The following is a 72,089-nucleotide window of genomic DNA, read 5'->3' on the forward strand; positions in this document are numbered from 1 at the left end:
GGTAAAAACAATTAAATTATATCGCGGTAGACCCGTTTGTGTAATTAAATAGGTATGTGTACAAAACGCGAGAGTTTAAAGTGTTGCACTTACAATCCCTCTAGTGGTGCTGGTACCAGCACGTGAATTGCTCGTTTACCTCCTATATCATAAAAAAAACATACGAACAAAAACAAATCGGATGCCCGTTCGCTTTAAAGTATGGGCAACATGCATAGAAATTGATGTAAAATTGGTATCAATGGTTTTACATTTCTGAATATGCCTCAGAGCCTGCGCTATTCATTGTTCGGAAATTATTTGCTTCCGCGGGCCATATTTCTCATTATTAACTGGCACGTTGAATATCCACAGAGACCTGCCATTTTTTAAATTAATAAAGCTGCTCAGTTAAAAAGACCAATATAGGCTAAATTGTGAACCGATTTAAGTAGAATTTTCTCAAAGAGACGTGGATTAATTCTTCCCTCTGAGGGATTTTCTCTCGGTTTAAAGAGCACTCATCCTTGAATAGGTATCGAGGGGCTCCGGGTTGGCTTAAGAGCTCAATACTTAATTTAGAAACTCAAAGCTAATGCGACAATGACTCCCCTAAGATCCGCCTTAAGAAAATCATGATTAACCCTAATCAGACTAAGTAACTAGTATACGATACATTTTCTTGATGATGTTTACCAACAAGTTGAAATAAATTCGGTACAGTAATGACCCTACAGGCATTATCCATTAGGAACCGACCGCAAGACAGAGCTCGCTCGCGCCGAGGCCGCCCTTTAAACTCAAACTTTGCTTTTATGGGTAGATTTATTTAATCTTTCATTATATTACCAACCTTTTCGTACTATTACGGCCAAACTAAATCAATTATGTCAGTTTGTTGTTGCGACCCAATTACAAAACTATATTAAAACGAAGGTCACCATTTATCCATTTTGTATCAAACTTTCCATTTTGTTTCAAATTTTCTGTCCTAGGATATGAGTATGAAAACTTTCAAGTCAATTTAACGCTTAAATTAATCATAGCAAATTCTAATGAAAGTGGAAAACTTTGCAAACCGCGTACAAATATTACCTATTCATATTTACAGGTAGTGACTGTATGAATAATCTGAGGCTTTATAGTGAAAATTTCAATATTAACTTTTAATAACCGAAGGTACTTTATTCTGGCCCATTTGTAGTAAGCTTACGTAAGTACAATAAAATTAGTTAGGTACGTAAATGCTCAAAGTGAAATGCAAGGAAAGTAAGCTGGATGTTCGTTACTTCTTTGCATATTTACTTAGTTTATTTTGCATGCATGAAAAAAATAGACAACGTAGGTAGAAAATGAATATTTATAAACATGTTATCTGGCAAAATAACACCTGATTCATTTAGTCAAAGTGACCGGTTTATGATGTTATTGAAAAGGTAATAAGGCTTACTTCCCTTCCCTTGCCGACTTTACACCTTCCTTTATAAAGTAAGACTTAATTTAAACTCCTTCTTTTTGTGGAAATCTTTAAGTCAAATAACTGAGTCGTTGAATGGTGACAGCTTGCCGCGTAATGGGTTTCCTCCAATAAAGTTGAAGCAAATGAAAAGAGCGGCCGTGCAAAGTATGGGTCGGACAATAGTGGTCGACGAAAGCCTTACAGCCATATTCGAACTTTAAGATACGTCAAATACTAGAGATTGAGACGATATGGATTTGGATATGTCAGTGTCAAACAAGTGTCAAAAGTGATGCGTTTGTTTGAAGAAACGTCACTTTTGACACTTGTTTGACACTGACATATCCATTCCATATCGTTTCAATCTCTAGCATTTGACGTATCTTAAAGTTCGAATATGGCCGTTAGACTGTAAAACGTAACAGATTGTTATTGGTTTTCGTCGCTGCCCACAATGGAAAGTAATGGAAAATAAATTGTTGGCTTCATTGTGAGCTGCGCCACCAAATAATAATTCCCGTTTATTGTTTTTCGCGCCATTGGAAATATCGGAAGATGCGTTTCCCGGTAACGATTGTACGTTTGAGTGCGCTCGGGAGATTTTATTGCTTCAATTACGACAATTAATTTATTGCTGCTTCGAAATAATTAGCATTATTTATTACACAAGGGACGCGTGAATGAATAGGCACGGACATAACAAGGCAGACATATGCAATACTCAATTTCATGCATTATTCATGATATTAATGTTATATTTCAGTGACCATCTATATAACTAATTCCCGAAGGCATCAAGTGATGAATGCTTTTTGATTTTCAGTTAAAAAGCGGATATATTAGCCATGTGACCATTTTTGGGCTCTAAATAAAATCGGGCTTAATGCTTAGAGGCATTTCCTACCATCAGACAAACAGCGGTAGAGTAGAAGGATAAGACATAACATATTCTTTAAGCCATTAAGGCTGAACTAAGATGATATAAAAAAATGTTTGGTTGTTATCATTCGCTCGTGCGTCTCGCTTGCGCCAATACACATACTAACAAGTACGAGCGAAGTTCACGCACCAATTTGATATCAAAATTGTAATTATTTAGATATCTTATACATAGTTTAAAGCGGGTAAGCGGGTGGGGAAGGCTTAAAAGTTTAAATTTTACTTTAACACATTCACTACCAGTGACATTCTAGGCGGGTTTTCTGTTCTTAGGCGCTTTTCGCTACATACGGTTTTTCTCATTATCGGCTACGCTCGTACGTACTCGCACGTAGCTCGCGCTGGCACTGAATGTGTTATTTTAACAAACTAATTTCATTCCATTCGACAAAAGAATTATCGAACTTCAATATAAGACAAAAGGACTAATATTTGAGTAACTGTTTATTAAAAAAAAGACTCCCCAAAAACCCGCTTTGCCCTACCCCCTAGCCTAAAGCGAGTAATCATTATAAACGGGGAGAACTTAATCATATAACTAATTTTGAGACTTCAGTTGTATTTATATTTATTCAAATAGTAATTTATACATATTCAATCAATAATCTTAGAACGATTTTAACAGTTTGTAGCAAATTAAGGGTATCTTCTTAGACACAGTCTTCATTGCTGAAGATCGTGTCTAGTTTGAAAATTTGAAGAGTTTCCTGCGCGTTGTAACCACGTCGTAACCATGCTCAGTGTGTGTTGTAAATTTACATAGTAGGTAAGTACCCTTCATAGCTCAATCAATAGGTACTGTAAGATACGTCTAGATACGATATGGATTAGATATGTTAGTGTGAAAGTGAAATTTTTGTTTGATGACACGGCACTTTTGACACGGACATAAATCTAATCCATATCGTATCTAGACGTAATATTTGACGTATCTTAAAGTTCGAATCAGGCTGTTCGAATTGGGCGGATAGTCACGGCTGTGAATTCAACTACCTACGTACTACTTAGGTACCTACGTACGATACTGAAGAAGAAAAGAACGACGAAAAATGGATAAGATAAGATAAGATAAGCTTTCTTTATTGTTAAAGCTGGTACATAGGTCTTATAAATATCACAAAAGTCCATCAGCTTGCCCATTTCGGGCCAATATTAAGCAATAAGCTTAATAAGCTATTAATATTAAGCTATTTCGGGCAATGGGCCATTATTAAGTAAGGTTCTGTAAGAGGACGATGTTGTGGTCGCGGGTAGATTGTCTCAAGTAATTTAAAAAGACTGCCATATTATTGTTGGCGCTCTTCGTATAAAGTGAATAAAATCGCTCGTCATTTGCACTAAGCTGAGTAATCCATTGCTCTCGACAATCTAACTCCTCAATAAATGATTTTCTCCGCGGATAATAGCGGCATTTCTACTGTTTATTGTGGACTCAATCCCCAGCTATGATTGATTAAAGCTTAGGAACTCTTCCAATGGGAAATTACTGGGTTATTTTTGTAAGCTCAAGAAATACACACATGTAGTGAGCGAAGATTTAGGAAAGTGTTTGTGTGTTATATAGACTACAGGTCAATTTGCAAGTGTATTTCCGTTACATTTTTGTGTAGCCACTTAATCATAATCATAAATCATTTATTTCGTGATACACCAACATACATACAAAAGTAACATTATAAGGAAAATTAAATTTAAAATTTATTAACATAATGTTTACTACGAAGTGGGCTCGCCTCAGCGTAATGCCGACCCGAGAGTCAGGGCTGATCGTGATCTTACTTAAATCAAAAGAAAGTCCCTTTCTAATGATCCCGCTTTCTAATGAACTTATAAGTTTTATGTGAAACGGGACCCATATAATTTCAATCAATCTCTAATTTAATATTTGTATGTATAAGCCCATAGGGTAGAGTAAAAGTCATCTCATTTAACTTAATTTTGATACATTTCGTTTAAACTTTAATAAGGATGGAAGGAAAATTTTCGTAATTCAATAATTTTATGTACGTTTCTGAGAATTACAATTCAAGAAGTACATTATTTATTTCTAAATCACTCCATTTTCAACTCTCTTAATTAATTAAATACTTACCCATATTTTGTAAAACGTAAAGACAAAGTGAAAAATTAAACTCTTCAATAATTTCAACGTCGTTTAATTTCTAATCTGTATTTATTTAAATTTACATAGATCTGTTTAATTATTATTTACAAATATTTATTAATCCATTCATTAATACAAACTATAGGTACTAAATATTCTAAATCAACATAGACAAATAAGGTCAAACTTAGTAACTAGACATTAAATTAAATGTGGAATCTCGTAGCAAATTATAGGCATGTGTTTCGCAGTATAATAATATTATGGAATTAACATTTTCTGAGAGTATGGACTAGATCTCGATAAGGATTTCATAAGTTGAATAGCTTGACATGGAAAGTACCCAGCAAAAGGTGTATTGCAGGCATACTCAAGTCGTAAAATGCCATATTGGATGAACCAGATTTACATTCATGTGTCTTTTTGTAGTGCTCGCAACATTTTACAAGTTAATAACTTCTGTTTTATGATGGCCAAATATTTTATTTTTGCATTTTGTTCTCTATCTTGACAAAATTAAGACAATAGGCTGCTTGGCAGACAAGATGGCTTCTTGTTATATAAAATCAAATGTAGGTATTTATCATCCAATCACAGAATTAATGTATCCAAGGTGCAATACTATCCGAGAGCGCTATTTGACATTGTTTCTCGACAGGTTGTTGTCAATCTAGTGGCTGAGAAAATGTTGAGCAAACTCAGCAAGGTTGTTCTTTTCAAATTAAAGATCCACGTCGATGAATCTCATATTTTATGTTAACTAGTAAGTACCTATTTACATATGACCGCCTTACCGAACCCGACAACCTTCGTTCTGCAGTGTTTGAAGAAAAAAGTATGACAAAGCACAACAATGCTCAAATTGCTCAACATTCTGGTAGTGTGGTAATGTTATTATTTATTGCATAGATTTCACTAAATAATTCTTAACATTGTTAAACAAAGTTCCCCTTTGCTTTGGCCAGAAATACTTAATAGAGTCCACTTAATCCATCAGTCTTCGCTACCATTGTTCCAAAAATTTAAGATGGGTATTACGTAAACAAAGGGTGGCTTAGAACAGCCAAGAGAAACTGAGGAAAGTCAGTTCACTTAAAAAGAACCTTTTTACGGCCGACTGTAAAATATATTTACACAATTTTATTATTTAGAAGAGACGTCTATTCATAATAGACCTCTTAGACACGTTGCACCATATATAATCATCCGAGTACTGGTCATCACCGAACTAGTTTATATTAACCATTTGTGAGGTTTTCAGCAAAAGGCAAAGGGCATTCATTGCCTGTCGGTTGTAGATAAGGATGATTTATAATTATGTTTTTATGACAATAGTCCTATTGAAAACCGTACCCTTTTGGTTGAGCACGGTACATCCACGCAACCTTGAGGTCGAATTATATTAGTGGCGAACTCGCCGTCGAGTATAACCGGTTTTGTGAAGCGCGTGGTTTTTTTGTGCGATGCGACTGACAAGCATTATTGACTCGTAGTAAAGGTACTGAAAACTATAAAAAACGCATCAGATTGTTTTATTCAGTCAGTTAAATTTTCAATTAGTATTAGTATTTTTAGCTCCCTTCATGTACCTACTAAAAAGACTAAAATCGATCAATAGTGTAGACAATACATTAATTTGTTTTGTTTTCGAACAAAGTAAAAAGATTCTGTAACTATTCTGATGATCATTTCGTTAAAAAAGTAAATTAATAAAATAAAATAGAAATTAAGAAGGACCACGGCCCTCGTGTGGAATGCTGTGTTTGAAACCAATTGGTGCCGTAATAATTCATCATAAATGCGTTTATCGCACAAAACCACCGCGCGATTTCACGCGCTGGAAGATCTGTTACAACTTTTCGTAAAAACGAACCATTATATTTATCACATTGTATCAACTATTATTTATATGTTTGAAATGCATAGTTTTCTATTCACTTAATAAAACCCTCTCCATCTATATTTACTAAATATTTATTCTATACTTTGGCCAGTGTGACCTATGACTAAGATTAAATACCTACTTATTTTAAAGATCTGTTTGATATAAAACAAACTTGGAATTCTTAACGGAAGATAAATTCATGATTTTGGATATGTTTTATGAGTTTGTACAAAATGAGAATCACAATTAGTATGGAGACCTTAGAATTGAATTTGTACTAAAATAAACGTGAAGATGACTACCGCATATTGTACAACAGAGGCGCGAACGCAGCCGGTATCCGCCATGAGCTGAAGATATTTAAATCTGAAACAAAAGTAAATCATAAATCGCTAATTTACTAAATATTGCCTGGCTCACTAAGTACTTAAAAATATAATGTTTAAGTATTATTATGTAAACTTCCCCATTATTGGCACCCCACCCATTGCCACCATGAACCTTATTTTTGGACAACAGTATTTAATACGCCAACGTTCAGTTGAAATAATGCTCCTAATGATATTCTATTTTTTACGTCTAGTGTGTGGTTAAATAAAAAATATTATCTATTATCATATAAACTTTCTTCCGGTTTTACAAAATAAAGCGTTCGCACTCTAACCGGCTGACCCGCATGCAGTCCAGTTGCCTTCAGAAAACATCCAATATACGAACCACGTAAAAAATATCCACCACTTTTCCAGACACTGCCGAATCGAGCCGAGTGGATAAAGTAATCGAACTCTTGCAATAAGACGGATCGACCTGCGGAGAATCGTTCATCAACATATTTCTAAGAGAAAATACTTCAGATTTTTAACAAGATTACAAAAACAACCCCAGCGCTAAGTGGTTTCCATTTTAATTTATCAGAGTAGAGCTCGTCTGGAACTGGTCTTAGAAAAATTATACGTGTTTCGTTTAAACTAACTTTGACGTGTTTTCTGTTTCATTGTCTAAAATAACGAAATTGTATTATGTACAACAATTCAAAGTTGTTCAACTTCGTTTTTAAGAACACAATAATAATATTATATTAAACGCAGTTATATCTAGGACGCTTGTTCAAAGCGTATTCCAATAACATAAACATTGTGAAAATTAAAGAAAAACACGTTTTACATTTTCGTAGCGCTTACTTGAAATACGATATCATAATATATCTGTGTCCTTCGATGCTGTGGTGTATTCGGACTAGGTAAATACATGAAAATTACAGTAATTTTTTATAAGTGTTTACTATAATATATAAATACGTTTAAGACTCCTAACAAGCATGAAAAGTTTCCTTAATTATTCCATGTGGAAATTTCACAATTCTGGAAAAAACGACGGTAAATCAGTAGTAGTATTTTCTTTCTTGAGTAAGATGTGTGATATCCTTGCTTGGTTTATACTTTTCCTTTTTAGTATAACTCACCTTCGGCCCCATTTCGCACTCCTAACACGGAGGCCACCTCTGGCTGCTCCATATCAAAGATGAGCTCTGCGCGCGCCGCATACAAGTTGTATATGCTGGCGATGCAAGTCAGGCGCAGGCTGCCGCGCTCGAACGCCTCGTTGCGCACCACGAACGATACTTCTCCCACCGAGACCAGCCGGTTATCCGGCCCCGTTCTTTCGAATACCGGCTTGGGACTCTCCTTTAAACAATGATATGGTAAGAATCACTTTAGGTACACGCATTACGAGTAATATGGTACGTAGTTAGGTATAACATCGCCTTTTAATTTTATATACATTTGAGGATTAGCAGAAAACGGTGTCAAGTGTATCTAATGCATATAATATACTAAAAATAATACTACAAAATGGATTGGAATGGATTTAAACAATAACGGATAAATTTAAAAAATCCCTAACGCCATGAACAGGATGAACAGAGTTTGATGAGGCATGTCTAAGAACAACTGCTAGAAAGAATACTTTAACATAGAAAAACCGTATCCAAATTGGTTCACTCGTTTAAGAGCTACGGTGCCACAGACAGAGACACACATACCTAGTTACTTATAAAACCCCTCTTTTGCATTGGGGGATAAAAAACTGAAATACGAGATACCTAGAAAAAGAGTATCTCACTAACAGGTTAATAAATATGTACAGATAATTTAATAATTTATGATTTATTTATTTATGATTTATGATGATAAAACAAACTAGGTAGCTTTCGGAGCGCGTGTGTTGTGTGTGTTTGTGTGTGTGTGTGTGTGTGTGTGTGTTTGTGTGTGTGTGGGTGGGTGGGTGTGTGGGTGTGTTTGTGGGTGGGGGGGACTGTGTATATAATGATATTACAAACCTTTGCAGGTCGCCGGATCTCCTCCTTATGCAGGTTAATGTAGGACTCATCCAAGTATTGGATGTTGCCCTCGTCGTGGAATATATTGAAGTTTTCATCCTCCGCCTGCTCTGTCGTCGTTGTCTCCGGCTTCGGCGGCAAATCCCATTTGAACCACTCCGGCAACTCGTGTACTAGGGAGTCCAAGTCAATCTGGAACAAAATTACCTGAATTTGATCTTTTAACTTTGATATTATAGAGAGTTCCATCTGAAATAAATACAGAATTCTATTTCATTCTCGAATTCCTAACTATCGAGTAGGTCCAATATATTACGGATCCGTCATCCTTCCAAGAAATCGTTGACAACGATAAAGGTCTAAGCTTTCTAATCGAATTTATAGAATTGACCTCTATCATCGTACCCTTCCAGTTTGAAAAATATTATAGCGCAAACAAAACATATACTCGTACAGCTGGGATGAAATCTGAAATTGACATGGCGTCTCTAAGTTACTCAACTTAATCGTTATTTCGTTACTAGAGTCGGACCAATAAAAGTCTGCAGCGGATTTGATAGCCCACGCAGTGCAAGTGTTATGTATACGTCATAATTTCATAAAAGTTTGACGTTTAAAATAACACTTGAACTGCGTGGGCTATCAAATCCGCTGCAGACTTTTCTTGGTCTGACTCTACTCCATTGGTGTTCACATACGCTAGGTTTTTTAATGTTTAGCGAATAAAAGCACTAACATTTTTATAAATGTACCTATTAATGATAGTGCTTGTGGATAAAAGAGAAGGTAGATTTGTGTATTATAATTTTAAACTCACAAATAAAAAAAAATTGCGCATGTATTTGTAGTTGTACAATGTAATAAAAACGGTCTGAGCCTTGTCTGGCATTTTTAAACGAAAAGAGGAACGTTTTAGAGGTAATGATAATAATTATTAAATTGTACAACGGGACTTAATCGCGTATCTAAGTTTTAAGATTTACCTCCGACGTTTCGAGGACGGCGTTGTCCCCGTGGTCTCGGAGAAGACTGGCTTAAGTTGACATCAGCATCTTCTAACCGCGCGAGTTTTTCGAACTACCCGCACTTGGTCTTGTTTATCCGCTTGAACGTTTTGCACACTAGGGATGTCACTCTGTCGACACACAACACTAACGAGTCGGAGGTAAATCTTAAAACTTAGATACGCGATTAAGTCCCGTTGTACAATTTAATAAAGTGTAAAAATCGTGAAAGTTTAAATGATAATAATTCTCTTTTATGTAGAAAAGGAAATGGGTAAGTGATGATTAAGTAGAGATAATGGGCATACCTAATATTTAGTCACTCTACATTTTGGAAACTTTCCTCATATGATGTAAATATCGTAGGTTCTGAATCGTAGGTACGAGCTCTTATCCCTGAGAAAACGCGCATTTTTGAGTTTTTATATGTTTTCCGAGCAAAGCTCGGTTTCCCAGATATTTACTTCTTTATACATTAATATAATATAAAACAAGTATTTTTTATACATACAAATATTTTTTTATTAAATTGAAATGTCCACTCGTGTTCAATTGGAATAAATATAGTCACGAACGTTGATTTCTGATCATGCCGAGATGAGGAAAACTAACGTAAAGTTATAAACCTACCTTAATTAGAAATATGGTATAAGCAGGCCGGAGAGCGATCTCTGATAGATAAAGGGTCCGTAAAGCTTATCTAGTTCAGACAGAGCTGCTTTGTGATTAATGGACTGCCCACGCAGCGAGCAAAAACAACAGCGACGTCAAAGTGGAGTAACTGGCATTGTTCGTTTGGACCCGTGTCTGTGTCCGCTGCCACTTTAACAAGCTTTTAATGCGAATCGCATTTCAGCCACAGCTTTGAAATACGTTTCCGAATCGGCAGAATCAGACCCAGAAAGCAAAATAAACAGTGCTGATTGGGTTAATGAAACGACGGTACCTAAACTATGAGAAACTACCTATACTGTTATTCCTCACGTAAAATGACCCATCATGTTTCACTTAGTACTTACTCGTAGGTACCTCCTACTCCTCCTAGCAAACAAAGCTACATTTTATTGTGTATATTTATTTCGGCATATATTAAGCATTACATATTTATATTGCTCATATATTTCAACTGATAAATAAAGTGAATTATAAGACGTGGGTAATATACTCGTAAAAGATGTTGACGACCTACACTAGTTTCGTACTTGTATAGTCGTCAATAATATATTCGTTACTTATTTTAGGTGCATTTATTTCATTATTTTATTCAATTTTGTGGATGATGTCCTTGCTAAATAATGTATTCTCTCAATAAGCTGCGGGCTTGCTTACTTTAATCCTAAGCAATCTGAAGTAGGTATTAACTTAGTAAACATGACAAAGTAAACAGATGTAAACAGATGGAGTCGATACGATAATGCAATAATTCAATAACAAATACATTAAATATTTACTAAAAGAGAATTAAGCCAAATATTCAGAACGTCATTTCTTGTAGGTAATGATTAATGAAACAATCCTATTTAGTGTTAACGTAGGTGAAATAATAGATGATGATGATGGGGCTTTTTTCCCCAAAGTGTAATGTTTTCACGGACGTCTCACTAAATCAATAGGTAGGTAGGTTAGGTTCGTTAGGTAGCTTCAGATGCCCGAAGGGCAAACCGCTCAGAAATAGGAGCCCCGCGAAGCGGGGCTCCGTCTAGTTAAGTTGCGAAGGAAATGTTTTTTGAAAAGAAACAGTCCGACGAACTCCAGATTTGATGGACACCCCAGCGTTTTTCATAGTTTGTTGTTGTTATGTCAGGCAGCGCCACGAGTGTTAAAAATGGGAACTAAAAACTGTCAAAGCGCGGCTAATGACTCGCTGTATTACATTACGGCTAGCCGTGTTGAAGAACGTATGGCGCCGAATACATTCCGGCGGATTTTCATTCAGCCGCATTTAATCCGGCTAATCGTCGAACCGCCGCATTTCAAAACGCCCCTGTTTTGTAAAACGGCTAGCCGTAATGTAATACGGCGGATTATACGATCCAACTGCGACATAGATATTGGTATTGGCAACTCTCTCCTTGAGGCAAATTACGCTTCGCCTTCGAGACAACTGGGTGTTGGGGGTCTGACGCCATTGCTTTTATAAGGGAGGTGGGATATAGAATTAAGGAAAATACCTCCGACGCTCACGGGGGTTCTCGCCCGCGAGATAGACTACCCGTCTTTTTCTAACTGTATTAATTAAAGAGGGATAGACTACCCTATCTCGCAGGCGAGTTATTGTTGCGCCAATTATGTGCTAGCCCGGCTGGTGCAAAGGTTGGCCATTGCCATTCAACCTGGTAACGTAGCAAGTATGATGTTGCACCCGGTACAGCTCGTGCATATATTTTAAATTACAATATTTTATTTATCATAGTAATAGTAGTTTATTATTTAAGTTTTATTTTTATGATTGTAATACGTAGCTATGTACACGTACTATTAATTTTACTTCAATAATATTATTAGAATTATGTAATGCTTCTGTACAAAAAAAGAAAATACACAATACACATGCCACAATACCACATTGAAAATCCGTAATAAAATTAAGTCTCCCGGTGAAATAAATATCCATGTTACTTTCACAATAATGATTTAATAATTATTATAAAATAAGTATTCAATCACAATTTTATAAGTATATTATCTAATCTTTCGTAAACCTCTTAACAGTAAAAATCAGACAGAAACAGATATACATATACCTAGTTAGGTGCTCTACGAAAATGTATCTAATAATTCATCTTTAAACACCTTCAAGTATTGTTGTTTTGTACGCGGCAACATCTGCGTGTTTAGGTAAATGTTAGAATTTTAAACGCAATTACAGCTTTCTAGAACTAAGAACTCTACTTAGTGACACATTTTACTAAGTAGTTTCCATTTCAGCGTACTCAGCTCAAAGCTTCTGCAGGTCGTTAAAGCACCGTACTTCGGAACTCACGCTATCTTCGCAATCTTTGCCAATATTCACTTCACGAAAACGGTTTCTAGTCATTAAACATTGCTTACGATGGCGTAACGGTCAATCTCAAGTGCTGTTTACATAAAACAATTTAAGAAGATATTTTGTTATGTAATAAGCATACATATTTGTATTTAGTGTAAACAGATGGTTATCTGGAGCGCAGCCGCGGTAGTACGAGAAACGAGCTAGAGCTAGTGATCAATCTCGGTTATCCTGTAGTTCGGCCTTCGGCCTCGCAAGGAAGCTCAATGCATTCGGAGGCTTTGGCCCTTTGGCCTCTGTAGGACCTTGAACATAACCGTCAGGCCGTCGGGCTGTGGACAACCGGTAATTTTTTTAACACACTTAACCGTAGCTTTGCGTCCGAGGTCTGCCTTTCGGCAGGTCGGGTTCCGGACTCACACGAAAACTCGCCCTTTGCCCTTTCGTCACCTACCTAAACCCTCTTCTGCGGAATGCATGGTCCAACTGCCACAATGCCATGCTGGACGCTGGATACTTTGTGGACAAGTCAAAACCTGGCCGAGGATTATTTAATAGGTAGGTACCAATAAAACTAAAAACAGAAAATCGAACTCCTGGTAATCACAAACAAACTGTCAGGGTCAGATAAAAAAAGGTGACAAACAACTTTATTTATTCCCAATACTCCCAATACTCCCATGATCACAAATCGTAAGGTACATTCAAGATAAAAGTAGCGGAAAGGAGAAATCTTTGTAAATTCTTAGGGACACTATTTTACTATCACGGTCGTGGAGGCGTGTCGGCTACTGCTGGACAGATTGCACTGATATACGAGATGCTGACGGTATCTCGCACTCATAAATATCTGAAAACGACCATATTTGAAAAGTTGTGATCTTTTTTATTATTTCCGTAGGTGTTTTACTGCAACTCCCTGGATTTTTGGTTTATTTCATTTTCTGACAGATATTTCATGGCGTTATTTAATACACTACAAGCCTCAATTATTATTAGCTTTTCTGAATCTGTAATTTTGACTTTATGTATTCGTAAGAAAGGAATAAATCATTTGGGCGTTGGATACACGATTTTGTAATACAATTTACTTGTTGACTACCCTACTCATTGGTGCCAATGCAAAGAAAGTTGCATTGGGTGTCAATGCAAATTGTCATATTTATAAAATAGCCTCGAATTTACGAAGAAACAATTTAATTCAAATCTATCTCTTACATTATCCCTCACTGCGCCCTATTTGAGTGCAAAACCCTATATTGCAGCACATCAGCACTTATTTCAAGTGGAGCGATAGATCAGCTCGATCAGCTTTAGTCGGTAAACTATAAGTGCTAAACCCATAACTCTCGAGTACGTATCGCTTTAATGCAACTATGTTGTATTGGCAGTACATACTCATCGGGGATGAAACTTGCAAACCTTGTGCATTGTCTGAATTGCCATTAAAGTGCGCCGCTGCACTGTGATATAAAGGTATCCAGTAGATAATTTCGTCGTAAGTACTGTGTTTGTGACCTATTGTTCTATATTGGCAAATGTACTCTAAAAGATCAATGTTTTAAACCAAACCCGAATTTCTCATCTGTTAATTTGTACTTGTGGACAAATATTTGATTAAAATCTGGGATTTGACCTAATTTTTGAGGTAGCTTGTCCATTCATATTCATCTTACTTCACTCAGCATTTTTGATTTGAGGTTGAGGTTTCCACACTGAGCAGTATAGCTAGAGACTACAGATAAAGTTTTGATATTGTTTCGACATATAACATTTATACCACTTGCAGTGTATTTCGCGCGCAGCAATCATCCCGAGCAATCGTATCATATCAATATCAAAACCTTAACAGTGTTTAAAATGATAATATACCGCTCGCTGTCACTGTTTGAACAATTCTGAACTAATTTATTGACAGATATTGAAAAGCATTGTTTAAACTTAACCTGACTGGAAAAGTTTTACAATAAAGCAGCGTTGCTTTGAAAACTTTATTTAATAATAAAATAAATAAATTCGAAACGGTTAGGGTCCTTTTCTAGAGATCAAACTATAATTCATAAGTAATACAAGAAGTAGGTATTACATAAAATTCCACTTGAAACTGCAGCTAAAACACGACTCGGTTTCCTACAAGTTTAAATACGGAAATAGTCTATTTACCGAAGACCACTTTATTGCCCGATCCATATCCATCTATAATTCCGACTGGTCTCTCGCAATAATAAATGTTTGGGAGTCGGGTGCCTTAATCGTGGAGATGAATGGGCTGAGGCTTTTCAACCGTACGTACAAGAATTGAGTAGGTAAAGGCGATTGCCGTTCCATGTATGGAAGCCATACCGCCTTTGAATACGGATTAAACAGTTTATATGACGAAAATAAAGGGCATACATAATTTAGTTTCATTCCGTAATTTTGAGGTTATATTTTGAAGTAGTTAGTGTTTACGTTTTAGCTGGTTTGAATTTGACGGATATATAATACTGCACCTAATAAGCATCCTGTTAGGCTAAGTAGGTTCGTAGTCATTGGCACGAGCGACAAATGACGCCTGGCAGAAGTTTGAGCAATAACGCCGGAATAAACGCGTATAGTAGGTAAGTAGGTCTGTAACACACAAAATATAGCTTGACATAACTGTGTAACATCTCGGTACATATATTGTGATCGTCATACGGCCTGGTTCGAATCAATATTTTAAATACTATATTTGATTGCAAATTGTTTGAAACGAGACGAAAGTATTTCAATAAATTATACGTCATGGAAGTTCGTTAACTTTTTTTCAATCGCGCACGTCATTTTGTTTAAGAAAAGCAATTTATCTGCGGGCAGCTATCGGCGATCCCGACTCGAGAGGATGTTTATTTTCGCTTTTCCGAATAAATTTGGTTTAAGTCGGCCTTAATTTCATCGAAGCTTTACTGTTTTAATTACGAAAACATTAGATTTTAGCTAAAGTAATTATGTTTGCGAAGATTCTTCAATCAAATCACAAATTAAATTAATTTCTATGAGATGCTTTGCTGAGTCATTCTTGAGTGAAATTTGATGCATTGGAATTAAATTAGAAAATTTGGAAACGTGCTTGCTCGCCTATACGGAACTCCGGCCTAGCCAAGGTGACAATCGCTATCGCTTCGCCATCGAATCGCCTTGTGTTTCTCTATCACTCTTCCATATTAGTGTGACAGTGACAGTTGCGTTTCGATCGCTACGGAGCGTAAGCGATTGGCACGTTGGCTACGGGGCCTGAGTTTGTGCGATCGTGACGCGCAGCTAATTAGAATAAATTTTGATTTGATTGTTTGTCGCTGAATTCGGGCGCTGTTTGTTATTTTATTGATCAAATATTGTGTCTTTATTATGACTTTCCTGTTTTGGAATAAGTTTGCAACTTTTACGAGTAAATCTTAATCTCTAATATACATTGATTGAAAATTCTTCCATGATTTCAAACATACATAGGTAATTTTAAACGAAATAGGCTTAGCCGCGCAAGGCAAATTACCACGACGTTTTGGACGTATATCTTTACAAAAGGCATACGATGGGTTTTGCATCACGCGGTGTTTTATTTTCTATTAGAAAATAACGCCCCGGGGTCCCAAGCACAAATGCCAAACACACATGGTCATGGTACCTACAAATTAGGTACAATATGGACTACAATAGTGTAACTAGCAATAGCATTCATTCAGGGAATTGGTAGGTATAACCACAGAATAAATAATAGTACTAAGTACAGAAGACTCACTCTCTAACAAAACGCGTCTGTTACGATCAGCACAGATATGGCCGCTAGGTGGCGACAGCGCCACGCGCGGCTTATGGCTTTCCTCAAAATTGGGGCCGGAACGGATGTACTTTTATCTACCTGTAGCAAAGCGAGGAAATTGCGGAGTGAGACACGCCTGGTATAACTATGATAATGGTATATGAGAATAAATAGTTACAGTAAATGCCTAGTAGATTCCTAGGCAAATGGATGCGTTGCGTCCCATATTGTGTCAGTGATGTCATAACTCACCCAGTCACGACTCTATTTGGCACATAATAAATAGAACACGGGAAAATGGATTTGGGGTTTTTATGCTTTTCAGGTCACGTATTTTTTTGTGAATAACTGTTTTGTCAAACGTCAAGTAGGTAGTCTAATATTGTGTCATGTCAAATTAAGCTACATTCATGCATGTGTATTATTAAGAAGTTGTATAGAATTAAGGTAACTCGTATACTAATATATTTAAGAAGCCTATCCAGTTGTATAAATAAATAAGTGTATATTAACAAATAAATATAGTAAGCAATCAATCATCACTTTCGCACCCATACCTACTGGTAAGTGTGAGCGAGATACGCGAACTAAGGGCTATACGCGATAAGCAAGATAATCTATATATATTCTGAATCGAGATTACATATTAATGGCAGATACGGCAATTTCATTGTACTAAACTTGCGCATTTATATGCTTCATTATCATTATATTACGCTCAACGTACATACTAACGATATACGAGTATGTACTACATACTCGTATATCGTTTTGTAATAATTTGAATTGAATTAATTTCTAATCGTTCATTCATAAAAGCAATTTTAAGCTCATTCCGTACTAATTTCGGTAAATAAAGGTAATTTGCGAATATGTATTGTTTTAGAAAACGAATTTACCTTATTTTAAAGTCAGGCAACTCGTAATCCTGGTTGATTATCGATCAAACATTAAATAAATAAAAAAGCGACCAAGTGCGAGTCGGACTCGCCCATGAAGGGTTCCGTATTTAGGGGATTTATGACGTATTAAAAAAAACTATCTACTAGATCTCGTTCAAACCAATTTTCGTTGGAAGTGTGCATGGTAATGTACATCATATATTTTTTTTAGTTTTATCATTCTCTTATTTTAGAAGTTACAGGGGGGGGGGGGACGACACACACATTTTACCACTTTGGAAGTGTCTCTCGCGCAAACTCGCAAACTATTCAGTTTAGAAAAAAATCATATTAGAAACCTCAATATCATTTTTGAAGACCTATCCATAGACACCCCACACGTATGGGTTTGATGAAAAAATTTTTTTTGAGTTTCAGTTCTAAGTATGGGGAACCCCCAAAGTTTATTGTTTTTTTTTCTATTTTTGTGTGAAAACCTTAATGCGGTTTACAGAATACATCTACTTACCAAGTTTCAACAGTATAGTTCTTATAGTTTCGGAAAAAAGTGGCTGTGACATACGGACGGACAGACAGACAGACATGACGAATCCATAAGGGTTCCGTTTTTTGCCATTTGGCTACGGAACCCTAAAAAGGTTAGAATTATATTGTCTAGGAGAGGACACTAACTTCTGTAACACAGGTCTTTACCTACGTAGCTCAGAAGTCAGGGACTTCAAAACCCACTTAGTAACTTGTTTTTTGACAATAAAAATATTTTTTTTTTATTTTTTATTTTTTTTTATATTGCTAAAAAAAACTCTTCGATTTCATGTTGATTCATTAGTATGGCTTCCTTGTACGAAAACATCAATAAGAAATAAACCAGAAATACTGAGGTAATCCGCTTGATAGTTGACACTAGTTGGCTTTCCCGAAGATAACAAGATTAGCCTCGAATCAACTTGATGATATAGCTATCGACTAGGACAAATAGTTATTTTGCTTTATTAGTTAAACATGACTCGAGTCAATAATCATAGCGACTAGTGGATAAATATTTAGGTAGGTACTCGTATATAATGATATGTTATTTCATTCGTACGTGCATCTTACCTTAAGCCACGTACCTAGATATTGCAATATTTTGCAGTTTATACACACTGTTGATGAAAACAGACGCTGTTGAGTGTAAATATATTTCGATTTAACTGTCATATATTTTTTGTTCTGTGCGGTAAATATCAACACGTCTTAGAAAATGTTTCAGTTTTGGAAACGATGGTGATAATTCGCAAATTGTGCACAATCACGCCATCTTTTGGTGGTCAGTCGGCAGGACATCCCTAGACATCCACCTTAATCTATTTGCGACGTAACACTTAGGTAAAAAGAAAGTATCGAACGAGGATCTTCATAATATTTACTGTAAATAATTTACATACATATATATAGGTACTACTCGTATGTGTGTGTGTAATGTTGATAATACATGTTGAAAAAGTACCTCTCTGCCGTTAAGTGCAAATGTAAGGTTGGCTGGAGGGTGCGCGGGTGGTGCAGCACAGGTCGCACGGAGGGTGGATCCCACGCCGTACCACGACCGGTCCGACACTAGCTTCGGCCGCCACTCCGGGGGCTCTGAAACAACACACAAAATTGAATAATCTTATACACATTTATAGGTAATACATAAATACATAGGTATTATCGGGATTCAGGCCCAGGGCCTCCAGTTTTGTAGGTACAATACAATACAAATCCTCTTTATTGCACAACATTTATAGAGAGACACACATAATACATGAAGACAGAGCTCACAACAGGCGGTCTTATCGCTAAAGAGCGATATCTTCCAGACAACCTCAACCCCTACCACTTGTGGTCTGTAGGTACCTACCTATTTATCTACCAAAAATAAGATTATGAAGTCCGTTATGTTATGAGTGACAATAAAAACTTTTGCTCCACATACAAATTGGTAACACTTACACATTTCAAAAGCATCTCGTCGCGCACGTAGCTGTACATGATATTTAGGTATAGAGGTATAAAATTGAGTGCCTACTTGTGCTAGATGAACGTGTAAGCTACTTAAATTCGATACGAAGACGAGCGTGATGCGCTGAGACTCAAAACTAAATAAGATAGGTAGGTAGGTAATCGGTTTTTAAAATATGAATTGCGCCTCTTGAGCATCTGCTCCGACGCTTTTATTTTAAATTATCAAGGTTCAAAGCCATTATTCTCAAAGGATTAGAGACGAGTCAGGTTGTAATCTGCACTAACATCAATGGCATTATCAACAGTGATTGAAAGCATGATTGTATCATAGGGTCGTCCGTCGCATCGCTCAATTAACTATGGATGTTCAATGAAAATCGCTCTGCAGTGGAGCGGCGCGCTGGGCTTGATTGATTTGGTGAAAATAGAGCACTGATGGCGTTGGGTTTGGTATAGTCGTCATCATATATGTTAACAATTTTGCACCTACGCGTATTGTCATAGGGATTAACTAAGAACACCTCTTTGAGCTATATACTTACGTCATTTTTAGGGTTCCGTAACCAAAGGGTAAAAACGGGACCCTATTACTAAGACTCCGCTGTCCGTCCGTCCGTCCGTCCGTCCGTCAGTCCGTCCGTCTGTCACCAGGCTGTATCTCACGAACCGTGATAGCTAGTCAGTTGAAATTTTCACAGATGATGTATTTCTGTTGCCGCTATAACAACAAATACTAAAAACAGAATAAAATAAAGATTTAAGTGGGGCTCCCATACAACAAACGTGATTTTTGACCGAAGTTAAGCAACGTCGGGCGGGGTCAGTACTTGGATGGGTGACCGTTTTTTTGCTTGTTTTGCTCTATTTTTTGTTGATGGTGCGGAACCCTCCGTGCGCGAGTCCGACTCGCACTTGGCCGGTTTTTTAAATCTTTATTGAAGCATTTCTATAATAGTGTGTAATTATGTTGCTTACTATAAATGACAGATTTAAGTTTTGTATTTTGTGATCGATAAATTTTATAAAACGAATATTTTCCCAAATATCATTCAGTCATTTTATGGAAAACAATTTACAGTTACTGTATTAGTATTATTAAAAAATGGTTTATTACTGGATGTCAACCAACGAAAAACAGACCCTTGCTTTAAATATAAAGAGAAAAAAGGATTTCACGTAAAATAGGTTTAGGCTTCACATGTCTTTTCTGTGCCTTAAAATTACGAACATTGATGGTATGAATGCCCACAAATTGGATACTTCCAAAAATATCATCGGAACCCGTATTAGGGCTGTAGGCATAGGTAAAAATCAGAATTAGGTTCCAGGCCGCGTAATAGCCAACATGCCAATCGTTTACGCTCCGTATAGCGATCGAAACGCAACTGTCACTGTCGCACTAATATGGAAGAGTGATAGAGATAGAGAGACACAAGTCGAAGCGATAGCGATTGTCACCTTGGCTAGGACGGCTGTATACTTAACAGCCGAATAGGTGTCTTTTTTTTGTCAGTATATGATCCAAATAGCTTTCTCGGATTAAGACGCTAACGATACGACAGCCTAGCGACGCAGAAAGCGGTCACTTTGACCGCTGTTAGTTCAAATTCAAAGTACAAGCGCTTCGCTGCTTTGGAAGAAACTTTGCACCGTTTATCCGGGTTGTTTATGACAGCAGTCGTAAACCCGAGTCAGAAGCCTTCGAGCCGATTAAAAGCTAACAGCAAGTTGCTTAACACATATGACAAAGTTACAATGAAGTCTAGTTTCCTCTGTGCTTCTAGGTCAGTTGGCAGTTACTTTCGTATAAAAACTACAACCTACTACAACCGTTTTAAAGATAAGGTAATAAATCCTGGGTTTGTAAGGAAGCAACTGAAAAAGCGTTAAGATAAGGAGTTTATCGCATTACATACCTATTATTATAAGATTATCTACCATGGCTTATATATAATATTCAGTAGATATTGTTCTGACGTGTTTGCTCGTGAGTAAATTTTAAATAAAGCCTACCAGAATTCACAAAGAAGATTTAGCCACGAAGTCCATAAAGAGCGGTAGGTTTTGCCTTCCCAACGATACTGCTGATCTGGACTGTTATTCCTATAGTTTACCGAGAAAAAGCACGCACATTCGCCGGCGGTGAAACCATGTTGTTGTGACCTTAGAAAAATAACAACCATTTAGATATTAGGGTCACGGTTATTCTGGTTCCTACGAGATTCTCCAAAGGCGATGAGAATACAGGGTCTGCTCGTGATTGAATCCGCCCAAACTAAATTTACCTTCGGCGCCGCTGAAACTTTGCTTTTATTACTGTGTTGCAGCCAAGTAAGACAATATGCATGAGGTTAGATTAGAGTGTTGTTTTTCTGGATATGTATTCGATGTATCTCCAAACTAACCTAAAATAAATCGGCTAGTCGCGTATCGGATCAGGAAATATTAACGGTTCCGTATACAATTAGATAAATCCAACTTACCTACCTGTTGCGTGTTGTGCCATGACAAAGTTTTTGTAGAAGGCACTAACGCCCTACAGATACTTACTCATAACCAATAATGTTTCCAATATTTTATACGCGACAACGGAAAGGGATTAGGCATGTGTTGCGTCTGTAGCAGGGATGTTGCGGATGCAGATTTTTTGACATCCGCGGATGCGGATGCGGATATTTAAAGGCTCACATCCGCGGATGCGGATGCGGATGCGGATGTCAAGATTAGGTACTTAGAAAACGTCAAATATTACATTTTTAGTATTTTTTTATTAAAAAAAAAACGTATCGTTTAGTATTTGAGCAAGAATATAGGTGCGTCATATTTAATAAACAGTAACTTGGCCGACTTTTCTGGATCTAGACGATTTCGTTATAGGTAATGACGAAATTACCTAGCACTTACGCCGCCGCTATGACGTTCCTGGGCCGACTTGTTCGACATCCGCATCCGCATAAACTCCGCATCGATTTCATGCGGATGCGGATGCGGATGCGGATGTTGAAAATAATGCGGAAGTTCCGCGGTTGCGGATGCGGATGCGGATGTTCGCAACATGGTCGGTCTGTAGCGTGAAAATAACAAAACATTTTTTTTTGTATCATTTAATTTCCCTTAGGTTTTTTCTAAACAATTTACAAGAATACCATACAAAATGACATTAGTGTATCTGTTTAATGGCGTATTTACATACAAAATGTATGTAAAAAGGTGTCACAAAATTTAGGTGAAAATGGTGAAATAGTAGATATAATTTTAAATCAGTAAAACTTGTGATTCTGAGTAAGTACAAATTCAATTTCTAAAAGATAACCTAAGTGAATTATCTTAAATATCATCCATCATCCTTACCTTACCACCTGCGAAAATACTAATACTTCAACAATCGAGATTAATATAGAGCAAGAAAAAGAAATCTTCTGGTACAGAAAAAACTTTTATGTTATGTTTTGCGGTTAAAATACAAAACCTTCAAATCAGCTATTCAATAACAGTTTCGGCCTTTATTAGATATTGGCGCACCTATTTTCGTTCCAATTATATAAAGGTCGGCCGTTTTGTCCCTAATAATAATTTCAGCGCTGCCGCCTACCAAGGAGTTACATATAATGTTATATGAAACAAGTTTTACCATCATAACCAACAAACGGATGCCATTTGTCGTACCGAAGTTGTGACTTTTTGGCTGCAGGCCAACAGTACCTAAAAGAACAGTAGCATTAACATTGTGGGCTACCTGCAAAAAGCGGCAGGATAACGAATCGCCGCGCCGCCGCTGCGCTAAAGCTGGAATCATTCCAATCCTGTGCCGTGCGTAGTAAATCACAAGAACTATTATAAGAGCGATCTCCGGTCAACCATAGTTCTTACACAACCGGAGGTCCAATTATCTTGGTCCGTTTTAAGAATTGGCGTGACCGCGTACACGCAGCGAATGGGAATAGATACACGACCAGCATCTCGTTATTCTCGCCAGTTGCTCGCTAGACGAGCGAAACGACAATGTAACTGTCATTTGTCGATACGAAAATCCCGCTACAGTTTTTATCGCGCCAAGCCAAATGAAGAGAATAATGTGCTTTAGCAGCAGCCGCCGAAAACACATGCGTAAGTGTACTCATGTACCTATATTTTTTTTAATATATATATTTATAATAAGCATGAAGAAAAACTACAACAGAGGAGGAAGGATGGTTCGTTTGCTAAAACTTAGGCAAATGACGATGAGAACTAACCTAAAACTCGTTCTACTACGCAGGGTCCAAAGATCTCGATCACCCTCACAGCGTTGCCCCGCTGTATGGTGATTTACTTATTTCCCGTAACAAGTAAATAGGTATACGACCACTGACCAGGTTGTCAGATATGAGAGAGTATTTATAAGGGATACCTGAACATGATTGAGAAATTGGTAGGCATTTGATATTGCAAAGGCAGCGTGGGGTTAGGTACAGCGGATGTAAGCAAACGTGCTCGAAATAAGGCTCCCAGCATTATTCATAGTATTTAAACCGACTTGCCTCTCAGGATCTGTTATTTCTGCTCGACCCACTATTGGCGATCGTGACCGTACATAATTAATTATACTACATATATTTAACATCAAGGGATCAATAGTTGTACCACGATTAAATAACGGGAATGGGTTAGCAGGTTTTACGACAGATGGTTTGGTTGGGCTTTATTTATTTGTCGTGTGTACTGTGTAATAAATCCTGAACGGAATACTAAACGTGGAATAAAACTGTATACGTAACATGATTCATGAATCAATCTACCCGATTGTAATCGAATTGTTTCAGATGAGACTAAAATGTAATCTACTAAGCGTACCTACCTAACGTGTATTTTTCAGGGGTAGACAAAATGGCAATATGGAACCCTAAGGTATAGTTTCGTCATGTCCGTCTGTCTGCCCTTCCGTCCGTCCGTCCGTATTACCTACTACAATAGAGTAATAACATCGGGTAAATTGCCTACATCGTTGAGCTTGGACGTGCTCATTGGTCCCAATTATGCGTCTATCCCGATCCGAAATCCAGAGTAACCAGTGCAACTAAACCTTGTGGATCTTAGATTTCCCTAAATCGAATGAACCTACAGACATAGGTGTGCAGCTTTTCATAGTCCAGGATGATCTTGCTTGAGACTAAGGCAACCAATTATGCATCATTTTTAAATCATTGTTCAACATTTTAAGGCTCCGTTAACGATTTTAGGGCCAAAATGTAAAATTGATAGATTTAGTCGTTGAAATTGTACTCCTTTTGTTACGTAATATCTAAATAACAAGTATTGGTTTCTATTAACACGTCTTCTCATCTTGCCTTTTAATAATCAGGTCTCAAGCGTGCGTCATCGGAAATATATGACGAGAAGGGGCAGTTTTTAAAAATTCATCAAAAAATTATAGTCATAAATTATAAAAAATGATGTATAAGAACAGTTTCAGGAAATGTTGTAGATTGTTTAAGTATCAAAATTACGTTGAAATTAAGTCGATTTTCACGAAAAATGTTCACTTGTTTTGAAGTAATTTCTGGTGAAAATTGATTTCGTCTAACTTTCATTTACTCTTGTTCAATATCATATAACAAAAATGTAGTCTATGAAAGTTGTAGTACAGGATATGTGTAATACAAAATTACCATTTTTAGCAGTCCAAACTTTACGAAATTTCAAATAAGATCGACTAAATCAGTGCTTTACGCGCGTTTACCTAAACGTCCATCAGAAAAAAAATCATTACTAATTTAGTGAGTCAGTTTTCAAAAAAATTATCTGTACAAATGCAAGATAAGAAGACGTGCTAATAGATATCAGTACTTGTTGTTTCTATTACGTAACAAAAGGTGGACAATTTCATCGACTCAATCTATTCAATTTTACATTTTTGCGACTAAAATCGATACCGGCCTCTTAATCTATTGTAGGAAAAAGCGTAAATAAATATTTGGGGACGATCTTACATACTGTAAGGCCTGAGTGGACGCTTGAAGCGGAGCGTTCGGCGGGGCGTGCAGCGTGGCTCCGCTTCGAGCGTCCACTCAGGCCTTACGCTTACACAGATCAACCTAGCCCTAAACTAATAAATAAATGCCCTTATTGGGATTCGAACCCTGGACCCCTAGGAAGACTAGGCTAGGAGGCCATTAAATATGTATATCTTCATGCCACCACTGGTCGGAATATGGCAATAGATGGTCTTAATCCTGACTAGAAAGCAGAGCTTAGTTATATACTGAACCAACAGTCCAAAAATGTTTTAGTTGTACTATTAAGCTGGCCTACACTTTTACTTTCCATGACCAAGTACACAGTAGGTACTCGTTTTATTGATGTCTTGGGTGTACCGTAGGTGAGTCTCGACTCTCGACCCTACGCATCCCTTTACAGCACTTTTGGCAACGTGGTCACTATACCCCTGACTTGAATTATTCATGCATAGTGCCTTAAATCTAAATGTAATGATCGTGATACAATATTTATAATGGGCCGCATACATTGCTTAGTATTAAGATTTCAGAAGCTTACTTTGCGTTAATCCTAATTATTTAATTAATATGATTAACATGTTTTAATATATATTAGTTTCACATGAGATGAAATCAGTATCGTACGCCTCATGGTTTATTGATCATTTTGATCAAGACTAATCACTGCTTAAGCTAGCTTAGTTACTCATTATATAAGGATTTGGTTCTGATTACAGAATTATTACAGTTTAGAGTTAAATATCTGGGAGACCGAGCTTTGCTCGGAAAACATATAAAAACTCAAAATTGCGCATTTTCCCAGAGATAAGATCTAGCTAGATCGATTTTTCGAAATCCGTTTCCGAGATCCCCGAAATATATATACATACTCGTATATAAATAAATATAATTATATACAAGAATTAGTTGTTTAAAGGTATAAGATGTTCATGTATTTCATTAGGATTTACTATTATCTTTTTATATAAATCCAAATGATGTCATTTCGTTATCGTGCATTACGCTCTTACTTGTCCGTACAAGTATTGGTGCGGGCGAGACGCACGATAGCTTATTAACTTACTTGAATGTGAAATAACCTGAATAGAGACAGTTTCACTAATAAAGGTTGTTTGTAGGACTGCAGAAGTTAAAATCAAGTTGTTAAAACTTCTGAGGGCAGACAATACGATAATCATATACTTCAACAAGCCCAGAATGTCATAAGTAAGGTTGTTTAATTGAATCTGGGAGTAACGGAAGGTGCAATACCTGTACCACAAATTAAGTACCTAGGTACGGTAGGCCGCCGCGGTGGGCGTACCAAAATGTCTGAACAATACTTACCCTTACATCACCAAGCCGCAATCCGTACTTAAAACAATTTATTGCGGTACTTGCGTAACTTTTTCTCAAAACAACTATAGCAGCATAACTTTAACGAGATAATAATATATCCGAATTAAATAACTTCAACATAATTATACCAAGAATCATCATTACTTAAATTTTTCTAGTGCTTAATTTTCTACATTTTCTTTACATTCCTTCTTCAAGATTCTTGAGTTATCTTTTAACATTTTATCCCCATTGTGTACCTAATAAACGAGTTCCCCTTTGATAATTGGATGTTAAAAATGTACGGTTTTCAGCCGCAGGTAAGCTGAAAGTTACATAAATGTTTCCGTAACGCTTCCCTTAAATCAAGTTGTTTAAAGGTCAAGATTAGTAAATTTTAAACAGTTGTACGCCGAGCAGCTCAGTGGCTCACGATATTTGCAAAATATATGCCTATTTATCTGTTTGTATCGTACCTACAGGGTACACAACATATATCTAATTGGTTTTCCTTCCTGCCTCGACAATTTAACTATTAGGGGTATCAAAATAAAAAGGGCTAATGTTACCGACAAATTCAAGCGATGTGGAGCGGATTTTGGTATGGAAGCAGAGCGGTACCGGCGTGGCCTACTGCAGCACCACACACCACACCCCGCGACCGGATGTCTGAGCGCCTACCGCGAACCACGTTCGACGTGTTGCCTCTCTGTCGCACTTGTAAATTCGTACGTAAGTGTGACAGGGAGGTAACATGTCGAACGTGGTTCGCGGTAGGCCCTCTGTCCACATCTCACTTACCGACAACTTCTAGCGGCGCGGAGCGGATCTCGGTGTGGAAGGTAGGCGCGTCCGCGGACACCTCGCAGCGGAACCGGCCTGCCATCGCCGGCGTGGCCTGCTGCAACACCACGCGCCGCGCCCCGGACCGGGATATCTGTCAACATAACACTTCCTTAATATCGTAGCTTTCGGCAATATAATTACTAGAAATGCTTTGAAAATAAAAGCAAGAGTTCTATTTAGAGGTTAGTGGATGGACCGCTACTAATGGAGTAGAGAAAAATAGGGACATGGAGATATAGGGATATGGAGAGGAAAATAGGGACTTATAGTTCCTATTTTCCTCTCTGGATAATGACATAATGGAAAACATTTTTACACAATTTGATGTAATAATAACCATAGCTTGTCCCTTCGTTTGAATTTTTTTAAAGCTTCTAACTGTTATCTAATAATACATAACAAAACAAAAACAAGTGCGAGTCGGACTCGCCCATGAAGGGTTCCGTATTTAGGCGATTTATGACGTATAAAAAAAAACTACTTACTAGATCTCGTTCAAACCAATTTTCGGTGGAAGTTTACATGGTAATGTACATCATATATTTTTTTTAGTTTTATCATTCTCTTATTTTAGAAGTTACAGGGGGGGGGGGACACACATTTTACCACTTTGGAAGTGTCTCTCGCGCAAACTATTCAGTTTAGAAAAAAATGATATTAGGAACCTCAATATCATTTTTGAAGACCTATCCATAGATACCCCACACGTATGGGTTTAATGAAAAAAAAATTTTGAGTTTCAGTTCGAAGTATGGGGAACCCGAAAATTTATTGTTTTTTTTTTTCTATTTTTGTGTAAAAATCTTAATGCGGTTCACAGAATACATCTACTTACCAAGTTTCAACAGTATAGTTCTTATAGTTTCGGAGAAAAGTGGCTGTGACATACGGACGGACAGACAGACGGACAGACGGACAGACGGACAGACGGACAGACGGACAGACAGACAGACAGACAGACATGACGAATCTATAAGGGTTCTGTTTTTTGCCATTTGGCTACGGAACCCTAAAAACAATAACAAAGAGGCCTTTGCAGTTAATATAATTGTGCAAAAAATAAATAATTTTGCTATCATTATTATATGTACCTATGTTCGAATTGGGCTCCTGATATTCTCAACTTTTTTCTGATGTAAGTTCCTGTCAGTACCACGTATCCCATGGACGCAAACAACTCCGAGGGTATCACATACGTATTTATTACCGAACTTTCAAGTAAATTGGTATTTTTTTATGTATACATTATACTGTAGTATCTTGGGAGAAACTGTGACACTGATATTGAAGATTAAGCCATTGAGTGTCACGTCGACCAAGTATTGATCTATTATATTGAAGATAGATGGATTTCCTATTTCACATTAAGTTTTCAGCTTGATACTAAATAAATGTTATCGAACGTCCCCTGGAGATCTATCGGGAGTGATAATCTTTTCCATCAAAAGTTGTCAATCCATCGTGCTAAATATAAAATGTTAATAGTAGATAAAAAGTATAAACTAAAATATCACATTATGAGGATCCAATGCTGCATAAACACTAAAATGAATATTATTGTTTTCAATCCTATTAACACAGCCAATTTACATTATCCGCATATCGAGAAACCCGCGGTACATCAATAATATGTATTAAAACACTAAAAATGATTTAAAAAATCTTCACTAGATGCCTACGGCATTACATAATTTCCAGTAAGACTCCACAGGCTTAATACATATTGCCTTAAAAATGGATTTGAAGCGGATAATGCCACCTACAACGGAATGACACGAAATGATTATCTTGGTAGTATCCTAGAGACAAATGGTCTAACGACCAAATGTTCGTCGAAGAGGGAAGCCTCAATTGGTATACGGATGGTTCCAAGAAAGGCAATGATGTAGGATGTGGGATCTATGGTGAGAGACCTAAGCTCAGAGTTAGCGTCAGCATGGGCACACAGGCCTCAATCTTCCAGGCAGAAGTCTTCGCCATCAACAAATGTGCGGAGATCAACCTGGATAGAAACCTGAGACACCAGCATATCTACATCAACTCAGACAGCCAGGCTGCTCTGCTGGCACTAGAATCTCTTGAGTCAAACTCAAAACTAGTCCAGAACTGTAAATCAAACCTAAATGCACTGGCTAACTCCAACAAAGTCATACTTAGATGGGTACCAGGGCATTCCGACATTAACGGAAACGAAGAAGCGGATGAACTTGCTAGGAAGGGCGCAGACACACCCCTGGTCGGCCCAGAACCGTTTTGTGGAATCACAAAACGGGACGCATATTCTCTGCTCAACAACATGGAAAAAGCGAGAGCAATCGATTGGTGGAAGTTCGTCAGAGGACAAGAACACTCGAAAGCTCTAATCAAAGGGTTCAACAGCAAAACTGCTAAGGAGCTTCTAGGGCTCAAAAGACACAAAACTTGCGCGGTGACTAGAATTTTGACTGGACACTGCAAGTTGAACAAACACATGTTCCGAATAGGGAAAAAACAAGATGCGACATGCAGGTTCTGTCAGGAGTCAGAGGAGACTGATATGCACATTCTCTGTTCCTGCGGACCACTAATGTCCAAAAGAAGTACCTACCTAGGGCGACACATACTGGAACCCTATGAGGTACAGAGCATTACGGCCCAAAGAATCTGGAGCTTCCTGGATTCAACGGGCATCAGTAGTGAACTTTAAAGGGCTGTCACAATAGATCATAGCTTGGTCGAAGCGACACTCAAAGGCCCACAAAACCCCAATAATAATAAAATATCTTGGTAGGTATGTTATTATTTGTTAGAATGAAATATTTCAAACCAGAAGGGTTCTGAAAACACGAAAAAAATAAACTTAATTCATGAAGCTCGGGGTGTAATTAATGGGTCTCTGTTCGCTCCACTTTTTGATTAATCATTCATTTGCTCTAACGTTTTTGTGCTTATGTTAGAGAATGACTAAAGTTGTAGGTAGATAGCAATTCGTAAAATACTAAGAATAGATTTTCAGATATCTAATAATATCTACACGTAGGTTATTAAATAGATTTGAGCGCTACGAGCGACCGCGCCGACGAACAGAGAACAAGCCCAGCGGGTCACTGGCAGTGAATGTGTTAATCAAACCGAATAAAATAGGCATTTCATTGTAATGATCGTTTCTGGGTACATTCAGTCACAAGTTAAGAAAGTAGCAACTAAAATGATGAGCACCGCCAATGCGGAATTAATAAGATAAATAGATAGGAAAAGAACGAGAAGAAATAAATTATGTTATATACAGCATGTGGCCTGTAACACGGGCGAATAATTAAAACGTAGATTCTACTCCTCAAACAATAAAACTTTTGTTTAACAACTTTTTGAAATTATGAAGTCTTAAGATTGTCCCTTTTTCAAACAAACTAAATAATATTTTCAATGTACTTTAAATTCCGTCTAATTGACATTGCCCGTCAGTCTTGTCACCGTACAGGCATAATCAATTTCGTAATACATTGCGTGTTCGAATAAATTTTAAAGTGTTTTAAAATCCAAACCACAAGTTATTTTTAAAAGTCGCTGAACAAACATTGCCTAGTTTGAGGAGTAGAATCTACGTTTTAATTTTTTGCCCGTGTTACAGGCCACACACTGTATATTCAGAAACGTGGTGGCTCTAACAAAATTAGCTATCGAAGCGGTGTTCGGTTTAATTGATGGACGCCTGGGAAGTTCTGAAGGACGCATGCTCAAATTTTACTCGAGACAACGATTTCTAAAATGTCTATTAATTGTTTTTTATTTTAGTTTTCTTAATACGTAAGGCTAATGCCGTGATGATTATCGTTTTGTACTCTCACTACTCTATCACTTCTTGATAATGCAATATGAACAAAAAAGGTGAGTAAGGACGAGATTTGTAAGTAAGGTGAGTAAGGCGCTGCTTTAAACAACGTTTTTTTATCATAGGTTATACATAAAATTGTCATTTGTCGTTCCATTTAGGTAGCAATAATAGGCACTTCAACCTACTTTGTGGAGGTGCGATACGAACTAAAAGCGCTTTAGTAATTAATATGAAAAATATAACACGTTAAAAAATGGGCCGCAAATAGGTACCTATTATTCCGAAACTAAGTCACATTGTTTCATCTCCTATCAAGGTAACCTCTCTTATCAAAATAAATAATAGCTGCAATAAGTTATATTAATGCTCTACAGTGAATTAAACGGAAATTATGTAGGACGGTTATTATCAGACATTATCAATGACATATGAAGGGCCATAAGGCACTACATTACAAAAGATCACGGAATACAGATCATGAATTCTAAAAACAATGTGCCCTGCGTTTATCGTTGCCGTTGTAAAAATCGTAACCCGCGCGTGACTCGAATATCACCACATTACTTAGGCACATCGTCATAATATAGAATAAAAAAGGGTACAACAGTTAACAGATTTCCTTGACTTACAGCCTTTTTGTAAAAGACGAATTATTTACACACAGGGTTCAATAGTAGGACGAAGATCGCTAATGCGCGCAAAAACGCGTTGCTGGCAGATGATGTACTGTTGTTTCGTCTGGCCTCGAGAGAGTTCAGGCCTTGCTAAGTACTTTGTAGCCCTATTTTATTTTTAATTGCTTGAATTACCAAAATATTACTATGAGGACCTCCTGACTGTTGTGATTTAGTTGTTTATTTACTTGATTGTATAATAGATGTGCTTCACACTTTACATGAATCTTACTACTCTACAATAACTGAAAGTCGGGATATCACAATCTTTGCATAAAATATTGTTTTATAATTTAGTGTACCTATTAAAAGTGCGATTTAACATTCAGTAAGTAAATTATATTTGCTCACTATTATACGAAATATGAATGATAAAAATGCCGGGAAAACGCGAGGAAGATGATACGAAATATGAATGATCAGTCAGATTTGTCAGTGCGCCGCCGTCGTATTCTAATAGGAATAATTCCGTTCTGCGACCTGTAACTCACTGATATTAATATCAACGGGTATTTTACGCTTCTGAATATGGTCCATACTTGTTATAATTTACTTATAACTTTCGGAAAATAAAAAGGAGCCAATATTTTTTTTATATAAAAAACATCTATGGTGTTTTTTAGATAGGTGGTGAAAAATGTTTAATTGATATTTTAACATTAACCAATGTCATGATGAATCAGGGCATATTTTGTGACAAACCAATAGAATAATACATATAAGTTTAACGCTTAGAAACAAGAGTTCAAAGCACAAAGGAATCCGAATAATTCGAGTAACCAGGTGTTCCGTAATAGGATTTGGAAACACAATTCTCAAATGACACCGCTTTTTCCATTCTGGCCTAAGGTTTAATAATCCAAGGATTAAAGCGATCTAAATTGAATAAACCGAACGCTCGTTGCCATGTCTCTTACCGCGGTTAAAAGGAATACAATTACGGTCTCAAGTCATCATTTCACGTATAAAGAAACGATTTCAAGAAATATCATATGTAGGTAGGTATCAAAGATCGTTATCATTTTCATGTGGTAATGAAGTGAAAATGTTTATACAAAGGGATGTCAGGTTACTTAAAGTTGAATTTAATACACAAAATATTTTAAATTCCTGAAATATTTAAAAATAAAGTCTTTTTTCACTAGAATAATAATTGCGACTTATGTTTGTGATAATTTTACTTTCTCATACGTAATATAGTTGACATTAACGTATACAGTTTCTAGTACCTATTTAAATGCCTTATTATTTAGTCATTCACTTCACCTTTGGTTGGAGTGTCTAATTTAGACGACGACGACCGACTGGTACCCGTCAAAACTTGCAGTCCGTGGCGTCCTTGCAGGCTTTGGGCTTAGGGAATTATCAAGTTAGTAAAATAGGGAAATTGAAAAGTTTTTTACTTTCTGTTTGTAATATCACGCATCACCAGCTCGTATGTACGAGCACAAAACTGTGATGGATTTAGGGCCCGATTCGGATTTTGTAATAGATATCTATTAGACATCGCCAAGATACGATAACGATATGTTTAAGATCTAACCTGTCAAATTTGACATTTCCGCGATTCTGGAGATACTTTTGAACGATTTCCACAAGATATTACATAGAGATCTAATTCACATCTAATAGATATCTAACACGATCTATCGTAAAAGTAACATTGGTTGCCCGAATTGCGCTGCAAAAGAGAACTAGTTGAAATCTAAACTATAACGTATCTAAAATGGATCTAGTACGTGTCGTCTCTTGTGAATATCTTGAAGTTCGAATACGGCAGTAAAGTTCTGGGGAGTTACATTATCGCACGGAATATAATTATGCATGAAATAAACTAAGAACAACATTAAGTTTTATCTCGTGATCTGAAATTACCCTTTATGCTATATGCACACTATTTACATGTAAAAAGGGTAGATACCGAGATAACAGCCGTTGATTCATGATAAAGCGATTACTTTATGGTAAAGAGGCAGGAAACGGCAGGGGCATGATAATGTGTGGTCACTAACAGGGATCCCGTGTAAATTGTGTTATACCTATACCCATTTATGCATATTCAGATGCCATCAGCAAAGGTAACACACAAACTTATTAGGTTAAACACAAAGTTACTACTAGTTTTATAATATGCACGTACACGTAACACGTATGATTAGCGTGTGACATGACAAATATGTGAATTGAATTAAGTGGACTCAAATTCTCTTGTGTGTACTAAATATCGTATGTATCTCTTAGCCGCCAGGCAGGTTCCTACACACTGCCAATAGTATGCAAGCAATAGTTACTTCGGAAACTGAGCACAGAACCCATGATATTTTTGAGTAACAATAACCTTTGAACACCTCTATAAAGTTATATTCTGCCTCCACCAGACCACCACGCATAATAGCAAAACTTATTCGATTGTTACCGTATTTTCGCGTAAAAAATGTTAAATGCCAACTGATTCTCCAACTTATTTTATGGTTGTTACGCGTAGTGGGGCAATATTTTTCACTGTTTTGCCGAATCTAACTATACAAATAAAGAATCATAACATAAACCTAAAAACCTATTTAGTTTTATTCTCTGTCTTCTACAATATTATTACATAGCTTATTTGTTAAAAAAGTGTTCCAGTTATTTTAATTTTCCTACAAGTAAGGCAATTTAAAAAACGTTCACCACATATTCAATACCGGAGACTGTCAGCAGTCTTTATTTCTTCCATGACGTAAAACGACATAAAACTGTGGTAAAATATGAGACATACTTCAAAGAGACTACGCCAATATTTATTTTCTCGCAAAATGCTGACGCACGATCCTTTTGAAGCAGTACCTTTTTGTGATAGTGTATGCAATACGTGACGAAACGCATTTTTCTCTCTTTTCTCAGGGGACGGAAGTAAAAAGGAAGCCTTATTCACAATAAAAAAACAACATCAATATTATACCAATTCAATGCGGATACTGCATCATTGTGTCACAATATGACTGCGCGGATACGCGCACGCATTCAATGTGTTTTCGATATAATTTTAGTACGAAAATATACATATGTGAATGAGGCCTAAGGTAGTCTCGCTTTTCAGAGAGAGCGATCTAGCAATGCAGGTGCTATTGTTTATTCAGCGCTCAAACGGCTTGATAGATCGTACGTGACGATATCAGGTTTATCTGTACCGTTGAATGGACCATTTAGCATTCAGTGTTCCAAAATTGAAACAAAGAGCAAGTTCACTGGAGGCAATGTATTAAGTTGCATACTGTCAAGTGAAGTGAATGATTGAATGATCGAATGATTGAGTGAATGCATGGTGCAGACTGAATAGTCTACAGTCTACACCATGCATTATTTCATTTATTTACTGCAATCCATGGTATTTACAGCCGCAACGGCCATTGGAAAACCAGTTTGAATTTGTAATTTACTGTGCTACGGTAAACAATGTAAACATTTTACTATTACGGCTATTGTGCGTAATGGTAAGGAGAAAGCACACTAGTTAATTTTAACACATTCGTAGCAGAAGTTGGTAAGCGGGAGCGGTGTTCAAAATTATCTGGACGCGACTTTATTGTGGCATGAATAAGAGCGTGTCAAGGTAATTTTGAACACCTCGCCCGTCGCCCGCTTAGCAACTTCTGCTGCTGACTGTACGAGGCGCTTAATAATTACTTATTGATTACTAAAACGTATTGGAAGAGAACAGTATTGTATATAGCTTTTTCCGGTGTAGGTACTATTTATACACTATTTGATTTGCTCGCGTATATAGTGTACGTATAATTTTAGTTCAGTCTTTCAATAATGATGAAATTTATTTAATGACCAACAGATAATTGAAGAATTCCTCAATAATGTTATATTATGTAAGTTATTAGTTAAGCCACTAATGAAAACGTCGTTGAAAAATCGATGGACTTCTTTAATATAATCGAGATAAGAAAAACCGTATGAGAAAAGTCCTTCTACGTAAGTATTTACTATTATTTTATTAATATTATTTATTATGTTTTAGGTATTTTTTAGTATTATCATTTAATTAAGTTTTTAATATGTTTAAGTACCTAATCGTATATAATAAGCGTCCGTCATGCCCCATAGTGTCTCTTTTCCCTAAATATGAGTGTTATATACTCTGAAAGTGTCATTAAAGTGAAGTGACATGAAAGTATTTTTTTTGCACTTTTTCATACTTACGTCAACCTCAATCCCTGGCAAAGGAAACACTCTCGTGTGTGGTAGCTCCTTAGGAATGTATCGGTAGAACTCTTCCCTCCCGCGATACCACTTCACGCTGTACAGTGCCTCCTCGTCTTCCAGTTGCCAGCTGCACTCCAAGGTCACGGTCTCACCCACCAGCACAGCCGTTGGCACATTTATCTCCAGGTTGTGGAGGCCTCGGACACCTGAGGACAACATTTTTATGGATATAAAACATACTTAGATTTTAATTTATCATTTATATTATATAAACCGCACCGCTCGCCATCGGCAGGGTGTTCATCCACACACCCTAGAACCTAAATGGTCGCGTACTGTGCGGTTTAAAAGGAATTTCCTCCCGCGGACGATGTGGTATAAAAAAAAATAAAAATAAAAAAAAGATGCAAAGGAAGGCTCAGACGTGCGTTTTTGTACCAAGCTAAAGAGAAAATCAATGTAAAACAGTGCAGAGAGAAGAACAGAATAGCGATTACTCCACAAGAGCTAGGCTCTACTTAAAGGTATAGACACCAAAGGTCGCTAATTTGAATCGCAATTCAACCTAAATCGATAGCCAGCCAGTTTATAACGTCTTTTTATTAAGTATTCTTGCAAATCTAAAGCTCTTAGATTCCAAACAATACAATACTTCTATTTAAGTTGCATGACTCCCAGGACTTTGTTTATCTTGCTTCCATATAATGAGTTCCATATAATTTACACTTGGCTGCCTCGAGATCGACCCAGCTGTTTGAATTTGGCATATGCAGATAAGAGTCTGAGTAAGCACAGTTTTTGTGCCAGAAAAATAAACCGTTCCCGAGGGGAAACGCGAGTTGTTGCGGTACGAGGCGGAGACTAACTTTAAGTAAATGTGCGAAAATACAGGCGTAACGTATTTTTTCTACGTGCCATGACTCAACTTTCATTTAAATTGTAAGTAGTTTGTATCTCGGTTTAGTTACGCAACTTTTCCAAGAGGAAAATTAATACTATGTTAAAAGATCTACAAAATGTTACCCTAGGGAAACAAACACCAGGAAAGTAAGGCGAAATCTCGGAATACCTCCAGGGCGGAATTATGGCCGTTTCATTTCATGTAAAAGATCTTAAACAAAGTTAACAGTGCTACTTCATTTTCCTTTACTCGCTTAATCTATATCAAATAACGTTTCTTATACAGTAAAAACCTTATGAGCTTTCCTTGGATTTTGGTGGTGGGAAGGGCTTTGTTAAATTCTAAGAAACAATGTTTGTTTGGGAAAACAAACGTTTTTAGTACCTAAATTAATGGAGGCATGGTAACACTCTCTTGTATTAAACATCAGTTCCTTTCCGGAAATCACTGAGGTATCTGACGTAACCGTAATCAGGATTGTTCTTTGAATAATCAAGAAGAATAATAGTAAATAGTTAAGCATAGTTTATAATGAAAGGAAGTCGTAAAGACGATTCTATCGAGTCTATACTCAATAAGGTTACATTGTTTTCTCACGACATTATTACGGTCATCTTCGTTCTCCAGGAAAGAGCACTGTCCATGCCTACATAATTATGTCAAATTGCCATGTGTATATTGCCTACGTCGTGGTACGATACACGTTTGAATAAGTAGGTAATTCGCAACTCGTGTCGATTTAAAACACTCCCTTCGGTCGTGTTTTAATTTATCAGCACTCGTTGGAAACTTCGAATTTTAAAAATCTGTTGTTGTATACTAAATACTAACATATTAACATGTTATGTTTTGTGTTTACACCACAGATTTAGAATGTAAGTACAAGATTGCCTGTCAAATATCAAAAGTGCGATCAAAATCGGAATGAGAGTGTCATTAATTCAATTAATTGGAAGTATTGAATTCAGAAATACTTAATATGTGATTGTGTAAATTATTTGCTTTTATAACAGTATACTCCTAGATTTATAACCACCCACCGTGCACCGTGTCTCCTAAATGCAGCTTCTCGTATTTTCCAGTCCAGTCCAGTCAGTTAACGAGTTTTTTAACGTGCATTTGACTGAGGTAATTAAAAACTTAGAGTACTATAAGTATTTGAGTTGAATCTTGGTGCGAATTCGACTCCTTATTAAATGTTAATAACTGCGGTGGCTGGAAAATTGAATTTGTTCGTTAAATATTAAATCAGTGGAACTAGGTCGACCGGCCGCCATTTTTAGGTTTCAGTTAGAGTTAGTTTGGACCGAAGTCGGCGATGGTATTTTCTGTTCGGGTGTTAAGTAATGTACTCAATACCGAATAGATAATCGGCCTATAAGTACCAGTGCAACCCTAGCAGACAGTGACACACTTAATCTCACCAAAACATTACGTATGGTATAACAACACACACTAATGAATTAAATACCTAACGTGGAAAAACACTAGGTACCTATGATATAGATTCTGATAACACTCCGCATTAAATCTCCTATATGATTAGAATCAGATCGAATCGACCACAAATATATGCTATGAGCTCTTAAAAGTACCTAAGAGTATATTTTTGGCAAGAAAAGTACCTAGGTATACTTTGGTTATCTACTTGGATTATCTCTCTACGGGTGTCATTCTGAATCCCTAACAACGTTTGTCCTAAAGTTACTTGCCCTAACTGGTTTGTCCTAATGGGCACATGCCCTAACGATCAATTGTCATAACGATTATTTTCCTTAATGTAAGGTTCTGGAAAATGGTTAGGTTTTAGAACTGGCTGCCACAAAAGTGGGTTAGGTTAGGGTTAGAACTGCGACCCTCGCGAAAAAGAAAATATGCTTAATAACATTAGGATAAGTAATCAATAATTAGGGAAACCAAAATTAGTAAACTCTCTACTACGATCACACCACATTGATATGCCAAAATAGTACTTGCAATGACAAGAGGTCTCTCTAAGGTCTTTTGAAACCACAGAAGTTGTTGCTTACTATTTGAATTCAAAGTAATCAACTACTCCAATCTGTTATCATCATTAATTCATTAGAGTAATTGCATCAATACACTTAGAACATTCTTCAATTTAGTTAAAGTTAGTTGTTATATGTAATTATGTAAATACCCTCTACACCATATACTGTAGCTTGTTTTGCGATAATCAAACGACGTAGCTACCTAGTCAGGAGATTAAAAAAAATACAGTACATATGGTGCTACTTTCCCGCACTAGTGCGGGAATGACCACTTTCTGTACTGTAAAACGTTGTACGATACACGTGCGATTAGGTATTTCGCAACTCGTGTCGATTTAAAATTTATTGCCACTCGTTGCGAATTTCCTACTTTCCGCACTTGTATCGTAAATAACTATTATTTATATCATATGAACTTTATAAACTTTTTCGACTTTTTGACTAGTCACTAGTCAAGCATTTATCGTATTTATCATACAGTAATATCACATATCACTACATAGTATAAAACAAAGTCGCTTTCCCTGTCTGTCTGTCTGTCTGTATGTTTAGATCTTTAAAAATACGCAACGGATTTAGATGCGTTTTTTTTTAATAGATAAAGTGATTCAAGAGGAAGGTTTATGTATAATTTATTAACCCGTGCGAAGCCGGGGCGGGTCGCTAGTATTTTAATCTTCGAATTGGCCTTTAGGGGGTTCCGATATAGCATTAGATACTTCAAGCTTGTCCAAAATGATCATTTTAACATGAATCTGAATCTTAGCTGAACAGGATTCTTACTGCCTTAATATTGGAAAATTTATTACAGAATCATTAAAATGACAAAACGCTCGAATAAATCTCTGAGGTTTCGAAACTAGGTTCAAAACTGCGTGTCGGCCCTCGCTTTGGATTTCGGAGACCTTGCTCCAAAAGCCAAGGCTCCAGCTCACATATGTACCTACCTACTGCGCGCCGGCGTAATCAAGTATGTACCTCCACACTACCATTATGTATACAAACAATATTAATACAATAATTAAGTCAATCACGAAAGCCGTTGTTAATCAATACCCAAACAACAATCTCGATTTGAAACAGCATCAGAATTAATAATTGGCATCGTTAATCACACGTCACTCACTCTGCCTTTCGAGGCGAAAGTACATTAATATTGTTTACATTATATCAACGACAAATAAAGATTAAAGACCGATAATTTCAATAAATAATTGCATGAGGAGGTAATTACAGTAATCAATGACTATTAAATAGTTAGTAAGAATGAAATTTCGCATGACAATGTGGTTCTAACCTTTTAAACTTTAAAAACTATTGTATAAGAGTGTTTCAATACATGGTGTTCCTTGTAGTATACAAGGGATTTGAGACCTGACGAAGCAAGCCGTCCTTGTTATTGATAATAAATGCAAGTATGTAAGGCGACTGTTGTCAGTCTTTACCTGTAATTCGTCTCTGGTTTATAAATATCAATCAAAATGCTTAAAGCAGAACAAGAGGTGACAAGGTGAAGGCGCGATATTGCGATTTCTACTCTGCCGGAGTTAATTTAATCATTTACGACTGAATTTTTTTTTGATCTACTTATAGACGAAACGTTTTTCAATTTCTCTTACAACTTGCACCTATTGCAATATAAAAGAAAATTACACAATGTGTTTTACTGCATATTTTAGCGAGCCTCTGTCAAAGGGAAGGGAAGGATTATAGAGTGAACTTATTTCTGAAATACCTACGCAATAATAACGTTTTATCATGTACAGGTTTATTCGTGTTGAATGGAATTGAACTTCTATCAAAATATTGACAGAAGAAGAAATTTACGCTAGGTCACTTTTACCATTGAACTTGGGATGAATTAATGGATTATCAGTATAAATCACTTATAAAGTATCTAAATAATGTACCTATTAAGCACCCTAGAGCGATGGTTGAATGAAGCTGGCCCATCCATCAATCAAATGGACACTTTGGCCGGGTATCAATGAGGCTGGGCCGGGGATGACTTTGGCTCACATTACCAGTGTACACTTTATTGAATAAAGTTAATACAAGTTTATTGATCATTTTGCAAACAAATATACATTTGTTTTATGATATTTTTATATTTCACATACTTCAAACATAATGTACTTAAGTAGTTATGTGAGAATAAGTACCTACACGCGTAGATTGTTACCTATCTCATGCAATACCAAAATATTTATGCCCGATGTTTTATTTGACCGAACGCGTTTTTTTTCTTAAATTTACGTTTTTTCACAAATTATCTAACCTGACTTAAGAAATTAGTGGGTTCAGGATAAAAATACAGATGCCGTTTTCAAAAGTTTAGAATTTTAATCGGGTTTGGAAAAAAAGCGTTCAGTCAAATTAAAATTTGGCAAATAAAACATCGGACAAATATTTTTTGACGTTCCGGATACCCTCGTGGCTACACGTTTTCATGGATACTAGCGGAATGTACCGATTTTTTATAGACCTATCTAGTGCTTATTGTACAGTTTTAGTATACGGGTGAATTGAAAAGTTTTGAGCCTGAGATTGATAATGAAAATAAAAGGTAAAAATTATACTGGGACGTAAGACTTACATATTTTTTTATCATAATGCACTATCTTTTATTTTTCTTTTGTTACAATTGCACATTTTGTGATCGAATTACTAAAAGAGGTTCGCGATTTCCTGTAGAATGGATAAAATTGAGCACCGTTCTGTCATAAAGTACTTACAAAAAAAGGGCTTAACGCCAAAGCAAATTTTTGAAGACATGTCAGACTTTATGAGAATCCGCTCCATCATATGCCACTGTAATAGCAGAATTTAAACGCGGCAGGGAAGCAGTTGAAGATGAACCTAGGTGTGGTAGACCAATAACGGCTTCTACTGGCGAAAATGTCAATAAAATACTAGATGTAATTATGAATGACAGGCGGTTGAAAGTTGCAGAGATAGCGGAGACGATTAGCATTTCCTATGCGCGAGTACAAGCATAATCACCAAGGATCTTGGATTTTCTAAGGTTTCTGCTAGGTGGGTACCTGGACTACTTTCAGCTGAAAATAAACGCACCCGCCATACAGTGTTACAGGATTGTTTGGATCTGTTTCAATGCGACCCACAAGATTTTCTTGGTCGTTTCATAACTATGGACGAGACTTGGGTCCACCACAATACACCGGAGTCAAAAGTGCAATCCTAACAATAGAATAGGTCAGGGTCCCCACCTCCTAAAAAAGCTAAGGCCATTTTATCGGCGAAGAAGGTAATGGCTTCAGTTTTTGGGATTGCAAGGTTGATTATCTTGAAAACGGTAAAACCATAAATGCTGATTACGTGATTACTACTCGTATTGTACCCTGTTACAACGTCTGCACGAAGAAATTAAAACAAAAAGACCTGGTTTTATATCTAAAAAAGTGTTGTTCCACTCCACCAAGACTTAGCTCCTGTCCATACTGCAGCGAAATCTTACGCACAAATACATAACTGTGGGTTTGAATTGTTGCCGCATCCACCCTATTCGCCTGATTTGGCCCCTTCTGATTATCTACTTTTCCCGAACCTAAAAAACACTTGGCAGGACGGAAATTTTCGACGGATATTAAGGTACAAGAAGCTGTGACTGAATATTTCGATCACCTTTAAGATTATTTTTTTACAAGGAATAATTAAGTTAGAAGCAAGGTGGCAAAAGTTTATAGATAGTTTTGGAGACTATGTAGAGAAATAAAATTGTTATAAAAACTCAAGTCTTTATTTTAAAGGTTAGGCTCAAAACTTTTCAATTCACCCTCGTATCTCATAACAGAGATAGAAAGCAAGGATTTCAACCAGCTTTGGCACTGACGTAACTTTTGCTGCCTTCTCATTCATCACTCTTTTACTCACGCTCGTCCGATTCCATTGCAGGGCTTTAGTTTTTCCTGCTCTCCGCCTTTTTGGCCAATGTCAGCGTGTTTGTTGGACCAATTCCGAATATAAATATCTTCTGAGCTATTACACATTTGTAGAATAAGATTTACAGAAAATGTAGCACAGAATCGCTGATCTGATAGGCGGTCGCAATTTATTGTCCATGACTGAGCCGGAATCGACGTCCAAATAGATTGTAAAATTGTAAACACGTTTTGTTCTTTAGAACGGATCTATTCACAAATTTAATAATTTAATACGGTACGATATGACGCATTTAGGCTGACCTGGTCGTGCTATTTTAAATAATTTATTCAAAAACACAGATACTCAGTGTAAAATATTTTCTGATTAATCTATACAACAGGTAAATAAGGATTCCATTTACAAATAGAAATACACCAACGTAATTTTTCATTTCAAACGCTGCTAAATAGCCGTATTCCGTGATGTTTTACATTAGACAAGACGGCCATTAAACTAAAATCTACTCCGTTTTGTCTGTTTGAGAGACTGGAGTTCGGGTCTAATTGGGGTAAGTCTAGTTTAGGTGGATGAGCCACTAACTGAAACGACAAGCTTTTGAGGTAAACTTTTTGCCATAATCTGTTCTTAAATATTATAGGTGCAATTTTTAAGTAGGTAAATGAATACAACTAAAACAACTCTAAAGTCATGCGCGTTTCTTTAAATCTACCTGAAATAGGTAAATAAGAAGCCTTACAGAAACCATCGTTAACATATTTTGGCCAATGTCTATCATCTATGATTAGTGTTTTATTTTATGTATTCTTATATCCAAACAGTTTCTATGTTGGTCGACTCTGAACTGAAAAGACATTTTTCTATAGGTACCTACACTTAGTAACAATTACACTTAGCGCACTAAAATCTAGGCCATACTTATTTTATAGTTACTTAGGATACACTTAGACAACCAAACAGAGTAAGTTCTACGAGCAAGCAGTCATTAGTCTTTATGCAGCTGGTGTTGAAGTCATTTCACAAAGGTATGTAGATCAGATACAAGAGCAACATACATTTTCTTCAACAGTTGAAACGTTAGAGCGCGAAACTATGCCAATGTTGAATAAAGACGACTTTGCTTTAACAGCCGTTGACTGAGAGGAATTGGTAGTTTCCTGCCTTTGAGTGATACAAATGTCACAGTAACGACTCTTAGCAAGACATTGGTTAATTTATCTCCAGACAAATGCTGCTATTTCCCGTCGTCAAAACGAGTCTGCTGCCTTATCGCTGTAATCTCATCACGTGTGCTAACTTTGTTTAACGATCGTGTTGACATAAAGTATGCAATTTTGTGTATCTCGCTTGCGTTACCGCGATCATAAAATGTTATAGAACCTGTATGAAATATACTCATAAACGTAGGATCTTTTGTTATAATTTTCCATATTTAAAGTACAGGAGCAGTCACAAGGACACTGCAAGGTGCCTAAGAGCATGTACTTTAATGCCTTGTCCTCATGCCTTCGCCATTATGAAAAAATTCCAAGGGGTACGACAAAAAATATATTTAAGTAACGAATCAGCTCGCAAAATTTCATGAGAATTAATTTAGAAATGCGACCTGTAGGTAGAACAGCCGCCGGGAGAACAGCCAGATATAAGAACGCATGTTGTCCCAAATAGAGACGGAGACGCTTCGCTCGCATTTCGCGTTCGCTCATCAATTTGCATATGAGCGCTATTGTGTGGTAACCATAATTAATTGTTTTATAATAATAATAGTTAAGGTAGGTAATAGTTAAGTGTTTATAGGTATCAGTGTAATGCATGTGTAATGGTGATTCTAGAAAGCTTCCAAATTACAATTCATGCAACTTACGATATGAAAACTCGAAAATATCAAAAGCCGAATAATGTAATGTAACGTCACAATTGATATTCAGAATACGCTACTGCATGCACGAGGCACTCCCGGTGTGAAGTGTGGAGGCGGATTTACTTAATAAATAGCTTTTAAACTCTTGCGCGCCTGAGGGCTCACGTACCATACTAAATATCGAAGTTAAATGCCAGAAATACCTTTTATGGCACGAACACGGGTGTAAGGTTAGAGCTTTAAGTGGATATTTTACGCATTACTTACACAAGTTCGAAGCGAAAATCTCTATAAATCCCTCAAGGAACTTTCTAGAGATATTTCAGACAAGTTAAGATAGAAGTTAAATTAATAATTACAATGCTTTACCTACCTAAATATCTCTAATTTGACAATTTTGAGTAGGTACGAGAGTAGTACGATTTAGAAGAACACAAAATCGATTATTTTCCGAAACTAATTAATTTCACTAAACAAACAGAAGAGTTAAAGGTCTAAAAGTCATCTATTATTGGTTTTTGTTTGATCCGTAAGTACTTACTGAACAGCACAGATATGGTGGTCGCTCTTAACTACGTGACAGCGTGATTTCTAACCCGCGGTGTTAAAAAGTGTCAGTTATTTATGCACGTGGATAAAGCCATCCATAATACGTCCGACGACGACGACGACTAACAGTCACCAGCAAATTTTACACGACAAACTACAGCAAAGATGTGTCAGGCCCTGAAAATCGTGTCCATTTCTTTTGCAGATATACCTACCGTAGAGTGGGAGTGGTGCCCTAAACTTTCGGTAGAATAAAAAAAACCGGCCAAGTGCGAGTCGGACTCGCGCACGGAGTGTTCCGCACCATCAACAAAAAATAGAGCAAAACTAGCAAAAAACACGCTCACCCATCCAAGTACTGACCCCGCCCGACGTTGCTTCACTTCGGTCAAAAATCACGTTTGTTGTATGGGAGCCCCACTTAAATCTTTATTTGATTCTGTTTTTAGTATTTGTTGTTATAGCGGCAACAGAAATACATCATCTGTGAAAATTTCAACTGTCTAGCTATCACGGTTCGTGAGATACAGCCTGGTGACAGACGGACGGACGGACGGACGGACGGACAGCGGAGTCTTAGTAATAGGGTCCCGTTTTTACCCTTTGGGTACGGAACCCTAATTAATGAGTTCTATGAATTACGAATTCAGAAAGTAGTAATAAGCTTCCTTTGTGTTTGATTATAAAAAACATCGCTAAACAATCTCCGACAATGGCAATAGACTGTAAGGCGTTCTGAAACAGAGTACAATGCAAGTTCACCTCAAGGGAATATTCGGTGCATGTAAGCGGAGCTCTCGAATTTCAGAGATTCAGAGTATGCGGTGTTACGTACATGGCGCCTTGGGGGTTCTGGTTTTGAGATCGGTACGTTTTAGATTTAACTACGATTAAATAGCGGTAAAACAGAACCATTTAGTGATAGTATAACATGTTTCTTCTCGGTACTATGCCGCTACAGCTACTTCATTCGTAGATGAATAAGATGTTGATTTTATCTTTCTTTTTGACCCCGGGTGTAAAAGGTATGTTTCTAAATAACAATGAAATATATTTTATGACAAAAGGTTTTTTTTACTAGGTAGTCAAGTTATGTTTAAAACTTTTTATTACTATAAGTCTCGTTATTTTATTGTTAACACATTTAAGTATTTAAGATTTTGTACTTGTGGTAAACCTCTTCATACCTACGAGCGTAGGTAAATATTTGCCGTAGCTTCTGCCCGCGACTTCGTCTTCCAAACTATTTCCATGGCTAATTTCATTTAAATCGGTTTAGCGGTTTAAGAATGAACAGGTAACAAACAGACATTTCGCATTTATAATAATTAGTAGAGACACAAGGTATTAAACGGGATTACACATGTTCTTAAAATCAGTACTGCATAATTATCATTATTGACTTAATATTTTGTGATACTCGTATCGTAAGCAATTATCATGTCTCGATGGCCTATAAATGTAAAAGCTGAAATGTTAATGAACGCAATTATCTTTTGATTTCGATATTGGGGACAGGATTAATTACATACATGCGTATGATACGTATCTACATCTACGATATACTACTTAAGTCTATGTATACTACTTAAGTATTATACTATTGGTAACCAACCACTTACTAGAGTTACTGAGGTTAGAGATTTAGGAGTATATTTAGACAGTGAAATTCAATTGGTTTCACACACAGATAAGATTACATCTAAAGCTTATAAAATGCTTGGTTTCATTTTTAGGCAAAGTAGAGATTTTAAATGCCCCACAACGTTACTTCTTTTATATAATGCATATGTGAGGTCAAATTTGGAATATGCATCTACAGTTTGGAGTCCCCACTTTTTAGTGCACATCAATTCATTAGAACGTATTCAAAAAAAATTTCTTAATCGTATGAAGTATAAATTCAAATCTTTTAATCCCGATAATTTAGAGTCCTTACAAGTGAGAAGAGAAAAGCGAGATGTAATTTTCTTATACAAATTATTAAATAATTTAATCGATTCAGAAGATCTTCTCAGCAAGGTGGTATTTAGATGTCCTACGTATCGTACAAGGTCCACTGCTTTACTATCCGTTCCATTCACTCGCAAAAAATATGTAAACAATAAATTTTTAGCAAGAGCATGCAATATATACAATAAGAAATATTCACACATTGATTTGTTCCAGCATAAGTGTAATAGATTTGTTTCTGTCATCAGACAAAATAAAAAATAACACATATTTTGGCAAATTCCGTTCATTCGTAGCTTGTAATAAAATAATAAAATTGTAATCTGTCTTGTTCTAATTGTTATTGTATTGTATCTATTGTTTGAAATTTCAAATTCTAAATTCTAAATTAAAAATTGTGCTTGGTATTTTCCAAATTCTAGATTATGCTTGTTATATTTTTAATCATGCTCGTTACTGAATGTTACTGTTACATTCTACTTTTAAATTCAAAATAATTAATAATTGTACTTTCTTTCTCGGAGCAAAGGAATTTTGTAATAACTATAAGTGGAAACTGTTTTGGCTTATGTTCTAACTATATCTTTTACCTTATTGTGTTATTATGTGCTGTATGTTTCCCGAATAAATAAAAAAAAATAAATAAAAAAAAAAGTAAATATATGTAGATGTAGATACAAGTAGGAGTAGGCGTAAAGGCGCTCAGAGCTTAATAGCAATCATCTCAATTGTTTCATAACACTAGTCGAATAACGGTTTTTAGGAAGAAGCGAGAAGTGAGTGATGCTAGAACTGGCTACAGATATAATTCAAATATAATTCAAGTGAGGAAGACCTAGAGGCATCCTATGAACAACTTCAAGTTGCTTTAGAAAACACAACAAAACATACAATAGTAATGGGAGACTTCAACTCTTAACCCTTAAATACATGATTTTTTCGTTTTGCCCGAAATTAATATATATATCACATAATTGTTTGCCGTTTCTAGGAAAAATAGTAAAAAAATATATATCATCGATTTTCACTGGGAAATCAGTGTTAAAAGTTGCATAGTCTAAATCATATTTTTGGAAATATATAGCTATTAGTAAGGGGTATAGGAAAAATCTTAACTGCCAACAGAAAGGTACACTATTTGTGATGTTCCTATGATAAAATTTGTAAATATAAAATAATTACAAACCCCGAAACATCTGCCCAAAATCACATACTGAAAATCATCAACTTCCAGGTTTTTCCAAGTTTTCCGACATTTCGTCTATAAACAAATGTAACTTTTATAAATTAAAATACTGCGTAAATTTATGTAATAATTCGGAAAATTTATTAGTTTTACTATTGAAATAATATACAAGAACAAATAGAATTTGTTTAATAATGCATAACATTTGATGTTTATGTTGTGTGTATAAATGCATCACTATGCATTTAAGGGTTAAGATTGGTTTACCAACAGCAGAAGACAAAAACGTCATGGACCCATGGGGCTATGGTGAGAGAAATGAAAGAGGAAACACACTTTTATAGTTCTGCTTTGAAAACCATTATTTTATAACCAACCATTATTTTATAATTTTCTTGTATCTTATCTTATGAAAGCAAAAAATAAAGAACATACAAGAACTCACTTTTTAAAAAGAAACCTAAATGCAAATGGACTTGGGTCTCGCCAGCAGGTGATGTTAAAAATGAAATTGATTTTATTCTCGCTAAAAATACTAGAGATATTTATGATGTGCAAATAGTGAATACTACATTTCCTACAGACCATCGGCTTGTTCGAGCATGTATCAATCAGGATCTAGTTGAAAGAAAATCACGAAATGGATACCGAAACCCAATTTAAAATTACACATGTAAGTGAGGTCTTCTTGTAGCATGTGAGAGTAAAGATCAAATCAAATATATTGGATTTCAGCATAGTCAATAAAAAAAAATCTGCATAGTGTAAAAAGTAGCCGACCTTTTGGCAAAATACTTGTGTTATCTTATGCTTATGTTATGTGTTAGCGGCATCCTACATAATATTTGGTGTACGTTTCTTTATTTAATTTTCTGTTGTACATAATGTATGTTTATTACACCAAATAAATATTGTCTATTCTATCTACAATGAGCACTGGCAGTTATTTTCTTGCCTTTCTGTCAGTTGTTCCCATGAGTCGGTTTCCAGATCTCAAGAACCTACGTTCAATCTATTTTCATTAAAGCCCAGTCATACTTTACCGTGAGCAAGTTTGTTTCAGAATCAGAATCAGAATCAAGTATTTTATTCGTGTTAAACTTAAAACTAAAATTACATACAAGAGTATAATTAAAAACTACAAATATTCAAAAACTTGGTAAGCGTTGTAGTTAAGATGTAATTATTTTTGAAAAGATGTGTCCCGCCGAGTTTGTTGCCGGTCCCATAATGGGATACCCTCCTCCAATTGAGGGGGGATTTAAATCTTCTCGGGGCAGAGGTGTAGGGTTGGAGCCGGTCTACCTAGCTTTATTTGACGTTCATAAGCGCATTGTAATTATGCCTACTTGAATAAACTATCTTTTATCTTTTATCTTTATCTTTTTACCACGAAATGGGCTCGCCTCAGCATAATATTTACTGACCCGAAAGTCAGCGCTGATCTTCCGGCGAGACCATTTGTGGGTTTAATATCCATCTTAGTACTTTAGGTTTACTTTAATGTTTAGTTTGTTTTCATAGGATATAAATGTACTTATAATACAGCTATCAAACTGACCTTACTCACCTCTGAACCGATCGACCCCCGGATCTACTCCCGTCGACGTCAGTTCATTTATTATTGACAGTGATTTCCTCCACTCAATGTTACTGGGGTGATTATGAGTTTGAAATTTTAAGCCGTAAGGACTTACTCGTACCTTTTGAAAACATTACATATTCATTTGCGAACAAAAGGAGTGAATTAACGATAAAGGCAACGATTTATATTCACTTACAGTTTCAGAGTAACGTGACTCATTTTTTATTCAAATATGAAATATGAACGTATATATAATAATTGTTATACACAATTGAGCTAAACTGCTCAACTTTGCGTGATACTGTATAATATACCTATAGTACTGCTTTATTTTCATGGCTAGAAAATATTTTTTCTTGTTCAGAGCTTGAGTATAGAGTTATTGATAAGTATATTTTTTATTTTGAGTTTATTTTCTTTATATCTAAATGTTTTAAGCATGTTGGTTTTATGCTTGTCATGCGTAGAAACAATTACGCTTCCAATCCAATTTTACTGTGGTTTATGCGCGAATAGCAAACTTTTCTATCTTTCTCTCTCGAGTTATATATGTAGGTACTAGTTTTTTCGCCTTAGCTGAAGGCCTACCGCAAACATCTAAAACCAACATTATTAAGGTATCTGCCTCTCTGTCGCACTTGCATTATTTGAGCGAAATGCAGAAATTGATAATGCGGTAGACCCTCTGATTTACCTACCCATAAGTCGGTAGGTATAGTTTCTTTTAAAATACACGCTAAAAGTAATTACGTTTTAATATACGATTTCAATAAATTACAACTTCATCCGGTAAACAGCTAGGAGAGCAAATTCCATTTCAAAGGAGAAGCAAACTAAAGGAACCGAATGTTATATAAATATTTTATCAGATATGTTGAACGTTATCAAAATCAAATCAAATATCATTTATTTTCAGGCAACTAAGGCAAGACAAAGCAAAATACATACCTGACAAACTAACATAATATACAATAAAAATCTTACGTACGTTACGACTGCAAGAGTGTGTTATGACTGTATATATGTAGTTAAGTGGGATGATATCCGTATTTCCATAAGCCGATCTTACGACGAGGAGAGAAATCTCATAATGGGAGAGAAAGTCTTCTCGGTGATGTATGATCCTCAATATTATAATATTATGTAAAAGCAATGAGGTAAGAGAATACAAAAAATGTTTTGTGAATCGTTTTATTTGGTACGCAAGTATTGCGAAATTAACGCGATCGGTCTCTGCTTACGACCCATATGTTACGCCTGTTACGCATGGAGATATGCTTAACGAGCGAGTCTACATTGGAATGCCTGTCAATAAAATGTTGGATATTACATTTAATTTGAGCACTGGCAGCTGAGCAACACGAAACGCCCTAATTTCGCACCCCGACTCAATCCAATAAGTTATTTTAAATGATCTATTACGTAAAATACGAGTTGGTAATAATATTCTAGTATATAGACACATCGCGAATTTCATATCCGGATTACTTACTGACTAGCACGGAATTAGTACCAGATAAAATCTAATACCAATAATTTTGAGCATAATTTGCTTATTGCTTATACACCAATTAACAGGAAATTCATTAATTCCCTCATTTTCACTTTTCTCTCTCTTTTGGGATGACTTCCGACATAAAAACTATGTCCTTCCCCGGGATTCAAACGATCTCTCTTCCAAATTTAATCTAAATACGTTCAGCGGTTTAAGTGTGAAGAGGTAACACACAGACAGACACACTTTCGCATTTATTATATAATATTAGTATGGATTGTCCCTTATTTATAAATTCGAGGGGTCTCATAATAGTTATTTGTACAACAAGAGATCAAAGTCTGATATTTCTTCGAGTGCTTATTTTGAGTCCCGTACAAGCGAAAGATTCGCTACGCTCGTGAATCTAATTTAGAATCTTGAGCGTAGTAAGGGACTCAAAAGCGCACGAGATGTAAATAACTTTGATCTCGTGTAGTTCAAAAAACTTTTCACCTCAGCAGTGAGAACATTTAGACAACCCGAAAAATGTAATCCTTCTTCATCACTTATCTATTTAGTCATGTTTCATAAGATATACTAACAATTAAGTATAATTACCACAATCAAACACAAAAACAAACAAACAAACGTAGTAAATTTCAGTAAAATAGGTAATATATGAAAACAACGACCATCAATTGATTGACATTTGAATCGGCAACTTTTTTTTTGTAAAAAAAAAACATTGTAAGATACGGTCCGAATTACGGATACTTACTATTTGTAAACTATTGTAGAGATTCTTAAAAGTATAATTATTTATTTTACGTGATATACTGTGTATTTTTTGAGTTCATTATTTTAATCGTACAATAAATTACGTAAAATATAGTGTTTTTATCAGTTTTTATCAAATCTGAAACTTTATTTTCATTAATTACATATTAAGAATTCATACTTGTATGTGTTTTGAAACGATGCGTTCTGACGTTTTTCGGGGGTCTATTATAAACCGTCAATATACCGTTGAATGTCGTTTGAAAATTTTTTTGTCTCTTTCTTTTTGCTAACGACGTGAAAGGGACAGAGATAATAAAATCCAAGTATTTCGAACTTGTATTAGACCCCGCATGTTGAAATGACATTTGAATATTAAGGTCACTTGAATGTCATTTTGTCTCACTCAGTGAGCAAAATGCGATTTTGCTCACTGTTTTTAAGTAGCAAAGTACCCTTGTTCGAGCTGCTGAGGTGAAAATTATATTTACCAAGGTCACTAAAATTTAGTAATCAAAGTAATAATGTCTCATGCCAAATATTAGGCTAAACGGCTGCTAACTTAATCAGTTGATGATCATCGTTTGTCCCTATCTGTCGCTATGCCATAGAGAGGGACAAACGAGGATCATCAGCTGATTAACTTAGCAGACGTTTATGAATAACGCCGTTAGAGTATCTGCACTAGCCGCGAACGAACCTACGCGAAATAATAAAGATTTAAACTGTTTCACTCACTTGAATTTTTAGTCTCTATTGGCGACATGTTTCGGGCCCTTCGGGGGTCCTTCCTCAGGCTCGAGTGCTCGCGGCGACTGCAACTCGTGCACTAATAGCGAATAAAAATTCAAGTGAGTGAAACCGTTGTCGTATAAACAGTTTAAAATATGTCTCACGAAAGTTTAATATCGATAATAAAGAATTCTTATTGACTACTGAAGCCTAAATATACAAGATTATTTCGGCACCCTAGTCAGCTATTTTTAACAGTAATTAATTACGATAACAACACTACCTAAAGTAAATATAATGAGTGGCAATTCTTTGAAAGTAAAAGAGGTTTCTTTTCCTCGAATAAAACGATTCCCAACAAAGGCTCCGTGGAACGCTTTGAACCAATGCGATGGGTCACATTTCTACCGATATTCTAGTAATGGGTATCTTATAGCCTCCGTGTATTGTCATTTTCTAGAATTTTGTGCCGGAGTTTATTTTGATATTAATTCGTTCTTCTTTGTTACCGAGTATAACGAGTAAGTAGGTAAAAGAACCGAAAGTAATATCAGACTTTTTTAGGATTTTTACTAATCTCCTTTGCTTTGACATTAGAAATGCTGAGATGCGAAATCAGGAATGTATTAGGTACTTATACTCTCAAAGTCAAATTAGTATAAGTAGAGTTTGTGCGGAAAAGGAAGAGTCGTGGAATGTATGGGGCCCAATACATTCCACGACTCTTCTCTTCCGAACAGACTCTACCTAGTAAGTAGTAGGTAGTATTTACGATTCTGGGTACGCATATAGTTAAATAGATTAATAATAATATCTTTACGGCGATGGTAAAATAATCACAATCCGTTATACTTAGGGTTGTCACTTACCCATTCCCCAGAAGACTGTCGCGAAGAAAGCCACGTAGATGCGACTGCCCGTTGACGGAATAAGCGCCATCCCTGCTTGCCAGCCTCACGAGAACTGTCATGTGGCACACACACAATTTTCACTTCACGATACACAAAAAATCGTAAGTCTTATATATTCAAGTGTTTCAACATTGCACACACAAAAATTAAAAAATAGTCAGTTCAAGTAAAACTCACGATGATGCTCTATACTAATATTTTTTTGTAAAGCTAGTCACGAAGTCGACGATCTTGATAAACTATTTAACAAAAACGTATTACATACCTATTAGGAGTTATTTAATATTCTGAAGTGTGGTTTTGTAAGTTTCCCTTTGAGAAACGGCGAATAAAATATAGACAGCGGTTTGGTAGAGCATCAAGCGGCAATTACACTGCGTCGGTCCCCTAATGCGGTCGCCGAATTCATTTTAAACTACTTAGGCCAACAAACGTCGTCTTCACATTAGTCTGTCCGCCTACTACGGCGACCGCATGACTCTTGAATGGATTCGTTCAACGAACGCTTTGAGTATATAGCCTTAAGGAGATGTGATAACGTAAACTCTTCGAACAAATTTTTTCGCCACTTTAAGCGGGAGGCGAGGTAAACACCTACAGCACACCACCAAAAGATAAGTAACTAAACAGACACAGATTTTGCTGTTGCGACAAACGCACACTACAAAAAAATTCAACACATCAAAAATTACACGCACACAGACATAGTTTTCACATAACTATGCAGCATACATACGAACATGATAGTGATGGGCCACATCTGAAGAATGAGTCAAATCAGTTTGATGAATGAACTGAATTGTCTTATACTACCTATTTATTATAAAATTGTAAAAGTGAAAATTCTGTACATTGAAGATATTAGGTAGCCAATAAAATGATTGTTTGTGTGTATGGCTGTCTGTATTTATCTGTCTTTGTGTCTTAGCCCGCACGCACAGCTAAACTGTGGAATGAACTGTCGCCCGCGGGTTTTCCGGGCTGATACATAGGTAAAGATATCGTCCCATAGAAAATTTGAATTTCGCGCCTATTTTTACTGACATTATTTGCTTGAACAGCTATATTAAACAAACTGCAGTGATTTAATGAATGAATGATTCATTCAATCATTCAAATGTTGAGTCGCTTTTTTGACTTTGTCACATCCCTTAAGACCGATTCGTCCCCGTACCACTGTATTCATTTTTACATTTTTCTGTCGTTTATGTATCGCAACGGTTTTTTCTTTAAATCGAGATTGTACTTCAATATACATTTAATAGTTAGTATAAATACTTATATATGATAGGAAACGCGATCTTGTTGCGAATTTGAGCTATCAGATCGCCTTTTACACGATAATACTGCACAAGTCACCATTTTTTAAGAGAAACGTCTCGCGACACGGAACGATGCAAAATGGCGGTGAAGCGACTTCAAGTAGTTTTATATAACGTGTTTGAACAGTTGACCAATGTACTTTGCCGGAGGGGGTCGCCCGTGTATCACATCTCCTTAGGCTATATACTCAAAGAACGAACGTCGTCTTTACACTAGTCTGTCCGCCTAATGCGGTGGCCGAATGTTATTTGTGACAACTTCAAATATAATTGGCCAATGCCAACGATATAATGAGTACATTTGCATAGAGGTTTTACTTTATTAAATGATCTGCTGTCGCCGCTGTCGGTGACCTAATAAGGCGGACAGATGTCGTATTTACACTGCTTCGGTCACATAAGCGTTGGCAGCTGTCGATCGCCGAATGCGACCGACTAACGTGTTCTTTACAATTTTGCGGTCGCCGCATGCAGCATGCGGCGAACGACGAAGTGTAGTTGCCGCTTCACTGTTTTTTTAATCAGGGCAATATTGGGCATGGTAGGCAATGTTCAGCAAGTTTACGGTTAGTACCTACGCGAATGTAATTTGGTTTTTGCCAGGATTTTTTTCAAATGACCATATAATTCTTATGAAATGTTAACGTTTTAGTATTAAATTACAATGTGGTTTGTGTGCAACCACTTCCATGAACGTAAACCGCAAAATCAAAATTGAATGAAAATTATACACGGTGCTTCCTGTAACAGGAACAATAAATTAAACTGTAGGCTGTACTCCTCAAATTGACCAACATTTGTTCAGCAACTTTTGAAAATAAGTCATGATTTGATTTTTATTACACTTTAAAGTTTATTCTAAGACGCAATGTATTGCAAATTTTGTTATGTTTAAAGCGTGACAAGCAACGTCAAACACACTAATGTCAGCGTACATTGAAGGCAATATTTATTTTGTATGAAAAAGAGGAAGTCTTAAGGATTCATAATTTTTAAAAGTTGCTGAACAAATGTTGGTCAGTTTGAGGAGTACAGCCTTTAGTTTAATTTATTGCTCCTGTTACAGGAAGCACCCCGTATTTCTATTAACTTAATTAGGTAAAACAAACAGGGTACAAACATTGCAAAAGCAGTTAATTCATATTGAACATTTAATTAAACTTTAACTAGGTATAACTTATTCTAGTATACATACTTTGAAATTGACTAATTCACCAAGTCAAAATAGCGTATTTGGCGCTCCGGAGAATAGCAAAAACATTAAGTTAAGTGTTTATTTTAGTGCCTGAGGAAGCCAACCGCCTATTTAAAATATTTAAAATATTTTTGACAAAATTGTCCTATTCATATTTACATTTATGTTATTTATCGCATAGTTTTTGTGTTAAGGACGATAACACTAAAACTATGCGATATTTTTGCATGTGAATCAAAAAGTTGGCTAATTTTTATTCATTGTGTTCTATACTCGTTCGTCCAAGTTTTTCGCTACATTTACTTTTCCCCCTCGCCTGTCCCCACACTTCTCTGTTTATCCTTGCCATTCGAATAGGACGATAGTAGTTTATTGAACAATAAAGCTCCTACATCGTACATCTCAGTGCAACTGCCGTCGCAAATGACCTGCGTAATGTCGGAGTTACTGCCGTGACGGCTCTCTCGGACGGTCGTAAACTTGCAACATAATTAGCGGTCCATGACAACAGCTATAGTAAAGCTCAAATCTTAGAAACGGGATAGATACGAGTATGTACTTTGCCATTCAATTTTTGTACAAAATTTAGAGTAAGTAGTTTCATTTTGTTCCCTCCACAGTATTATGATTTAAGCTGTTTATATTCCTATATTAACCGAAGTATGTACCTACGCAATTTGAATTGTACGCGGTGCTTTCCGAACGTTCATTAATTTTATCTATGGTAACAAAATATACATATTAACATAAAATGTTTGTAGAAATGCTTCCAAATAATCGTGCAAGAATTTGTTAGCAATTATCATACAACCTAATATTTATAAAGGTTAGTTTTATTGGAATATATCGAATATGTAACACGTGTATGCATTCACAAACCTTGTTACTAAAGTTCTAGTGTAACATATAATTGGACAATAACGGTATTTACTCTTTTTGCTATTCCTACTGAACTGCGTTTTATAGAAATAAAGTTTTGTTTCCTCCAAACATGATAAATCGCGAGATCTACTGAAACAGAAACGCTAGATTTAGGGAAAACCTTCATTTATTGCCCAACTTTGTTGTTTAATTAAGAAATATAATTTCACCCCCCGGTCTTCTTTTGTTTCACTTAAGTTCCTCTAACAAACTTGATAATAACTCCAACTGCCTCGTCTTTCCTGTCAATTCTACAATATTTAAAATAGCCCAATTTACTTGCTTGTTAAAAGTACTTTTGTTGTACAATAAAACAATGGCCTTTTAAATATTGATTTCATTCTACAGGCGTATTCTGATTTTAATAACAGGTTATGAATTAGATCTGGATTACACTGCCAGATCTAATCCAGATCGAATTCACAACAACCTGTTAATAAAATCAGAATACGCGTGTTAGTCACACTAATAAATAATTCGTATAATGGCAACCGATATGCAAAATCAATGAAAATTGGAATGCGCCTCCGAACGCTAATAAATTTATAATCATCAAACTTGTGTCATCAAGCAAACCGCATTACATAACAACAGATAATACAAACCGATCAAATGTGAGTAGGCCACATTTAAAAAAAATCTACAAAAGCTTTGTGACGGTACACAAGGCTCAGTGTGCGAGTTAGAGTCGCCCTTGACATTTTTAGATGGGTACATAGGTTTTTTAATGCTTTGGCTACTGCTTACCTTGTGCTGGGAATGCGAGACATTAAAATTGTAATTTTTACTACCTATGTATCTTCCTATGTTCATTTGAAATATAGATAAGCTAGTATTATAAAAAACAAAAAGAGAACAAGTGCTACATCGTAGATTTAGCTTAGTTAAGGTTATTTCGTGAATACATTTTAAATTAATTTTGTAATCATTAATGATACCAGAAATATTCTGTATTTGCTAAATAAATGGAAATTGGGAATGCAATGCAGCATATTTCCATACATTATTATTAAGTTCTCATTACTTAGGCCTCAGTAATAATAGTATTATTCACATTCAGTTCATTCAATAAACATGATGTTTAATAAGGCGGGGCATGAAAATGTAGGTTGATTAAATTTAAATAAGTACTCCTGAGTAGCTTATAAATTGCTAGTAACGGACAGGGGACGTATATCGACCACAAGGTTTTTTTTGTGAAATATTATTAATAAAAAAAGTTTTTTTATTAACGCTGTTATCTCATCTCATCATCCTCCTCGCATTTGTCCCGGCATTTTTTGCCACGGCTCATGAGAGCCTAGGGTCCGCTTGGCAACTAATCCCAGGAATTGGCGTTGGTACTAGTTTTTACGAAAGCGACTGCCATCTGACCTTCCAACCCAGAGGGTAAACTAGGCCTTATTGGGATTAGTCCAGTTTCCTCACGATGTTTTCCTTCACCGAAAAGCGACTGGTAAATATCAAATGATATTTCGTACATAAGTTCCGAAAAACTCATTGGTACGAGCCGGGGTTTGAACCCGCGACCTCCGGATTGCAAGTCGCACGCTCTTACCGCTAGGCCACCAGCGCTTCCACATTAACGCTGTTATCTACCGTAATCAATGTTATAAAAACATACTACGAGACTACGAGCATATTGTAGTCGATAGTGGGTGTCCCAGTCTACGAAAGCATTAGGTCACACTCTTTTTATTTTTCGTAATTCCCCCCAGTGCCAGTAGAAACAAAATTTAACTTGAAAATTATTCAGAAATGTTTACCCAATAACCCTTTTCATAAATATTCATGTAACCGCTTTACTTCTTATTAAACAGTTTACAAGCAATTTAATTACAAAATGTATAAATAAATGCTCCAACTGGAATCTTTTCAATAAACACCTTTTCCGATAAAATAAAAGTATGATTATCAAACGATACAATGGTATCACGCGGCCACTTTGGATAACGGGAAAACTTTATTAATTTTCTGTTTACCGTTGTTGCCCTTAGATCTCTGAAAAACTGCTAAGATTTTTTCATTTCTCATACTCTGAAAGAGGGTCATTTTTGTTCTAAAAGGTATGCAGAAAGTGATATACGTTTCTGCACTAGTGCATTTTAACTTTCCAAGTACGATATTAAATTTTTTTTTGAGATTAACAATTAAAATTTTGTTTTTAATGAATTTGTTATACAATTTCCATTCTGATTTTTAACTCCTCATTCCATAAATAACAATCCTTTTACCTAAATTGTTAATTGAAAGTACCCTCGAGAAACAGTATAAAAAATTATAATTAGTCATGTTGTATTAGAACAAATTAAATTATTTTCAGAAAATATTTTAATTTGTTTTTATTTTAAGTAGACACACTACTATATAAATTATAAACTTTAAATAAATGTCATATACTAAGAAACCACCTGCACCTACAGGCACCTGCCGCGATAGCAGAGGACGCTGGTTCGATTCCAGCCTGGGGCACTGGAGGCCTTGGTCACTTTTTCTTAGTATATGACATTTATTTAAAGTTTATTAGTCATGTTTTTTAAAATCACATGCATTTTACTTTCCTCGTATTCGAAATGAAAAGTAGAGTGTTTAACTCGGGTGAAAGGCATCATTTCAGCCTCGGACTATTGGCGCTCTCACTGCGTTCGAGCACCAAACTACCTCGGCAGAAATGAGTGCTTTTCACCCTCTTTCACCCCTTGTTAACCAAATCTACAATTTTTTATCACATCAAATCTCATGTATTAAAAACAAAAATCAAAACAAACAGCTATATTTTCATGAAAGCACCTCACTACTCGTACTAACTTAAGGGGACGGTATATGACGTTTTCGATTTAGACCACACTTTGTGCAATCAATTTGTTCAATGAATGATTAATAACTGCATTAAATTATACGCAAATCTGTTCACGAAGAAGCCGTGTACCGGCTCTTCACGCCATATTTTTTTTTATTTCCTGTAATTCTCTACAAATCGACACTAAAAGTGTCCAAAAATCAAAATATGGAGTTCCGTTTGAGCAAGACGCATTACAGTTTTGTCTTTGACAGTAATTGAGTTGTTGTGGGATTTTGAAGGCTAGATAACTAAACTACCAGATTATTATCTACTTATATTTTTACTCACAAATACAACACAGAAATTCAATCCCAAATGTAAACTTTCGTATAATTTCCATACATTGACGACATCACTCAAAACTCTTCTTCGAGTCAGATGGCCGTTGGCCTTGCATCGAAGCAGACGTGTACATCGTCATAGCTCGTTTTTGACATTAATAAAGACATTTCATCATATACGCATACGAAAATGTATACCAGTAGATAAATTGTATTTCATAAAATAGGGTAAATAAATATAATCACGTCGAGCTCCAGTCAAATTTTAAATGTGAGTTGTTGTTATTTACGGGTCGTAACGGTCGAAAACAGCAGTAAATTATCCTAAAACAATACGATTACAATCGAATTTAAGTAACTTGTTCCTTCAAAACCCGCTTAAAATGAAAAAAGTTTAAAGACTCGTTTTACTGATTGGGATTGATTTTCATTATGCTGGTATCAATTTTGCGTCATTATAAAAATGTATATGACTTCTGTACGTCAATGACTTTTGATGTCAATTAATTGTAATCTTGTATTTATGTTAGAGAATATTATATGTTCATTTAAATATTACTCATCTATTAATACGAAGCGTAATTCGTTTAATACCTAAAGACTTGCAGTGTCTACACCTACTTTGTTGACGTTCGTTCCGTCTATGTATGCGATTACGTAACGTGCTGTTCTGATAATCTTCAAGAATCAAGATAATTAATAACGGCAAGACCAGCATTTAGTACCAGCGAGTTTTGCGGATTTGGAGACCGAGATGAAGCTTACAGGCCAATATCGCTGCGGCCTGGCCTGCTTATTGTTATGTGTATAAATCGAATGTTATATTAATTTACTATAAAAAACAATGTTTTATTTCAATGACATTCTGTGCGTAGAGGTATGTATGTTTCGGTGATTATAAGAATTATGTCCACACAATAATCGTGCAAAGCAGAGACTGCATTATTTCTTTACGGTATAAGCGGTAAGGAAAAACTCATTGGTATCCTGGCTCGTACCAATGAGTTTTTCGGAACTTATGTACGAAATATCATTTGATATTTACCACTAGCTTTTCGGTGAAGGAGGAAACATCGTGAGGAAACCTGCATACTCGTAGTGCATACATTTGCGAAGAAATTCAAAGCTGTGTGTGAAGTCCCCAATCCGCATTGGGCTAGCGTTGAGATTATTGTCTATACAGGGTGGTCCAAACCAGGGATGTTGCGGATGCAGATTTTTTGACATCCGCGGATGCGGATGCGGATGCGGATATTTAAAGGCTCACATCCGCGTATGCGGATGCGGATGTCAAGATTAGGTACTTAGAAAACGTCAAATATTACATTTTTAGTATAAATAATAATAATAATAATTTGAGCCTATTATACGTCCCACTGCTGGGCACAGGCCTCCTCTCATGCGCGAGAGGGCTTGGGCTATAGTCCCCACGCTAGCCCAATGCGGATTGGGGACTTTACATACACCTTTGAATTTCTTCGCAGATGTATGCAGGTTTCCTCACGATGTTTTCCTTCACCGACAAGCTAGTGGTAAATATCAAATGATATTTCGTACATAAGTTCCGAAAAACTCATTGGTACGAGCCAGGATTTGAACCCGCGACCTCCGGATTGAAAGTCGGACGTCATATCCACTCGGCCACCACCGCTTTGCTGCTTATTTTTAGTATATTTTTATTAAATAAAAACGAAACTTTTAGTATTTGAGCAAGAATATAGGTGCGTTATATTTAATAAACAGTAACTTCGCCGACTTTTCTGGATCTAGACGATTTCGTTATAGGTAAATGACGAAATTACCTAGCACTTACGCCGCCGCTAAGACGTTCCTGAAAGAATCATTGACCAGCACATTAGAGCGAAATACCTGGTGGAAAGACCACTTAGTGTAAACCAACATGCTTACCAAAAGGGTAAATCTACGGAGACTGCCCTACTTGACCTGGTTGACAAGGTGCAGAAAACCCTAGAGGAAAAGCAAACCGCTCTATGTGCGTTCCTTGATGTTGAAGGTGCTTTCGACAATACGCCCACAGAGACCATACTCAACGGTATGAAGTCAAAGGGAGTAGACGAAACCACCACCAGATGGGTACATAGCATGCTCTCTAACAGAGTAGCCACTCTGACCCTCCATACTACAGAACATGAATTTTATACCACAAAAGGGTGCCCACAAGGAGGAGTTTTATCCCCACTATTATGGACCCTAGTAGTGGACCAACTTCTTGCAATTATGTCAGGCCAAGACTTTGACACACAAGGATATGCCGACGACCTTGTAGTCATCGTCAAAGGCCCTTGCCTCCACACAATATCCAACTTAATGCAAGGAGCTCTAAACACAATATTCAAATGGTGTAGAGAAAATGAATTGTCCATTAATCCGAGCAAGACTGTACTAGTACCATTCACAAGGAAACGAAAGCTCGAAAAGCTTAAAGAACCAAGACTTAATGGACAAATAATACCATTCTCAGAAGAGGTCAAGTATCTAGGGGTTATTTTCGACCAAAAGTTAACTTGGAACCCTCACCTGAGAAATATTATACAAAAAGCGAAAATGGCCATGTGGTCTTGCTGTCGAATGGCAGGAGCAAGATGGGGCATAAGACCCAATATTGCTATGTGGTTATACACAGCGGTAGTGAGGCCAATTATCACCTACGCCTCCGCAGTCTGGTGTAACAAAACCAACCAAAAGACGGCAATAGAAACTCTAAACAGCCTGCAACGCACGGCTTGTTTAACAGCGACAGGCGCCTTCTCCTCGACTCCGGGGGCGGCCCTAGATGCACTGCTGGACATTATACCACTCCATCTGCAGGTGCAAAAGGAGGCCAAGCAGTGCGTCTACAGAATATGCACGCTAAATAGGCCAAAATGGCGCTCCCAAGCATTAGCCAAACTAAAGGCCTGGGTTTTTGCAAATAAAACCCTTAACATGCCCACTGATGACACGCACACCGAATGTCATTTCACCAAACTGTACACAGTAGAAATACCTCCTAGAGACAAATGGACTAACAACCAAATGTACGTTGAAGAGGGAAGCCACATCTGGTACACGGATGGTTCAAAGAAAGGAAATGATGTAGGATGTGGGATCTATGGTGAGAGACCTAAGCTCAGAGCTAGCGTCAGCATGGGCACAAAGGCCTCAATCTTCCAGGCAGAAGTCTTCGCCATCAACAAATGTGCGGAGATTAACCTGGACAGAAACCTAAGACACCAACATATCTACATCAACTCAGACAGCCAGGCTGCTCTGCTGGCACTAGAATCCCTTGAGTCAAACTCAAAACTAGTCCAGAACTGTAAAACAAACCTAAATGCACTGGCTAACTCCAACAAAGTCACACTTAGATGGGTACCAGGGCACTCCGACATTAACGGAAACGAAGAAGCAGACGAACTTGCAAGAAAGGGCGCAGACACACCCCTGGTCGGCCCAGAACCGTTCTGTGGAATCACAAAACGGGATGCATATTCTCTGCTCAGCGACTTAGAAAAAAAGAGAGCAATCGATTGGTGGAAGTTCGCTAAAGGACAAGTACACTCGAAAGCTCTAATCAAAGGGTTCAACAGCAAAATCGCTAAGGAGCTTCTGGGGCTCAAAAGGCACAAAACTTGCGCGGTGACTAGAATACTGACTGGACACTGTAAGTTGAACAAGCACATGTTTCAAATTGGCAAGAAACAAGATGCGACATGCAGGTTCTGCCAGGAGTCAGAGGAGACTGCAATGCACATTCTCTGTTCCTGTGGACCACTAATGTCAAAAAGAAGTACCTACTTAGGGCGGCATGTATTGCAACCCTATGAGGTACAGAACGTTACGGCCCAAAGCATCTGTAATTTTCTGGATGCAACGGGCATTAGTAATGAACTTTAAAGGGCCGTCACAATAGATCAATACTTGGTCGACGTGACACTCAAAGGCCCGATACCACCCCAATAATAATAATAATAATAATGTGCCACGCTCTATTGGGATCGATCTATTATCACTGACAGGACTATTGTAGCCAATAAGCCTGATATTGTGATAATAGATCGAGCGCAACGCCGGGCCGTGCTCGTTGACATTACCATCCCCCATGATGAGAATCTCGTGAAAGCCGAGAAGGACAAGTCCAGTAAGTACCTAGACTTGGCTCACGAGATAACCGCCATGTGGGATGTTGATTCGACGATCATTGTCCCGATAGTTGTTTCAGCGAACGGTCTAATAGCGAAGAGTCTCGACCAACATCTTGAGAGACTCTCGCTAGGTGGTTGGATCAAGGGCCAGATGCAGAAGGCGGTGATCTTGGACACGGCGCGGATAGTCCGCCGGTTCCTCTCTCTGCGGCCCTGACCACCGGTGGCTTGGGCCCTGCCCCGCTGCCGGCGGCATTCTAGGTTAGGTTTTTTATAATGTGTTTATATGTATTTTTTATTGTTTTGTAAGTGTTTTTATATTTTACTTTTATATTCATATTATAAATAACCTAACTTAAGAGGAAAAATAAATAAAGAGAATAATAATAAAAGACGTTCCTGTACCGACTTGTTCGACATCCGCATCCGCATAAGCTCCGCATCGATTTTATGCGGATGCGGATGCGGATGCGGATGTTGAAAATAATGCGGAAGTTCCGCGATTGCGGATGCGGATGCGGATGTTCGCAACATCCCTGGTCCAAACCGTGACGTCCAAAAATCGTGGGCTATTATAATGTACCCCATATGTTTGTTAGCCGATTTTTCGTAGTTTTCAAGTTATGATTTTTTAAGCTTTTAACTTTTCCTATGTAGGTAATATTCTCCGACCGTCCTTAGTCTGGGACCGGTCTGAAAACCAGCGCCGGGCACCTAGGCCCGGCACACGCTGAGACTGGAACCCTTTGCCTAATACAAAGATCTTCTCACTTTTGTTTTGTATATGATAACAACTGTTTTATTTTATTATGTAAGTAATTCTAACTCTATTTTATGTTCATGTATGTGGCAATAAACAATTCTTATTCTTATTCTATTCTTATTCTTATTCCTATGAAATTCCGGGGTTCCCATACAGAGTGGCTGAAAAATAACTGCATTCCGTTGCCAGGGAGGTGTTGGGATTATACTGAGCAACTTTTATTATGGGACCAACCCCGAAATCGCGAAAAAAAAATTGGCTTTTTATACATTTTGGCTAGTCCATTTTCTATGGAAGGGTAATTTTTTTTCGCGGTTTCGGGGTTGGCCCCATTGTAAAAGTTGCTCAGTATAATCCCAAAACCTCCCTGGCAACGGAAATGCAGTTATTTTTTAGCCACTCTGTATGGGAACCCCGGAATTTCATATGAAAAGTTAAAAGTAAAAAAAAATCATAACTCGATAACTACGAAAAATCGGCTAACATACATGGGGTATATTCTGATAGCCCACGACGTGAGGAATCTAAAAAAAAATTTTTGGACGTCAAGGTTTGGACCACCCTGTATATAGGCTGAATTATTATTATTATTTATAAGCGGTACGGTACCGTTATTATTTATCAATACCGCTTCGTTTTGAAGGTACTATACCTGTTGAAATATAAAGTACGGTACCGGTATAAAATTGCAGCAGGTACAACAATTTTTTATAGGTGTACAGTCAGCTGCAGAGAAAAGGTACCACCCCTGCATACAATCTTCTATGCAGGGGTGACCTGCAGCTGACTGTACCTAAACCTTCACTGACCGAGCGTAGGCGAAGGTCTCCGTTTCAGCTTGGGCAAAAATACTTTCGTTTGTTCGAATGTTCTCCTTTGCATATCACATTTCTCAAATATCTCGAGAAAATTTGTAAGCAGGTTCGGTAGTTGGATATAATTACTCGGTTTCTTTTTTTTTTTATAAGTTCTAATAGGCAGAGATTGTCATAAAGGACTTAAGCGACAGTAGGGTCTGTGGTACTTAAGACCATTGTGATTATTCGTAGTGTCCGACCGAAGATTCGGTTTCGGTTTCGGTTTCGGCCATAAAATCATGTTTCGGCCGTAGTTTCGGTTTCGGCCAAAAAACGGCCGAATCTTTCGGCCTGGCCGAAACATACGAAATAGTACTTCGTATTATGAAACTAAACTATGTGACAAAGACCAAAAGTTGGCGAGCAAGTAGGACAACAATATTTATATATACAGAAATTTGTGTTTCGGTCGGACACTAATTATTAGGTACTTACTGATTACGCTGCGCCGCGTGGAACGTGAGGTGCGTTGGGGTAAGTACATACAAATCATTCAAGAAAAAAATCCCTTTTAAGATCACTCGTGTGTCTGCCCCTAATAGACTAATTCAATTGAAATTTGGTACACATTTTTCACATATGACAAAGAGTCGGTGATCCAAAGATGGACTAGTAACGTAAATAAATAAACTTTTAACTTTGCGGCCATTTTTTTGTATCGTGTGATATATCAGATATTAAATTGTAAGATATTTACTAATAATAAGCATTGGTCACGTAAATTATTTTTAGTCTTTTTTTGCAAGTATGAATGATATAGAACATTATTTCAAGTATTTTTAAAATTAAGCCTATCCAAAGGCGACTTGGAAGATGTGTCATGGGGATCTATATTCGTTGGGTGAAAAACAAGTTTTTTTGTCTAATTATCGTTTAAAACACAATCGATCGGCAATAACGCGGGCACATAAAACAAAAAACTTCTTTTTTCACTCATAAAACTCCTTAAACCTAATAAGAGCTAAACAAAAACAAGTGCGAGTCGGACTCGCATTCTAAGGGTTCCGTATATTAAGTCCGTCTCACGCTTGACTGCACATTTCTTATAGATTTTCCTGACATATATAGGTAAAGAACTACTTTGTGTATTTTTTTTCAAAATTTTAGATCCAGTTGTTTCGGAGAAAGTGGGCGGAGAATGATCATTTTTTGCCTATTTTCATGAATAACTGCTGAACTATTAATCCTAAAATTATAAAAAAAGTTATGTTTGAGATTCTTACAATGAGCTCTTTTATTTGATATGTAACACTATATAGTTTAAAAAACATATTTTTTAATTTTTTCATTTACCCCCCCCCCCAAAAATGGTTACCGTATTTCAAATTCTCTAAAATACATTTTATTTACGTTACACGTCCATCTTTGGGTCACAAATTTACATTTGTATGCCAAATTTACATATGTGTGCCAAATTTCAACTGAATTGGTCCAGTAGTTTCGGAGAAAATAGACTGTGACAGACGGACGGACAGACAGACAGACGCACGAAGAATTATATGTATATGCACTTATCCCAACGCACCTCTCGTTCTACGCTGCGCGGGGTTCATTGCCGCTTCTACCGCCGTAAGTGTAAGTACAACTACATCATCAAGGCTACGATCGAAGATAATCAGTTCAGCACTGAAATAATAGCGGTGGAATGCCAGTATAATATTTAATTATTTATTTTAATTTTATAAATTTAATAGCAAAATAAATAGCGAATATAGGATACTCGTACAAGTAAATCTGAGATCTTAGGGGTACATCAGCCGACATATATTATTAAATTTTATTTTGTCGGCCTTAATTAAATTTCCACCCTGCCGAAACTTTATTTATTTAAATTTTTAATTGAATTGATTTTTCGCCTTATGAATAACCGTATAGAGTAGTAAATAACATTTTACATCTGACTTAATGACATCTGGGTTTATTCGGTTTAACTTTACAAAACGCGCATCTCGACAAAGCCATAATATGCAGAAAATAGTTAACAATCAAATGAATTAAATTAGAATTTAAATACGTCACGTGTGACATGAACAGACAAGGAGAGCAAGATTTAATGTATTGTTTCTCTTTCTTCTTTCAATGGAACGTTTTTACAGTTTCTGTTCCTCAAAAGAGGTCAGTGGTTAACACTATACTCAAAACGCAATCTTAAAAAAACTTGATGGGTCAATGACCTGTCCCAGTAAAGTGAGGTAGTGTGCGTGAAGTGCGCTTGTGTGTGAAATGGGGTAAATTGACAGAATCTGAAAATTTACCCACCTCTACCGTCACCTTAATAAAACACAGCCAAGTGAACTTTTCCGATGACAAACGTTTATTCCAAACAAAATGGTTTCTGAATCCGCGATTGCTGGAGCTCATGTTTGCGTGTCGGTTTACGAGTGCATGAGCCCTCGTTTGTGTACGAAATACATCAATCGGGTCTGATTGCCGCGACTGCTTCGTGGCTGGCCTGCCGCTTTTATCACTTGCCGGGCAATCGCTTAAAGTGGACCAGCTAACGTTATTCTTATATTGCAACGTTACTAAGTACTGCAGCGATCATGCGGGCGATGTCACTGTCAATATTCATGATAAAAACATTATCTTCTTAATGAAACAAGGTTGAGGTTTGTGTACGAAATACATCAATCGGGTCTGATTGCCGCGACTACTTCGTGACTGGCCTGCTGCTTTTATCGCTTGCCGGGCAATCGCTTAAAGCTAACCAGCTAACGTTATTCTTATATTGCAACGTTACTAAGTACTGCCGCGATCATGCGGGCGATGTCACTGCCAATCTTCTTGATAAAAACATTATCTTCTTAATGAAACAAGGTTGAGGTTTGTGTACGAAATACATCAATTGGGTCTGATTGCCGCGACTGCTTCGTGGCTGGCCTGCCGCTTTTATCGCTTGCCGGGCAATCGCTTAAAGCGGATCAGCCAACGTTGTTCATATAATTGCAACGTTACTACTGCAGCGATCTTGCGAGCGATGTCACTGTCAATGTTCTTGATAAAAACATTATCTTCTTAATGAAACAAGGTTGAGGCGAGTACTCAGTAAGTGATAAGAATAAGGTCGGTGTAGCGGAGTGCGTTAGAGTAAAAATGGTACCAACAGCATTACGAATGTAGTGGTTAAGTGTACTTGATTAGTGTCAGTAAAAGGACATTTGAAGGCACAACCACTACGAAATTAATGTAAATATCTTCACTACTTAAACCAATAAAAAGTACACTAAGAATACATAGACTAAGTACCTAAATATTCTTTGTTGCAAACCATTTATCAAGGTTTGTCAAGGTAAAGATCAAGGTGACTGAAACATTCCGTGTTGTCATTATGTAAAGTTTAGTCTACAAGATCATGGACACTTTCGAACATGAGGTACCATTATTAAGCTTTACAATAACCAAATTACTAACTGATATCTAAAAATAAAAATAATGTGAATTGTTGCGACAATATTTTAGCAAATATTTGAAACAGTTCTTAAAAACAACTCGAGTGTAATAATATTTTACTAGCCTGCAGTACGATAAGAGCAAAAAATCACACGCAGCTCTGTATAGGGACGTTAGTTTCCTCCATTATGTTAGGAGAGCCTTTTACCCAGTCATGCCATCACCATTACTCATTAATATCCTATTCGCTATGTATTGCGGAAGCAATGGCGCCTCCAGAAACCTCGACATAATCAAATAGGATTAATAATAAAAAGGTCAACAAACCTGGTGGCTGGCTGGTTATTAACACACTTATATTAACTTCACTTGTAACTAAATGAGTAATGAGCAACTATATCTAACGTTTAACTGAGGCTGTTGCTAAAAAGTTATTATGGTCAACTAATTACGGATTGGCTGCATGAAGCTGATTTGGGTCATAAACGTTCGGGAAAACGGGCGTCTATCCTGAGGACATTATGAAAGTTAACGATTTCGGATACATTTTACTAAGGCTTTCATCTTAGAGCTATTAATGAAGTACAAGGTTTGAATATGCCTGCCTTATAAGAAAATTAGGCTGTAAAGTACATTTATTTTATGATGTACGCAGGAAGGAAACATAACCTTCACTCATATTAAAATAGTTTTTTAATTCGGTATTTGTATTATGTAGCAATTCTAAATAAATCACCGCGCAACTTCTTTGCCAAAGATTTTAACTTACTTCTAATAGCCGTGTCGATTTAAATGTTACATGTATATTCGGTACCTATATAGGATATAAATACATAGAATGTAATCACTTCAATAGTTTTATTCAAAGCAGTATTACCTATAATTGAGGATCCTTTCCGGACTAAAGTAGCCGCTATTAAGATACGGTGACTTAGGGAAAGCCGCCTCGCTATGCGATCAGTGCCTGTATTCAGAAACAAAATTTTAATACCATTAACATATCAATTTAAGAAGCCGGAATCAGAAAATCCAACTTACATATTAAAAAGCCTAGATAATACCTACACCTAGGCCTTGGGGAGAATTTATTTTTGAGAAAGATTCGATTTGATTCGAGAAGATTTCGCCATTCGGGGTTTTTTGAGTGGCTGTTTAAACTATCTATGGCAAAGTTACTTGAATAGACCAGCGAAACAAGGACGGTTTTTTTTTCTGCTGTATTATATTTTTATTATCGATCATTGTTTTTTAATGATTTACATAAATGAAATATGTAATTTACAAATCGATTTTGTAATAAGTTCAACATATATTTATTTAACGTATTTATACCTACATCGTACCTAATAGTTACACAAAGCATCTATGCTCCGATTTCCAGAGAATAAAACCAGTACCAATCCAATACATTTTCGATATGAATTTGGTACAAATGAATCAAGAGAATAAATAAAGTTCCATTCTTGTTCCGATGAGATACCAATAGGTACGAATTACGTTGACGATGTACCAGTTGCCTTCTTCTTTCCACTTCGATCATTTAACCTCTTCAGAGTTAATCTCAACACGTTGTCGTCACGGCTCTCTGATATTTATTCCACAAAATAGGATTACCGCTACATAAACGTACAACTAATAGGTCTCTAAAGCAGCTTATAATATAAATATGCTTCGTAAGATTTTCGGTGAGCGAGAAGGAGAAGAAATCAACACTGTTAAGACGACCTATTTACTAATAGCTGACTTCATTAGTCCTCGATATTGGCCCCGTTTACTATTTTTGTCTGAACTCGGAAATGTTTTTCATTTCCCGCCATGACATCGTCAACCAATAAGCTAGAGCGCGTCAGTTTATATAGGATGCTCCTGAATTTCGCGCGCATCGAACCAGCTTTATTATTCATTGGCGTGTCTATACGGCGCGAGGATTTTTTTATTTTCCTATTGTACAAATATATTGTCATTCAGCTTCCACGGTATCACGGGAACAAAGCTTTGATCTCTCCTGACTCTTTGATTTTATCGTTATCATTGCCCCCATTCTTTTTCTTCGTATCATGATAAGTGTGGATTTCGGTCTTTTTTTCAATAAAGCTGGTAGCACAATAGCTCATTGGTTATAAAACTTATGTTAACATATTTAAGCTTCATGTATTTTTATTTCTTTCTTTTTACACGTTGTACGTATCCCTAATTTAATAAATTGTAGGCAATAAATAATATATACGTAAAATATTGCCATTATAACTTACGTACAAAATGTTCGGTGTCCTCGTCTAAATTGGATTTAAATCTGCCTAATTCGATTTTTGTTTG

The 72,089-nt window shown here is 36.6% G+C and overlaps 1 protein-coding gene across 1 annotated transcript; it reads right to left on the minus strand.

Annotated features, from left to right (window-relative positions):
- Nucleotides 1-6,277: 6,277 nt before the first annotated feature.
- Nucleotides 6,278-54,219, minus strand: LOC134650237 (uncharacterized). The gene is made up of 7 exons (XM_063505184.1): nt 54,016-54,219; nt 36,208-36,416; nt 27,484-27,619; nt 18,873-19,006; nt 8,708-8,899; nt 7,829-8,051; nt 6,278-6,732 (listed from the first exon to the last, which is right to left on the minus strand). Exons 1-7 carry the CDS (start codon nt 54,083-54,085, stop codon nt 6,665-6,667), a joined length of 1,032 nt encoding a protein of 343 aa, XP_063361254.1. The 5' UTR covers nt 54,086-54,219; the 3' UTR covers nt 6,278-6,664.
- Nucleotides 54,220-72,089: the final 17,870 nt, after the last annotated feature.

Source organism: Cydia amplana, chromosome 8 (assembly GCF_948474715.1).
Source record: "Cydia amplana chromosome 8, ilCydAmpl1.1, whole genome shotgun sequence".
NCBI classification, from domain to species: Eukaryota; Metazoa; Arthropoda; class Insecta; order Lepidoptera; family Tortricidae; genus Cydia; species Cydia amplana.

What these genes read in the sequence shown, in the direction of transcription:
- LOC134650237 (XM_063505184.1), bottom strand. Translation starts at nt 54,085, where the DNA reads ATGGCGCTTATTCCGTCAACGGGCAGTCGCATCTACGTGGCTTTCTTC. An exon ending in GACAGTCTTCTGGGGAATGG is followed by an intron (nt 36,417 to 54,015) that starts GTAAGTGACAAC and finishes TGTTGTCCTCAG; the next exon opens with GTGTCCGAGGCCTCCACAAC. An exon ending in TTGCACTTAACGGCAGAGAG is followed by an intron (nt 8,900 to 18,872) that starts GTACTTTTTCAA and finishes ATTTTGTTCCAG; the next exon opens with ATTGACTTGGACTCCCTAGT.